We start from the raw sequence: 72,089 nt of genomic DNA, 5'->3' as shown, positions 1-72,089 counted from the left end.
TTCTAATCTGAGAATTTGACAGGCGTAAGTGATAGGTGAATGGTGATGACATCCAATACTGCCGGTCATTTTTTTTTTTTTTTAAATGTGTTTTTGGTGTCTGGTCCGGTCTTGGTCAGAAAAAGGTTCCGTCTTATTTTTTTTCCTGTACGCTTCATTCATTAATTTATCCACCGTCCTTTGATTGTTTCTTTCTTCCTTACTTACTTCCCTTTTCCTTTCTCCATTCATCACCTACACTTCATCCATTCCTTCAGCATTTCTTTGCCTTCTCTCTTCCTGTACCTCATTCATTTAATATTCCTTCATTCCTGTCTTCCTTCCTTCGTTCACACATTTTTTTTCTCTCCGTCCTTCCCTCCTTACCATCGTATTTTCCTCATTTTTTTTATTTTCTTTTATTTTTCTCTCTTTTCTTTCCTTCATATAGTCTCCCTCCATCCATTTCTCCTCCCTTCCTCCTTCCTTTCATTGCTCACCTACACCCTCCACGAACAACTCCCTGGAGGGAAGACGAGATAAATTAATAGTTATAAATGGGTGTATTAGTCTTGGTCAGAACACGAACCCGCTCCACACCCAGCATGGCGGAGTGGCTCTAAAGACTGAGCCACCGGAATACTAACTAGTCTGAAACGATAAGCCTGCCACTCTCTCACTCACTCATTCTCTTACTCGCTCACTCACTCACCCATTCTCTTGCTCGCTCACTCATTCTCATACTCGCTCACCCACTCACTCATTCTCTTACTCGCTCACTCACTCACTCACCCATTCTCTTGCTCGCTCACTCATTCTCTTACTCGCTCGCTCACTCACCCATTCTCTTACTCGTTCACTTACTCTGTCACACGGTTATGCTTTCGATCACTCATTCACACACTCGTTTTTTTCACTTATTCATTCGCTCTATAAAACACGGCCAACAGGATCCTTGATGGCAAGAATAGGAATGCCTGCTCCTCTCTCTCTCTCTCTCTCTCTCTCTCTCTCTCTCTCTCTCTCTCTCTCAATCATGCCAATCATTAACTAATATATTTACTAAGCCCTCAATGGATGCTAACTCACGCCCCCGTTGCTAACTCACGGCCCCGCTCTCGTTTGTGTCGTAAGCAATATTAAATACTCTCTCTCTCTCTCTCTCTCTCTCTCTCTCTCTCTCTCTCTCTCTCTCAGGTGTTATGTGTCCTATATACATCGGAACCAGGTAAGTATCAGGTGTGTGGCAGGTGTGAAAATTAAAGAGATTTTTTTTCTTAACACATCCGACTTGAGTGTTCCATAAAGACAGCGTAAAGGAAAGCAGTGATGCGTGGAACAAGGAAAAGAGAAGTGGGGAGGGGGTAGGAGGGAAGAGGGAGGAAGGGAGAAAGGAGGGAAGAGTGGTGTGGGAAGGAGAGAGAATTGAGGAAAGGGGGCAAGAAATAGGAAGGGAAAAAGGGAGAGGATGGGTAGAAAGGGACGAGGGAGGAAGGGAGAGAGGAGCAATGAGTAGTGTGGGAAGGAGAGAGAATTATGGGGAAAGGGGGCGAGACACACAAAGGGAAAACAGGAAGAGGGAGGAGAGGGAGTAGAAAATGAGGAGGAAGACGGAAGTGGATAAGAAACTGCAGAGGTAATGAACTGAATAATTTTGTTTTTTAAAGGAACGAAAGCCTACAAAAGAAAAGAGATTGAGAGAAAAAAAAGGATAGAAGAAAAAAAAAAGGAAAGAAAAAAAAGAGACGTATGAACAAAAAGAAAAGAGGACGATGGGTAGGAGAGAGAGAGAGAGAGAGAGAGAGAGAGAGAGAGAGAGAGAGAGAGAGAGAGTTAAGTAATACTGAGTACGACACAAACGAGAGCGAAGGCGTGAGTTAGCATCCACCGAGTGCTTAGTAAATATTAGACAGTGATTGGCATGATTGGGAGTGGTGGTAGTGGTGGTGGTGGTGGTGACTGGGAAGGTATGATGCAGAGCAGGACTGTGAGTGTGAGTTAATGTGAGAGTGAGAGTGGGAAGGGGTTCACATACACACATGAGGGTGTGTGTGTGTGTGTGTGTGTGTGTGTGTGTGTGTGTGTGTGTGTGTGTGTGTGTGTGTGTGTGTAATTCTGAGGTCACTTGCACCACTCCCGATCAATGACCCATTTCAAGACCTGATCTCACAACAACAGGTCACCCCATCCCCTTCTCCCCCACTCTCCCCCCACCCCAACCCCATAGACACCATCCACACCCTCTCCCCCGCTCCAATCCACATTCCTCCCCTCCCCAGACCTCTCCACCCCAAGCCCTACCCACCTCCTCAACCCACCCACTACCCATCTTCTCTGACTTCCATCTTACTCCCTCATTGCTCCCTCACCCTCTCCCTTACTCATCCCTTTCCCCTCCCCATTCACCCACGTCCATATATTCACCTTTTCTGATGTTAATGGGATGGGATGGATGAATGGGGGAAGTCGTAGCGCTGTGTATGTGATAGATAGACTGATAGATAGATAGACATATATACACAGAAAGATACGGAGATCCATGGATGGACTGATACCGGTTTATCAGAGAGAGAGAGAGAGAGAGTGTGTGTGTGTGTGTGTGTGTGTGTGTGTGTGTGTGTGTGTGTGTGTGTGTGTGTGTGTGTGTGTGTGTGTGTGTGTGTGTGTGTGTGTGTGTGTGCTGTTAGCTAATGTGCAAGCAGTGTGCGTGTGTTCCGTGTGTACTAGCAAATGTTTACACTATACGTCCATTACTAGGAACGTGAACCTCGAGACCTTGGGGTTTCTGGAGGCCCTGTCTACCTACCTAACCTTCTGTGTAGGCCAAGAGTCAGTGCTGGGTTGAGTAAGTTACCATCCACTCACTCGATATAGTTCTCTCTTTAAGTCTATACTGTACCTCTGATCTTCACATGTATCCCTCTCCCTACAAACGGTCCATCTACATTCGTACATCACCAGTATGAGGATGTCATTCCCTTGCCACATCCTCAGAATTATGTAACTAACTTTTTGAAGTTCAGTGTTACTAGTTATAATATGTTTTTCTTTTCAGAATACCTACCCCATATGTAAGTGTTATTAACTTTATAGTATGGATATTTTTGGAAATGTGTATCCAAATAACCGCTAAATATTTGTTTCATCAATCAAATGAGAATATTTCAGAAAACTTACTTTCACCCACAGTATTCAAATAAAATAAGAACAGGAGAGAATTTAACAGTGAACCCTGTGGTACATCAGCTGTGAAGGTAATCTAGAAGAGTTTTTTTTTTTTTTTTTTTGTTGTATCGACCATTAATTCTGCCTGCGTCCTCTGAGCCAATTATCGACCCTCCTGAGAACACTGTTAGTGAGTCAATGCGCGTTTAGCTAAGAAGCCTTTTTATGGGAAACCTTGCCGAATTCTTTTTGAGAACAGAAGTAAATAATAGAAAAAGAAGAGTAAAATGGCCCTTGGGGTGGGAAAGGTAGGGTGGATGATGATGATGATGATGATGATGATGATGATGATGATGATGACGATGACAATGATGATGATGATGACGACCAGATATAAACACATTTGCTTCTATTATATCCTCGTCCATTTTGTAAGGGTGTCAGAGGAGGCAAAAGAGAGGGCACACCTGGTAAAGGGCGTGACTGTGAGATTTACATTTCATGGTTAATGCAATTTTTTTGTCAAGTATTCTCAGCGGACTCTGATCTAAGACATCTTGCAACTACGAGAGAGAATGTGATAAGGGCCGAATGAAAAAGATACATAAACAAAGGCGAGCAATGGGCAGCAAACTACCACGTTCAGTCGCAATCAATAATACATATATACTTCTGGAGTTGTAAATATATAAAGAATGCATCCTGTCATAAAAGACTTTGTGGTTCCTTTGTGGTTGAGTTATATATATATTAGACTTGTGGACGAGCGGTTTTTATATCTTGGAGTAGCTTGTAGTAGATAATCTTCTTTCCCATTTGTCATGTAGTGACAGGAGAGGTAAAGAATAGTATGGGACTATTTTTATTTGTCTTGGAAATATTAACAAGTCTCTCACACAGAGCGGAGTATAGAGTCCAGTCCCGCTAGCTATCTCTCTGTCTCGCTCTCTCTGTCTCTCTCTCAAGTTGCCAAGCCCTTCTCCCTGCGACCTGCCTCTTGTATGGCTTGTCTCCTTCTGAGCTCTCTTTCCTAAATTCTGGTGAAACAGGAGACGTATCACGTGTGTTCCTTGTGGATGGAAAGTTTAAGAAGCCTGTGTGTGAGTATGTGTGTATGTGTGTCACTAGGGCTTTGTTCACCGGTGGATTGCTGACAACTAACTGCATCATCTCCTTACTGGCCACTGTCGTCAGCTTTCCTCAGTGTAATTTGCAAGCTCATTTCCTATTCCCAGGCTCGCATAGAGCTGTCTATCTATCTATTTATCTATCTATCTATTATGATTTGTAACTACAATACAATCCGACCCATCTGATTCCTGTTAACTAATTTAGCATGATTTTCTTGGGGTTCTGACATGGTGTTGCAATAGTGTAAAGAGACAACTGGCCAATTAAGGACACTACACTCTTAGTTGCACCAAACAGGTTAAGTTATATCCCAAGTTCCCTGTTAACATAAATAAAAATTCATGGGAGATGTACTGTTATTTTCCTAGTCACCATAACTGGCTATACATATCAGCCATTCTCCAGTTCCAGTATTGCCAAGCGTTATATTTCAGTCCTTGTGCGGTGAGTAATGCCCCAGTAACTTAGGGCGGAAATGTGTAATACCCCCACAAATACCTCTCTGCCCTGAAGCCTTTACCTTTGACACCTGTTTCTGATTACCCAAGCTTCCAGAGTCACACCCGATCCCTGTTGAAATAAGACAACACGGGAAATATTTAACACAGCAACCTTGATCCCTTAGCCTCACACACCCAAAGCTGGAATGAATCTGTGGCGAGTGACTAGATCCTGTTTGGTACGCTTGACTCAATTTCCATCAAATCTTTCATAAATATATTTAAAAACTGGCTAGAGATGGAGGGGTGGGGTGGAAGGTTTAAGTAAGTAAAACAGTACATAAACCTCCTGATGGATGATAAAAAATAATACAGTAATAATAATAATAAAATAAAACGTTATGGCTCATCTAGACGGTAAAGACAGGACCCATATACATATGTACATGGGTCCTGGGTAAAGAGTCTACAAGGTTGGTGACAGACGTAAATGGGAGATGTCAGATGCCCAGAATCCCTCAAACAGTGTAGTAAGACGGACGTACTGTCAAACATAATCTTAATTCCCTTGTTACCCAGTTTCCTCATACTGGAAATAAGAACATTAATACTCTTTCTCCTAAACTCAAGAACACAAAGCGCCCAGAACAAATTTTCGACAGGTTCACCTCTATGCGTTTAGTTCTATACGAATCCGCTTTTTTTAAATTACGTATAGTCAACCACACAGAGTATACCTACAAAGTTACTCATTCCACATACTGCCACAAGGATACAAATTGCAGAATCAGATTTCCAAACTGGCCACGTTGGATTAAGATGGATTAACAGGATATTATACTGAAGAGAACCCACGATATATACATAATACAGTCATCCTGCCATAAACTCAGCCCCATACCTCATGATCGCTGCCAAACTACCATTTAAACTTCGGGCTACAATCGTCTATAGCGTGACATATTTTAAGTTATGATATTCAAAACGTGCATTGGTAATAGCAGGATCCGTTCATGACTCAATCACGTGAAACACAGGCCTACTCTAGATGCGGTCAGCTAAAATGCAAAAAAACTTCCACTAGCCTGTAACTTCTAACGCGACCACCAAGACATACGTAGTGAGCCTGAAGTTACCAGCTTTATATGATATCTGGGACATACAGTACGAGCTTATACCCATGACATCAGTGGAGTTTGGCAATAGATATGAACTTGCTGTTGGAATTGGTAGCGAAATTGCGAAGTTCAAAAGCACGAGCAGTGACGTGGCAGTGGACAGACCAGTTCATGACGGGGGTAGAGGTCAACGGGAGTGTGTAATGTTCAGCCGTGGGCAAAAGTTAAACCAATCTCTAATTTCACAGTTTCCTCTGCTGGCAAATACTCCTAGGCTGTGAGAGGTTTGATGTGATTCTTTGCCCTTAGGTGACTCTGGTGTGATGCGTCAGGAAGGAAATTGACGAAAATGCCATTAGCGAGATGTAGACATGGGAGAATGGCAGGCAAACTTTTATCCATGACTGTGCAATCTTAGACGCAACTATCTTTCCAGGTTTATATTAGGAAAATTTACAACTGGTGAAATATAACGAAAATCTTATCTCGAGAAATGCGTGTCTCTTATTGTTTGACTTTAGGAAGATTGTTTGAGATGGTACAGTACAGCCATGGTCATTAGCCCTTTTGCTACATCTGTTGGTACTTTTTTCTTTAATCTTATCTGCAGACGATTTTATTCAGCCCTTTTAGTACGCCTTTATATTTTACTCTTGTTGCTTCTAGACGATTATATTCAGATTATGAGAATTCCCCATAACAGACGTCCATATCTAACCTCTCCAGTTCGAAATGCAATTATTTCAGGCTGACTACTATTCTCTCTCCAAGGTGTTTTTAAATGCTATATGACATCTTAGTGAGGGCAAATTTAGCAGCATTTGTGACACTGACTTCGTAATTCCTTTTGGGGTCCCTGTGAGTGGATAGGAAAAGTTGGACGTTTGTGAGTACGTGTGAGAAGGTGGACGCTTGTGAGTCAGTGTGAGAAGGTGGACGCTTGTGAGTCAGTGTGAGAAGGTGGACGCTTGTGGGTCAGTGTGAGAAGCTGGACGCTTGTGAGTCAGTGTGAGAAGCTGGACGTTTGTGAGTCAGTGTGAGAAGGTGGACGCTTGTGAGTCAGTGTGAGAAGGTGGACGCTTGTGAGTCAGTGTGAGAAGGTGGACGCTTGTGAGTCACTGTGAGAAGGTGGACGTTTGTGAGAGGAATATGAGTATAGTACACCGGCCAAAAATAGCATTCGAACATTGACACAGCGAAGGAAGCATGTGAAAGTTGATCTTGAACTTTGCAAATATATACATAAAAAATATATACTAGTTTTATTTATTTTTTTACGGGCTCAATAAAGCATTAGGGAACTGATTAGTGATGCACCTCGCTTTCACATATGCCAAATAATCGGATATTTTTTCTTCCCTTCTCTCTCTCTCTCTCTCTCTCTCTCTCTCTCTCAACTGAGTGTACTAGCTCGATAAAAAAAAAACAAATCGATTGCATTTTCCTCCCGGTCGTGGCAATGAAAAGTGTTATATATATATTTGTGTGTGTGTGTGTGTGTGTGTTTAACATTGTGCTGGCGCCTAGTTTTGTCTTTGTGTGTTGAGTGATAAGTGAATGGCCCTGTCTGTGTGTGTGTGTGTGTGTGTGTGTGTGTGTGTGTGTGTGTGTGTGTGTGTGTGTGTGTGTGTGTGTGTGTGTGTGTGTGTGTGTGTGTGTGTGTGTGTGTGTGTGTGTGTGTGTGTGTGTGTGTGAAGTCATGGTACTGAAGAGATTAACAGACATTTAATCCCCTCACTAAAAGACGTTTCCCCTAATTAAATAAACAAGACATAATAATCAAGAGGTAAGCAGAATAAAGCAATAAAAATAAGGTCATCGTACTGAAGGGATTGAGAGACAAGAGAGTTTACTGAGCCAGCTATATAGAGCCAGGCATGTATTCAAACTGGCTGGGTTGCAAAGACAGGGGAAGGAAGGAAGGAAGGACGGAAGGAGGGAAGGAAGGAATGCAGCAGGCAGAAAGGAAGGAGGGAGGGAAGAAAGCCAGGCAGGGAGGACAGCAGACAGACAAGCAGAAAGCAAGACAGGCAGGCAGGCAGAAAGACAAGTTGGTAATGCAAGATAACAGAGAGGCAGACAGACAAGAAAACGGGTAGGCAGACTGACAGGATGACAGGGAGGTAGACAGGCAGAAAGGCAGACAGTTAGACAGCAAGGCAGGTAGGAAGACAAGCAGAGAGGCAGACTGTAAAAAAAAAAAAAAAGACAGGAACAGAGGCTGGAAGGAATGCAGGTAGGCAGGCAGGAGAGCAGGTAATGAGACAACTAATTATGCAAACAATCAAGCACTCAGGGAAGAAGGCAGTCAGACAGGCAGGAAAAAAGCAGACAAAGAAGCATCAAGGCAGGCAGGTAGGCAAAAAAGAAAGCAGGTAATGAGACAGCTAATTAGGTAAGCAATCAAGCATTCAGGTATGCAGACAGGTGTACAAATAAGACGTGAAGTGAAGCGGGGATGCACACTGAGAGGCACGGAGGCAAAACAGATAAGGGCAGCCACTCTATCGAACACTCATCCAGGCGGACACACAACACGCTTCGATTTGGGGAATATGGCACGCTGGATGGTGATTAGATTTTCAGAGGACCATTGGTTCCCTTATAGTTAAATAAAAATGTCATGTATTAGCCAGACCTTTAGCTACCTCAGGGAAATTAATAGTGAAAGAAACAAATGAAAGGCGAAATGAATAACTGAAAGCTGAGAAAAGGGTAAACAGGTATTTTTCATCGGGTGATAGCGGGAATAAATATATACAAGATGTGGTAGTGGAGATATTAATACAGGAAATGAAAGGAAATATTTGAAAGTTGAAAATCACTGAAGCACAACGACAGTCAGGTAAGACAAGAAAAGGGACACGCAGACTGGCATTACGGAGGCACACAAGCAGGCAGGGAGAAATGCACGCGCGCTACACACACACACACAAACACACACACACACACACACACACACACACACACACACACACACACACACACACACACACACACAGAGGCAGACAGGCATTTCGAGAGGCAGACACCGATGCATGCAGGGAAAAATAACACTCGGGCGGGGGGTACACTGAGACGCAAGTAAGCACGCTCGCACACAAAAACAAGCAAACAATCGAACGAACGAACGAACGAACACCCACACCACACACACACACACACACACACACACACACACACACACACACACACACACACACACACAGACGTCCAGTTACAGTGAGGGTCGGGGCCAAGTGGGGCAAGAACAGGACGTATTGAGGACAGTGGCACCAGGCTCATTCACCTCGCCTCACTTCACCTCATGTCACCTTACTTCATCTCACTTCACCTCACCTCTCATCTCATCCTGCTTCACTTCATCGCACCTTATCACACTCCCCTCATTCACTTCACCTCGTCTTACCGCATTTCACCACCTCATTTCATCTGACCTCACATCATCTCATCTCACCTCAACTCATTCCCTTCATTCACCTCACCTCACTTAATCTCATCTCACGTCAAGGGCAATGTGGTAGCACGTTCGCCAGTGCAGGAAAAAAAAATGAGGAAAAAACTGCAAGTTCTTCAGGAGTTTTACAAGCAAAAATAAAAAAGTGGTTGACTGACTGCTAAAATATCCACGATTAAAAAAAAAAGTATATGTGGGTTCATTAGTAAAGGGGACTGCGTAAGTATACGGAATGAAGGGAAGTGTGGCATAATAATTAGATGTTATGTAAAATAGATACTTATTGTATTATTATAAATTCAAACATTATACAAGTTATTAAAAAACAGACAGACAGACAGAGAAGCTAACAAACCGAAAGCTAAGAGAGAGAGAGAGAGAGTAAAACTGAATTACATTTCTGCCGTCACATGAATGATGGCACACTGAATTACACAAGGCGAAAAAATAAAGTAAATGAAAGCACGATTTATTGCTGCTACGTGATCCTGAAGGGAAAAAACTTACGTGGACATTTGGCCTAGACGTAAGGCAAAAAAAATAATATTAAAACGCATGGCAGCAACAAGGACGAAGCGATAAAGGAGTCAACGTACTTTATTTAATTCAATGGCGTCTTTTATATTTTATTATTCGTCCTGCCAGGTGATTTTAATTTGCTTTGGAAAGGAGGTGACAGGACAAGGAAGAAGACACGAGGGTAGAAAACGAGAGGAAGAGAGGGGAGGAGAAAAGAAGAGGGGACGAGAGGAGAGGAGAAAGGAGGAGAGGGGAAGAGAGGAGGGGAGAAAAGAGGAGAGGGGACGAGAGAGAAATGGACAAAGGAAAAAGGAAAAAGAGATGCAAGAAAGAATAGGAGAGGAGAGGATAAAGGAGGAGAGGGGAACAGAGGAGAGGATAAAAGAGGAGAGGGGATGAAAGGAGAGGACACAAAGAAGAGGTGGGGCGAAGAGAAAGGAACAGCATGAGTCAATGGAGCAGATGATGAATCTAGAAAATAGCTGCGAGAAGAAGAAGAAAATAAAAAAGCAAGCTACTCCTCTCATCATGAAAAGTCTTCCATAATTCGAGTTTAATCGCCAAGACGTAGCAAGAATAAACAGAGACGCAGCAGACAAAACACAAAGAAACAACAGACGACAGAGAAACACACAGAGAAGGCTGAAAACGCAGACGACCAACAGAACGAATGACAAAGGCGGCCAATTACTGTGACCTGGCTGTGGATGTAAGGATGCGGGTCAACAGATGGGGTCGCGGCCAGGGCAAGACGGGATCCTAGCAGCCTCTTACTCTTTGGTATGCTAGGTGGGTGGGGAGGATATAAATGGATACGTAGATACACTGACAGACAGATGGACAGACAAATAAATAAATAAACAGATTGAGACTGATAGATTGATAGAAACAGATAGACAGATAGATATATAAAGAGACTGATGGATGGATGATGGATGGATGGGGATTGGTAGATATAATGAATAGTTAAACAAATAAATAGGTGGGCAGAAAGACAGGTAGACAGATAAACTCAAAAACAGAGAAATCAACGGACATAAACACATTCATTACTAAGTTCACGTAAACCTCTCATAAAAAGGGCGTTGCATCCAATCTGTACTTAACATTCAGAAACGCAAATATCACCCTTGGTATTTGGTGCAGTATTCGAAATTACATACCATGACACGATACAGGATGCTACAGAATCTAAAACACTTACCAGATAAATTCTCCTGTGTCTGAAGTCTGGCCATTTCGGTGTCCCAGGGTTGTTTCATTTTATCTTGCTGGGTGTATACAGGGAAGGAATTAACAATCAGGCTTCTATGGCTCACTTTCATCTCAATATACTCGTCTGGCATCAGTAGGAATAAAAGATGAGTCGTCCTGAGTAAGACAGCATCTTCCTTAGGTCAGGTGAACACATCGCGACGTCAAACCATCCCATCCAAAACAGTTATTTATACAATGAATTCTTGGGCTATGATCTGCTAGTTCATAATAATCTTCAGACCAAACTGGGAAGAGCTGATTCACTAACTGGTCACTTCTCTGATCTTCAGCTCCTTTTTATACGCAACACGAATATTATGCACAAACTGATACAAGTGAAATCCGTGTCCACTAATACACAATCGAAACGTCAGGCGAATATGCACAAAATGATACGCGTTAAAAGATGCTTCAGATAAAAAAGCAAAAACTTAATGATGCGGCCACACTTGCTCCTAACATCTGATCGACAACGGGATACGTGGCGAAGTGTTGCCTCCAAGATCCAGACTCCGCTAATTCTGCTGTGTGTTAACCATATGCTTCACACTGTTTCGAGCAAGTGCGTCGGCGTCCTACAGGAGTGTCGCAACTTGCTCGAAACATGAGATCGATAGGATGAAACACTGGGTTAATACCGACGCACTAATATTATAAACCTTGGTCGGTACCCTGTGCATCATTTTTCTTTGCTGATCACATGTTTCGGGCAAGTATAAGTGTGGTTTTATCTTAAGAGTCAACGTAGTTTATGGAGGGTTCACAAAATGATATGAGATGATGCAGCCTAAAGACGGATCACGAGGCTCTATGAATCAATGAAGCTTTATGGAGAGTTCAATGGCGGTTCGTTCTCGCAGGTTGTTCATTTCGGAGCGTCCGAGGGTGTGCTTAGGGGAGGCTGTGGGAAAGTGATCTACGATGACGTATTAGGGTCACTGTGTATGCGTTGTGCTGCCTTACGTTGAAGCTGCTTGTATTTAAGGGGGAGTGGAGGGCTGGGTGTGTGTGTGGGTGTATTGTGGAGGTGGAGGAAGAAGAGAGAGGTGGGGAAATAAGAAAGACTGGAAAGTGTGGACGGGAGGGATGGGGTGGGTGTGCAGGTGAGTTGTGGAGTTGGGTAAAGAATGCAGAGGTGGAGGAAAAGAAGAGAGTAGGAAGTGAGGACGAGAAGTGGGACAAGAGGAGGAGGAGGAGGAGGGAAAAGATGGGGTGGGATGCTGGGGTGTGTTGTGGAAGCGGGGAAAGAGGGGGAATGTACGAGGAGAGAGGTGAAAGAAAAGGAATGATAACAGAAGTGGGAAAGAGAGGTACAGGAATATGAGAATAAGAGAAAAGGTGAGGGTCGTAATGTGTCATGTTACCTAAAGCTCAATCTGCTCGTAAAAAGGGGAGTGGCGGGCTGGGGTGTGCCGTGAAGGTTTGGAAGACGGGGGAGAGGAGGTGAAGAGAGGTGGGGAGAGAGAGGAGAGATGCAGGAGAATAGGTGGAGAAAAGGGGATTTTGGTAAGAAGGGGGATGGAGAAATGAATGAGGAAATGAGAGCAGGCTGTAAAATGAGGAGAGTGGAGGAAGAAGAGGAAAGGAAGTAAAGGAAGAGGGATGGAGAGAAAGGAGGAGGGGAAAATGAAGTGAGAGGGACTGAAGTGCGAGGAAGAGAGAGTAAAGTATAAGACAATTTACAAACAAGATGAAGAGTGTAAGGACTGAAGGAGAAATATGTAGAAAATGATTATTATGACGGTGGAAGGGGAGGAATAAGAAGGAATGGTAGAAGGAAGTGCGAGGCTAACTGAGAAAAGAGTTAAGACTACAAAGAAGAAGAGGAAAAAAGACAGAGTGAAATACCAGCAATATGATTCGCTAGCGTATAAAACACCAGTCACTGTTTACACTACAACGACCTCTCTCTCTCTCTCTCTCTCTCTCTCTCTTCTTGAACCGGTCAGACTTGGGGACTCAGTCTGTTTCCCCTTTATCCCTTCACCAAGCATTACATTTGGGGACCTGTATTTAACCGACTGCAGTGTTCTAGAAGATTGTGACTTAGTAGAAAAATGAACGTCTGCTTTAACTGAACCTCGTGTGGTCAACAAGCATAAATAATAATAATAATAATAACAATAATAATAATAATAATAATCCTCTTCCTTCTTATTCTTCTTCGTGGCCTGTCTGCTTGGGGTGACTCGGGTAAATACTGTATTTCCTTCTTCAAACATAATCATTCTTGCGGCGGTCGAAAGTGAACGTGATACAGCAGACAGGCCACGTGACATGACAGGCAGCATAATCTGGGGTACTGACTGCCATGAGGGAGAAGATGACGTGGATGTGGACTGCTGATCATAAGGCCGCACGATTGATCACAGGCCTGGGCATGGACGGGGTTTGGGCATCTGAAATCCTCTGAAGTACTCCTGGCTGCTTTTTCACAAGACCCACCGATGTAAAATACTACTACTACTGCTACTACTACTACTACTACTACTACTACTAATACTCGTCAACCTTCGTTAATCTGGAACTACAGACGTCTCAAGGAATTATTCTTGCTTCCTCTAGACGATTCTATTCAGCCTGGGAAGACATTTTGTGGTGAAGGCGTTAATGAAGGCTGTATCTAACCCCTTCAGTGTGAAATGTCTCTCCTAAGTAAAATATAAGTAAATAAATAAATAAATGATAAAAATATGAAAGCGTCTAAGGTTAGCAAGAACCAGAAAGACGTCTTTGGGCTGAAGTGATCAAAAAGTATAGGTAAATGGAAAAGCGGGATAGGAAAATCAGGTGTACCAGATCGGCTTCCAGTATTCTCTCTCTCTCTCTCTCTCTCTCTCATATATTCATTTCCTTCCTCATAAGTAACACGGGCTTGTCACTTCCATCATAAGACCATATCATAGAGATAACCAATATTCTTTTCTTCAGTAATATATTCAGTGTTTCCCTACTAAGTGATGGGAGGGACGACACTGATAAGAAGATAATAACTTCCTTGGCCTTTCCTTGCAGCGAGTGACAAGACAAGCTCATTTCCATTAAGCTATAAGGGGAAGTCTCGATGAAAGTGATAAGAGGACAGGTGAGATCGACAGGTGTAGTATTTATGCTCAGGTAGACGTATTTACCTTTGTTACCCCACCTGGCATTCTTGTTCTTCTTGTTCTTGTTCTCTTGTTCTTGTTCTAAATTCACTTGATCCTGTGTTACCACCTTTACTACAAGGATCATGTAATATAAATTTTAGTTTTTTTTATTATAAGACGATTTTATTTAACTCGAAAAGGGTTCCTCATAGATGATGGGATAAATGACGCTTGTATCTAACTCCCCAGTTCGAATAGTAAGAATAATTAATGCCTAAAATAAACAAAAATAAATTAATTCATATATAAAGACTTAATTCGATGGATTAACGTGTCTTTGTGGGTTCCTGTTCCTCCTCCTCCTCCTCCTCCTCCTCATCATCATCATCATCATCATCATCATCATCATCATCATCATCATCATCATCATCATCTTATTTCCAACCTAAGGATCCAGAAACAAGAAAACAGACAGGATAAAATAGGGAAAAGAGCTAGCATAAAACTGGGAAAAAGAGACGACATAAAACCGGAAAAAGGGATAGCATAAAATAGGGAAAAGAGATAGCACAAAATAGGGAAAAGAGATAGCACAAAATAGGGAAAAGAGATAGCACAAAATTGGGAAAAGAGACAGCATAAAATTGAGAAAAGAGATAACATAAAATTAGGAAAAGAGACAGTAGAAAACTGGGAAAAGAGCTAGCATAAAATTGGGAAAAGAGATAGCATAAAATAGGGAAAAATGATAGCAGAAAATTGGGAAAAGTGTCAACATCATGCCCAGCGAAATAGGCTACTCAGTCACTCCCTCATTCTTGCATTAATTAATTCGTTCATATGTTCAGATTTTTCCTTCCTTCATGCAGACATATTTTCTCCTCTTCTTGTTCTCCTACGTTCACCTTATTCCTTGTGAACTTGTCTCTGTGGCATTTTAGAATTAGCTCACTCCTCTCTCTTTCTGAATTCGTATGGTGTGCGTGTTGTGTGTGTGTGTGTGTGTGTGTGTGTGTGTGTGTGTGTGTGTGTGTGTGTGTGTGTGTGTGTGTGTGTGTGTGTGTGTGTGTGTGTGTGTGTGTGTGTGTGTGTGTGTGTGTGTGTGTGTGAGAGAGAGAGAGAGAGAGAGAGAGAGAGAGAGAGAGAGAGAGAGAGCAAAATATATCATAAAAATACGAAAAATGAAAGATCAACCCTTACATTTGCTTTAAGAAAAAAAAGAATTCTGTTCAGCGTTTCCACCTACCTAGTGCCCTTAAGGAACAGACAGAGAGGAAAGAATAAATGTTTTTAAAAGACATATATTCTGCCGTTGTCTCGAAAATTCTTGAAAAAATGGAAACTGAAGTGACATATTCGACCTCTGATCACTTGCCCCTCTAGCCTCCCTCTCTCTTTCTTTTACTCTCTCTCTCTCTCTCTCTCTCTCTCTCTAACCGGATCACCTCGCAGGGATGGTAATTTATGTGTGTGGTCAGTGTGCCTTGATAAATCTCTCTCTCCATTCTCTCTCTCTCTCTCTCTCTCTCTCTCTCTCTCTCTCTCTTTCGTCATTCCCTTCACCCAAACAAACACACATGATGCAGCTCCCGTTTTCCTTATCCGCTAAATAGAGCAAGTTTTTGTGAGGGGTGAAGGCAAAGAGGAGATGTGGTGATGATGACGACGAAGATGATGATGATGATGATGATGATGATGATGAGAAGGAGGAGGAGGAGGAGGAGGAGGAGGAGGAGGAGAAGGAGGAGGAGAAGGAGGAGGAGGAGGAGGAGGAGGAGGAGGAGGAGGAGGAGGAGGAGAAGGAGGAAGAAGGAGAGAGGTGATGTGGGGAGGGACGTGTTATTAGACAGAGAAGACGACAATATACAAATGTGGAGAGGGAGGGAAAAAAAAAAAAAAACAAGGTAAAGGTGAGCAGGATTATGTAAGACAGTAGGAGAGAGTCTGTGAGAATGAGTTAATCCTGACAATGAAGGAGATGAAGAGAGAACATGAGGTTGTTGTATTTCGTCTACTTTAACTTGGCTGAGATATTCGTCACTTTTCGTCATATTTCCCGTAGCACATTGTCAGAAAATTATTAACAGCACTACCCTCCATCTTTTCCATAAAACTTCTTCGTGACTAGCATCATGTTCTAGTGTAAATCTTTCGTGACTGTTAAGCCTTCAAGATGGGATACTGGCAGTTTTTGGCCAAGGTTATGTGAACAGAGTATTGTGAAAATCAAGCACGATAAACTGATAGTGTTGTATGGGGGAAGAAAAGGCAGATGGAGAAGGAAGAAGAGGACAGAAAGAGGAATGGAAAGTCGTGTGAATGTTATGGCACAGAAGACAGAACCGAGAGAAAATTAAATGTGAAAAGGAATATGAAGATGCAAAAAATATGAATGGATACCAGGTATTGTGGTGCTTGGTGAAAGAGGACGTGAAAGACACCTGGGGAGGGTTGGGGAATGACTCAAAGGAGAAGGGACAAGAAGATAAGATTAATGGGCATGGTGATGTATGGGAAAGGAAAGTATGGGGAAGGGAGGGGGCAAGAACGGAAGCGCGGGGGGTAGGGGAGGAAGCCGGGGGGTGAGGGGGGAAGGTGAAGAAGGCGAAGGTACCACTTGGCTTATTGTTTACAGTACCAGCATTAGAAAGGTGGGTGATGTTTGGTCGGTGGGAAGGGGTGTGTTTGTGAGTGGTCAGGATGAGAAGAACAGACCTGGGGAGACGAGGGGGAAAGGGAGTAGAAAGGGAAGGGAAGGAAGGGGAAGAGAGGTGAAAAGAGAGGGGAGGAAAGAGGGGGAGGAAAATATGAGACAGAAAGACAAAATTTTAAAAAGTGCAGAAATGTAGGGCCTTATCAAATGCACGTACTGTACATTCCAATCAGATTGCAGGCAAATACAAGCGTCTGGTGATGGCCTCAATGAAATGACCAAGAAATAACAAATATCTGCACATCAGACTCTGGGCATAATGTAAAAAAATTCCTTGTTACGGAAATAGCTGCTGAGGAGAAGTCTTTATGTAGTCACAGTGTTTCGGTCAGGCGAGGTTACCATTCAGTAAAGCTCACTAGACTGAAATTTTGTCTGTATTCCTTGACTGATTCATACTAAACTTTTCCTAGGTCCAGTAAATATTTGTTTAATACACAAAACACTTTTAGAATATCTTATTATACATATTAATCTTATATTCTACAATACAAAGAGAATTATATACCTGTAGGAGTGACGTAGTGAGGTAGTTGTACATGGAGGTAAAGGAAGCACAGGTAGGTAGATCAGCATTGCACAAGGCTAGACATCTGCCAGACGAGCAATGGTATAAGCCTGCATCGTTGGCCGCGTACACAAACGTACACATAAATCATGGTGAAACTGGAGCGCATCTCACTCTGCTTGTTTTTGTTCTATTGCTAAAGGCCGGACTCATGACCAAGGCGTCGTGTGTTGGGGTGGGTCACATGGCAAGGACACGACTTTGAACCTTTTTCCACGCACTCAAACGTTCAGTAGAAACAATGAGTTAAATATAAACTGAGCTGATACATAAGTGGGCTATGGTTTTGCAAAAATGTGCATCTAAACCTCGGCTGTCGAAAAGAATAGCCTGAAGACTGAAAATTTGCTTCATGTATTTTATGTTCAGTTCCTCGGGGAGTACCAACACGAGACTAAAATATAAACAAATAAATAAATACATCCGTTTCATATACCCCATTGTTAAACGAAGGATTGCTAAGATCTCAAAACACAGATTATGGAAACTAGTACCCAAGTGGAGACATGTGAGGTTGAGAATCCGTTCACTGTAGGGCCTCTTGTGCGATGCTGATGTGTGGGGAGTTCACTGGACCTCGAGGACTGAATCCCTAGCCAAAGTGTCGGTGTAGATTTTAAGTTATGGAAAAAAAAATCATGTATCATCTTAGTTGTTGCAGTTAAACATTATCACTAAATTTCAGTCAGCGATGTGTATCTAGAGTCAGTGAAATGCAGTTTAAGAGACGGTAAACAGCGATTACCGATAACATATACTTGCATTTATCTCATTAGCATAAATCCAACGTCTGCGTTTAAGAATAAGTTGATATGAAAAGGAGGATAACAGAAGAAGGCCTATAAATTAAAAATAAAAAAAACACAGCTTCACCATCAGTATGTGTTAAGTACAGGACAGAAAATATCCTCAGTGTGTGGATTTATTTTTCTAAGGGCACATTAGTTTCCGTATAGATGTTGCTTACGCTCACCTGTAGTACGGATTAACATCGCTGGGGGTCACTTAGGTTCACTGATTTCCCTTTATAGGCTCTGTCACCATTCCCTCGAACCCCTTCCCCCTCTTTCCAATAATAATAATAATAATAATAATAATAATAATAATAATAAACGAGAAGTAAAAGCTCAGCACCAGCATTTCTCCCTCAATAAAAAGCAGAATTTATTATTAGTTCAGGTAAACCCAAATAGTTGTACGCGCGCTGTGCTATAAATATTTCCGAAATCATATTAACAAATAAACAGGCAAACTAAATTAAAAACTCCAGGAAAAAAAAAAAAAAAAAATGAAGGCCTTCGGTTGCGAGTGGCGAGATTGTGGTTGACCTGATGCGGTTGGGTAACAGTAAGGGCGAACTAGGTTAACTTAGGCCTCCCTTCCCTCACACACATGACCTGACCTACCTACTTGATCGTATGTTTATTGCCAGCGAGATATCTGGGAGCGACGAAGAGAAGTGAAAACAGGAGAGGAGACAGACTGACCTTGGGGAGAGCGAGGGTTAGGGCAAGAGATATTTGTGGTTATAAAATACTGATTCGTATGAAAATTTTTGATGGGAGAGAGATATAGAATAGAGCTTGATTTGGGTGGGAGAGAGACACAGGTTAGAGCTAGATTTATTTTCTCTAACGTTTCGGGCTACACAGAACCCAGTATTAGAGCCAGAGTCGTTACAGATAATACAGAAATCTAGCACTAACCTGTGTGTCTCTCTCTCACCCAACATTTCCACTTGTAACGGCTCATCTACACCTGGTTCGTATCCCAGGTGGTTCTGTTAAGCTGGTTCGTATCTCAGGTGGTTCTGTTAAGCTGATTCGTATGGCCATCTGACTTTTGTAGTAGAAGGATTATGGAAAATATCAGAAAACATACAGAGTCTTGACTGGATTACCACGGGTGCTGTATTACCCACGAGAGAGAGAGAGAGAGAGAGAGAGAGAGAGAGACAGTGTGTGTGTGTGTGTGTGTGTGTGTGTGTGTGTGTGTGTGTGTGTGTGTGTGTGTGTGTGTGTGTGTGTGTGTGTGTGTGTGTTTCAAAGCACAATTATTGCCTTCCTCAGTAGACAAGAAGAGTTACAGACACGAAAATACAAATGTCACAGAATCTACTTTAAAAAACACAATTTGATTTTAATTAAATAGATACTTCTCCTCCCCATCTCAGAACATCCACAAATATTCCATCATTCCATCAGCCTGACCCGGAATCTTTCGCTACGGACATTTCAAAACACATAGACCTTAACCCCATACTCTCATGTGACCTTTTCGTCCCCCAGGTCATCTCGGGCATCTGATTAGCCACATATTCAGGTAAACTACTTATATTTATGCCATTTAGTCGTCCTCTTCGTCGCTGACCTCCTCCTCATTCTCCTCCGCCTCCTCCTCCTCCTCTTGATCCTTCTCCTCCTCCTACTTCTTCTTCTCATCCTCCTCCTCCTGCTAATCCTTGCCTGATCCTTCTCCTCCTCCTGCTCCTCCCCCTCGATCACAGGGCATCGCGAACGCGATACCACTCAGCCACTCTGACTCCATAGTTAAATACTGCAAGTTATACATACGAACATCGTATGAAAAAAAAATATAACCTTTCAATCTGACAGAGTAATAAAAAAAATAAAATCGTATAGCCAGTGTAATAATAATAATAACAACAACAACAATAATAATAATAATAATAATAATAATAATAAATCAAGTTAAACAGAGTAATAATATCCCCATGAGAACAGTTAAACGCAAAAACGGGTCGCCGATATCTGGGGAAAAATCTAAGAGGCAAGACTTTTTCCCCCAAATTTTTCGGGGTCGAGATAAGATGGCCGGATAGAGGGAAATATCTGACCTGACCCGACCTGCATCAAGAGGCGGGTATTGAGGTCACACCAGCGATTATTCAGAGTCTTCGATGCTGAGCTTTGTGGCTGCGAGAAGAGGAACAGGAGGCTGGGCTCTGTCTTCGTCCTTTTGAGCAGTATGGTGATTTTTGTGCTCCTGCTACGGCCACATGATCCCATTCAGCTTAGCCAAAAACCCCACAGGTGAAGAGGACAGGTACAACATAACTATAGTCCACTCACTTTAAACTGGCTGAGAGTCTGGCCCCGCATCAGCCTCTTTCCTGTAGCTTAGTGACAGAGGAAGAAAATATTTCGGTCCCACATCCTTTCCATAGCACTTCTTCGTGACTAAACCGTCTTCTAGTATTAATCTCTTGATATGGTTCAGCAGTCAAGGTAAAGAGATGACAATTTTACGCCCAGTTAAAGTGAACAGAGTATAGACTACAAAAAATTCCTCGTACTGAAGGATTGAGGAAGACTATTTTTAACTAGAAATCTCGCCTTCTTCTTTGCTATCCTTGTCTTATTCTAGTAATCACCCTTGTAGGAGCTGCCTGGCATGGTTCAACTAGCCTATAGTAGTTATCCTCTCTTGTCCTTATATAGCGTTCTAAGGAAAAATGAAAAATTCTCCCCAAACGACGTATTTCTCAGCTCTGGACGAAAACCAAGAGAACGGATATTTTTTTTTAATACAATTACCACCTCACTCGAAGCTACCTGGGCCGAGTAATCTAGCTTTCAAATTACTTCTAAAACAAAACAGACGCTCCGGCGGTAAAGGTATTCACATCATACATTTACTTTCGCCATTCACCCTCCCTCCCCTCCTCTCTGGTGCTCTATAATTGATGATATGACTCTACACACACTTTTATTCCCCCACCAGGCATGTCGTGGGTTGGTGGTGACGAGGGGGAGGGAGTGGGTGTGGGGTAGGAGGGGGAGAGTGAGAGGGAGTGGATGGCGAGTTGTGGAAGGAGTGGGGTGGAAGGGAGAGGAAGGAGGAGGGGTTGGGTAGTGTGAAAGAGGGAGGGGGACGGAGGGGATAGGAGAAGGAGAGTGCGAGGAGGTGGATGGGGAGTTGGGGAAGGAATGAGAGAAGGAATGAGGGGTGGGGAAGGAAGAGGATAGTATGTGCTGTGGGTCAGTGGTGAGGAAGACAGAAGGGGGAGGGGAGGAAGGATAGGGATGGAGGTGAGGGGATTTGAATTGAGAGAGTGTGGTGAATGAAGGGGAAGGGAAATGCAGGGGAGGGGTTACTGCTGAGGAAAAGCGGTGAAGGGGAAGGAGGGGGAGGGAAATGGAGGAGGAAAAGGGACGGGGAAGGGGAAGGAGGAGGAAATGGTGGTAAGGGGGGAGGGGAGGCAGGAGGAAAAGGTGGTAAGGGGGGAGGGAAAGGAGGGGGAATTATTGCTGGGGGAATGGGAAGTGTGGTTAGACTGTGAAGGCGGGAAGGTGAATGTATGAAGGAAAAGATGATTGGAAAATATAGTACCAGCATGAAACGTGTGTGAAGGGATGGGAAGGGTATGTGAGGTGGGTCTGAAGGGATGGGAAGGGTATGTCAGGTGTGTGTGAAGGGATGTGATGGGTATGTGAGGTGTGTGTGAAGGGATGGGAAGGGTATGTGAGGTGGGTGTGAAGGGATGGGACGGGTATGTGAAGTGTGTGTGAAGGGATGGGAAGGGTATGTGAGGTGGGTGTGAAGGGATGGGAAGGGTATATGAAGTGTGTGTGAAGGGATGGGAAGGGTATGTGAGGTGTGTATGAGGGGTGTTTAAGAGAATGCGTTTAAAAGATGTGAGAAATGAGAAGTGTGATGAGGATGTGAAGGCGGAATGATGACTAGAGAAGGGGGTGGAAGGATAAGGCATGAATCATCTGGGGTTAAGAAAACAGAAAAAATAATTGCATAGGGGACAATACTGGAGACTCTATCTATTTCCTTCACTGCAAATCGGCTTTCTAAATCTGCATGAGAAATATCTGGAGGCAGCAAGATTACAGTGAAGAAGAGTTGCCCCAGTAGTGAAAGGGTTGTGTGTGTGGAATGCGGGTAGAGAGTATGGTAAACCCTACATAGTTGATCCCCACTACATACCAATGCAATGATGGATTTGGCAGCCATGGTACTCTCTCTCTCTCTCTCTCTCTCTCTCTCTGAAGGACGGACAGGGTACACAGTATTCCACTTCCATTAACTTTTTCCTTGGTCTTATCTCACAGTTCTATTATATTGGTAATTCTTAAACCAACAGAAATCCAGTGCTAACAATACCACTACTACTACTACTACTACTAATAATAATAATAATAATAATAATAATAATAATAATAATAACAATAATAATAATGACAACAAAAATAAAACTAAAAGAAAAATACGTGTCCATAAAAACACAGTAAATAACTCTGATAATACTTAAGCCAACAAGTCCATTATGCAAATATACATTGTCTTCAGTGATATCACCCCGTGTATATCAACTTTCAACACACACACACACACACACACACTTTATCCCAAACGACAAGGCGCCACATTTGTAAACACGATCTCAGCTGGTGCCGCGTTGGATACTTCGCTCCCTCTCTCCCACTTCGCCACGGGTGTTAATAATTATGTCCCCCCCAGCGTGTGTTCTCAGTCTCGGTTCAACTCACATTCGGGCTGAACTCGGATACAGCTCTCTTTCCTGATGCAAGGTCGACTGCATTGCTGGTTCAGGGTGAGCTTTATAACGGAGGCGAAATGAAGTACTGTCGAAATATCAACTTTGGCTAAATGGGGTCGGGTTCCATAAATGTCATGTTCATCATCATTATCATAATCGTTTTTGTTTTTGTCACTGTGGTCGTCGTCACCATCATCATCATTACCATCATCGTCCATAATATCATCAATTGTCATCATTCATTTTACTACTCTTCCTCATTAACTTCATCGTCATCATCATTCTAACCATTGCATTCACTGTCCTTCCAAACTCTTCATTTCTTTTAACCTCTTTCTATTTACTGTATATCTTACTTTTCTTTAATTTCACAATGCCACCTGGGGTAACTCTTAAAAAATAAATAAATAAATAAATAAAAATGTTTCCGTGAGCTTCTATATCCAATTCAATATTTATACAATTTTTAGGTCCTGGGGAGACTACAAAAATCCCGCTATTCTCCCCCGTCCCCATCACCCCACGTCCTCGACCTTGCTCCCGTTGCGCCAGTCTCCCCCTCCATCACCCCCCTTCTCCCTCCCATCATACCCCCACGCCCCCTATTGCAACATCCTCCCCCACACCTGCCACTCCCTCATTGCTATCTCTGCATGCTGCCCCTCACCTCACCTCACGCACTACAATTATATATGTACTAATATGGACGAGTATTTAAATATTTGCCATTGGAAATTGCTTATTCTATTTGTTTTTTGGCAGTATATTCATTAAACACGTAAATGACGTAAGCTTATGCATAGATATACATACAGATACATATACGTACTGGTTTACAAAGCCCAATAAGCTATACATATACATAAAAATATTCATATCATACAAATATCAATGTATGAAAATTATAACAAAAACCAGACCGCAAATATATATGCAAAAAATAGTATATGATTTTTTAAGCCCGAATATTCAAAGTTCATATATTAAAATCAACATATTCATACAGTATATTCAAGCAGAGTATAGCATGCCTTCTGAATATTACGTAACATCTAGTATCTTGCGATTTATGCTATGGGCGAACATGGCGTGGTGTGGAACGCGTAAGACAATGAAGTTATACATTTGTTCACTGAAGTTATACGTTTGTTCCACACTGCCGCTACGTATATCTTGACCCGCTGGCCCTAGAGTGGAACACGTTTCACCACCACGCCACACACTCCCCAGGTCACCTCCCTTAAGACATGCATGCTTAGAATTACCAAGGCGAGAGAGAGAGAGAGAGAGAGAGAGAGAGAGAGAGAGAGAGAGACAGCGGAAAGGGCTGGCGAGTGCAATGGGAGAAAACTTTGATAAGGTGATAAGATAGCGAGGGATAGGGACTGTGGAAAGCAATATGAAGGAACAGAGATATACAGTAAAAGACAGAAGGGAAAAAAGAAAAGACTGGGACGACGGATGAGGTAAGAAAAAAAATAACAGAGGTATGGACTCAAGTAACGAGCGAGACGGACTGTAAAATAAGGATGGAATGAATAACAAATAAATAAAGAAGAAATAGGAGATGGGAAATTCAGAAGTGTGGAGAGAGGGACGAAAAATAAAATGGATTAAAGTCTGTGGATGTGAGATGAAGAATGGACAGGACAGACAATAATAATATTAATAATAATAATAATAATAATAAGGAGGTGAGAAACTGAAAGGTGGAAGGAAGATGGAGAAAAATGAGGTGTGAAGAAATAAATACGCCAGAGGAGAGAAAACTGGAAGAATGAGATGAAGGGAGAATGGGATAAAGAATGAGGCAGGAGGGAATGGAAATAGTAGAATGGGAGGCAGAAGACTGAAGGGACGGGAAGGATGGAGAATGGAGAGGAAGAAAAATGCCCTAAGGGATATGAAAGTAGGGCAGAGAGATTTAGAATGGAGTGGGCGATGAAACGATGCGGTCGATGGTAGAAAATAGAAGTAGTGGAGGGGATAGTAATGATGGATGGTGTTGGACATAGGAAAAAAAAATATAGCAGAGGATATGTAAACGTGGAAAGGATTACAGAACAGGGTGAAAGATAGGAAGTTTATTGATGGGAGGGAGAAAAAGAAGAGTTACGGGAAAGGGGTACAAAGAGGGATGGGAGGTGGAGAAACTGGAGGTAGAAAGGAGAAAAATGAACGAGGAGAGGTGGAAAACTGGGCAGAAAATGAAAAAGGAAGAGCAGAGCAGAAAATCAAGGGGCATGATTAAAAGAGTCATGGGATATATATGAAACAGCAAGTGAAAATTATAGGTAGTAAAAGAAATTGCTAGGAAAGGCAGGAAGTGGTTAGAAGTGGGAAGGAGGAAAAAAAAACAAAGCGAAATATCCAGAAACACGCAGCAAAAAAGAAGGACGAAACGGAGTGAGAAATGGAGGCAACAGAGCAGAAACAGAAATTTAGCAAAGGGCAGGAAACTAAATGAATTGAGGTGGAAAAGAAAATGAAAAGAGAAATTGATATGAGACGCGGAAAGAGAAACTAACTGGAAGAGAAGAAATGGTGCAAGAAGAGAAGAGCGGAGGAGAAAAAATGAATAAGGCGAAGATGAATAATAGGATGGAAATAAAAACAACATGAAGGGAGTAAGAATATATAAAAAAATGAGTAGCGAAAGCAAAATTGATGTTGGGGATAGAGAAATACGCAAGATAAAGAGAGGAGAAGAGAAAGGAGGAATGAGGTGTTGATAAAGGAACAGAGGATTATAATTGACGGCAAAATTAAACGGAAGGGGAAATATGCAGTACGAAGAGAAAAGAAAAAAAGTACGAAAAAGAGAAGCAATATATCTAATAATAATAATAATAATAATAATAATAATAATAACAATAATAATAATAAAGCAAAGAACAAGGTGAAAGAGTAGAATGAAACGGGTATAAAAAATGACCTGAACATAAAAAAATAAAAATGAAGCGGTGGGAGAAAGGTAGAAGTCCCTGTAGGCAGATAAGAAAGAATGCTACCCAAGTATTCCACGCGTGTCGTAAAAATGGAACTGAAGGAGCTAATGAATGGACTGAATGCCCTATATTTAGTGACAGGGCTGAGAAGGGGAGGGGGCAAAGGTAGGGAAATAAATGAATTAAAAATAAATGTGGGTTGAAAGCGGGAGAGGGAGTAACAGGTAATGAATGAAATGAAAAGAAATGAAACGAAAGGACATGATATATGGGTCAGAAACTGAGGGGGAAGGAGGAAACAGAAATGGAATGGATAAGTGAGCAAGGGAAATGGACTGGCAAGGGGGAAGGCTAGCAATGCATATGAAATAAATGATATGAAAGAGCAAAAACACAGGGTTGAGAGGTCAATGGAAAGAAACGGGATGAGAAAGCAAGAAATTAAATGAAATGCAATAAGAAGTTAAGAAAAATAGGTCGACTCACTGGGAAGGAGGACAAGCGGCGGTAAGGCATGAAATAGGGTGAAAGAAATAGATGAAAGGGTCGAATGGGGACGTAAGGAATGAAATGGGGTGAGAAAGCAAAAGGTAGAGAAAAAGAAAGAGAGTGGGTGGAAGGAAGAGATGGTCAGTGGTAAAGGAACAGTTTGGTGCAAGAAATGAAGAAAAATTATTTGAGAAGAAAATGAGAGAAATGGTAAGGAAGGAAAAGGTATGAGGGGGTAAGAGAAACTGACAGGGATAAAAGGCAATGGTGAAGGAAAAAATGGAATGAGAAAAGAAGAAATAAGAGGAGGAGAACTGGAAGGGGGAGAGGGAAGGACGAGCGATGGAAAGGGATAACATGAAAAGAAAAAGGAAGAATAACTAGTGGTAATGATGAGAGGAAGAGAATTATTGGATAAGCTTAATGGAGTGAGAGAGAAAAAAAATGGGTCGGGGAGAAGTAGTGATGGGGTTAAATGGGGTAAGAGAAGAAAAATGGGTCGAGAAACAGCTGAGTTAAATGGGGAGAGGGAAAAAAAAAAATGGGTTGGAGAGAGAGTGAAGGAGCTAAATGGGTGTGAGAGAAGATGAGAAATGAGTCGAATGTGAAGAGCAGAATGGTAAAGGAAGGCGCCATAATGAGCACGGGCGGCGCAAAGAACAACATAATTCCCCCTAATGGAGCACCCTGGGGAGGCGCAGCAGGTAGTGAGGGAGAGGAAAGAGGAGCAGTGGGTGGGGAGGGAGGGGAAGGCGGTGTGAGCAGGGGAGGTAGGGAGAAAAGTGAGCAAAAAAATGGGGAAGGAAGGGGAGAGGGGCGTGAGGACAGGGTTATGGGGAGGAAGGCGATGGAGAAGAGGGGCGGTGGGGAGGAAAGTGGGGAAGAAAATGGGGAACTAGGTGGGGTGGGACGTGCAAAAGGGTAGTGAGAGGTTTGGATTATGGGGAGGAGGGAGATGGGGAAGAAGAGAGGTGGGGAGGGAGAGTATGGGAAGGGTATTGGGAGGGAAAATGCATGGGGAGGGAAGTAAGATGGGGAGGGGCGTTGGGGATGGAGCATGAGAAGGAGGAGGAGGAGGGGTATGAGGAGGTAGGTGGGAAGCAGAGAGAAGAAAGGTAAGGAGAGGAGTTGGGGAGGGGAGGTGCGGAGTTGGGGAAGACGTGGAGGAGGGAGATCGCTGAGAAAGAGAGGGGGAGTATCAGTGGTGAGAAAGGGCGTGGGGATAGTGGGAGGAATGGGGGCGAAACAATTATTAACCATTTATGTATGATGACAACTTTTTATGGGGAAGGGTGGAGGGGTTTTAGGAGGAATGGGGCTGAGACTATTACTTAAAATTCTAGGTTATCTCTTCTCTTTCTCAAAACAGATAGATACATTGATGGACAGACAGATAGATAGAGTGACTGACTGATAGATATTTTTCCATTTCCTTACGCCAGGTCACCCCTAAGCTGAATGTAAATCGTCTGGAGGTGGAACAGAAAAATAAGAACTACAAATTACAATTACAACCACCACTATAATCACCATTACAACCACCACTACAACCATCACAACCAACACTCCAACCATCACAACCTCCACTACAACCACCAAAACCTCCACTACAACCACCACAACCACCACTACAACCACCACAACCACAATTACAACCATCACAACCACCATTACAAGCAACAACCCCTCATGCACCAGACCACGCCCAGACCACTCCAGACCTCTCCTAGCAGACCGGGTGCGAAGAGTCTGAGAAAGTGTATTAAAAAATTATATAAAGACAAGAGAAATGACGGGGAAGATGATGGAGAAGGTGACAGGGAAGAGAGAGTGAAAGTGATGGACAGGGTGACGGAGAAGTGATAGTGAAAAAGAATGAAAGGGTTAGGAAAAAGCTGATGAAGGAAACTGATAAGGATGAAAAATGTCCCTGAGAAGCATAGGGAAAAAAATAAAAACAACTGCAAACAGAGAAAATAATACCGGTACGCAAAACTGATTAAGAATACCTTGCATGTTATTCACAGAAGGTATAGTGACATTTAAAAGACAAATATGAAAGACAAAAGAATCTACAGGTGCAATATATAAAAATAAATCGCCCAGAATGAGGTGTTACGGAACTTTCAAAGCCCGAAGGTACCAGAAAATGAGCCTTATAAAACCTACATCCACACTGTCCACACGCTAACAACTTCCTCCGCAGGTGAAAGGTAATGATAGAAGGAAAATTGCCAGAAGTTTGAGAGGTTTTGGTTGGATGTGACTGGAAGTGAACGGGGAGAGAGAGAGAGAGAGAGAGAGAGAGAGAGAGGGTATGTAGATTAATGGGTTGGTGAAGACAAGGAACATGCACGCAAATAGTGAGGATGTAGTGGTTAGTTCTGTGTGTGTGTGTGTGTGTGTGTGTGTGTGTGTGTGTGTGTGTGTGTGTGTGTGTGTGTGTGTGTGTGTGTGTGAGTGAGAGAGAGAGAGAGAGAGAGAGAGAGAGAGAGAGAGAGAGAGAGAGAGAGAGAGAGAGAGAGAGAGAGAGAGAGAGAGAGACTTTCTTTCACCGACCAAAACCGTCCATCAGATATCTCCAATGAACGATGCATCCATAATATCAAACACTTCATTAAATAACCCACTTTGACACACCAGAAAAAATGTCTAATTGCCCTTTACATAGAATAACAAATCCTTTTAGATATTAATGTAAAAAATATATTAAAAGAATATCAATGTCATGAAAAGAACAAGTAAGCCAATGGTATTTCTCTTTTCTATATACTTTTCTTTCTTTCTTTCTTTCTTTCTTTCATTCCATCTTTTTTTCTTTCGTTTTCTTGTATTTTCTTGCTTTTTTCTTTCGATCTGTCCTTTTTCATTCGTTCTTTTTTACATTTTCTTTCCCTCTATTCTTTTCCTTCTGTTTTCTTTTTCATTTTTCTTTCGTTTTCTTTTCTTTCATTCCTTCCTTTTTCTACCACCTTTCTTTTATTCTCTCGTTCTTCTCGTGCCTTTTCCTCCTTCTCGTCTGTCAACTCCCAATTTTCCCCTCTCGTCTCCTCCCTTCCCTCCTATTTTCAACCCTCTCTCCTACCAACTTCCTACCACTTACGGATAATTTTGTCGTCTATTAATCACCACCTCTGATTTTCCCGCTTTCCTCTTTTTTTTTTTTTTTTTTTTTTTTTTTTAAATATAACCTGTTTGTTTCTATTTGCGCTCCTCTGTCAATAAAAAATAAATAAATATATAAATACCATAAGCAACAAACACTCGACACTCACTACTTTTAACCGCTTCAGTTCGATGACGCATAAATGGAAGGGAGTGGCGAGAAGGGGAGTATTAAAGAGAAAGGGAATGTGGGAGGAGAAAGATCTGAAGGAAAGGGGGGAAGGGAGGAGAAAGAAATGGAGGAAGGAGAAGATGGAAGGAGAAGAAATGAAGGAAAGTGAATGAAAGAGGAGAAAAAAAAACGAAGGAATGGGAACGAAGGAGGAAAAAGAAAAGAAGGAAAGGGAAAGGCAGTGGATGAAGCAAGGGGCATCTGAGAGACACGTGAGAACAGAAGGAGGCAGGTGGGAGTTACGACTGTGGTAGTAATTCCATTCTACGTGACAGGTTAGGCAGGTCAACTTACTCTAGACTTCATAACCTTCCTGGAGCTTAACTTCTGTGTAAGATTCTTTTTCTATCCTCTTACCTACACTCAAACAGCTACTATACACAAAATATTCAATCTAGAGTGAGACTTGTTAATCTTGCAATCTATACCCTTTTTACTCTTAGCCTAAAATTACCCTCCGTTCACCATGAATGCAGAGATACAACAAGAGAATAACACTCGATTACCATGCCAGTCACGAAGAAGTAGGATGAATGAAGAGAGATATTGTCTTATTCAGCCACTAAACTTCGTGCAATGAGCAGAAAAAAAGGCACAAATCTCGGCCAAGTTCAGGTAAAATGACTATAGTTAAGATTCTTCATGACTATCAACCCTTAGGTCACCTGGTAAACGCATGCACTTCCACCTTGCCTTCTGCCACACCGAATTTCCGCGTAATAATTGAAGCATAGCTGGGATGATTAGCTGGTATTTTCTGGCTTTTTGTTTCGTGGTGTTGATCTGGTGTGAAGGTGGTATTTCCTAGGCCTCCCGAGATGTAGGATAAGTGTGGCACCATTGCAGCGGTGTCTGTGGGCGGGGGGATGTTGTGGTGTTGTATGGTGGTGTAAGGGTGGTGTTCGGTGCTGTATGGTAATTTATGGTGAATGATGGTTTTTGGTGCTTTATGGTGGTGTATGGTGCTATATGGTGCGGAGCCTGCATGGTGGTGTATGTTGCTGTATCGTGTAAAGTCTGCATGGTGGTGTAGGGGTGGTGTTTCCCAGGCTCCCGTATGTGACCTAGGTGCGGCACCATTGCAGCGACGTTGTGGCGGCGTTATGGTTCTGTGGCTAAGGTTATTGCCACTTCCAAACCACACTGGTATCCGTCCAGCCCTCATATACACTACTGTCACAACTAAACTATCTATCTCTCAATCAATCTATCCATCTATCTAACTAAAAGTTGAATTTCAAAGTGTCAAAAGAAAGACAAAATTATATTCGCACTTTTTAAAATGGACACACTGTGTTTGAAAGATCTAAAACTATAATCTTCGCACTTCCGCTAAACCAGTAAAACGCAGTGGTCGGCGAGGTACGAGCGAGGCCATTAAAAGCAGCTCGCCTTACACCCCGAGGATGCCTCGAGTATACCGATGGCTGTTACAACAAAGTGTCTGGCCTGTGGCCCTCTTTTAAAGATTTTCGACATGCTGAACTTGGCGCGTCACGTGCCACGTGCACCGCCTGGGTGTGATGAAACCTCTCAAAAACAAGTCTTAAAGAATTGGGCTATCATATGGTGCAAACCACGCAGTGATCGGCCTTGTGATTGCCGAGATATAAGTTTCTCAAAAGCGTTACGGTCGGGCCGGGTCGGGCCGCTCATATATGAGAAAATGCCACTACTTGATGAGAGACTCGCGAGGGCTTCGCCCTCTCTCGTAACAGTTATAATTTTCCACGCTGAAGGTGCAAAACTGGCAGCGGTCCTCCAAGGAGGAAAGCCAATAAAGTGGTGCAGACGATGTGGATTCAGGCGCGAACGATATCATAAAGTTAGCGTTCACTGAAAGCGGTGATGGCTGCTGTAATGTACTAAAATTGACAGGCAAGGTATTCCTGACTCCATCTTCCCTCTGGTGGTCTAGTGGGTTAAGCGCGCCATTCGGGAAAAGTGCTAATGTTATATCAAAGGTTTAGATTACTTATAGATGGTTGGCTGGAGGTTCGCAACCTCCCAGCCGACTAGTTATGTACCCCTAAATGATCAGACGTAGTCTAGCCTCGAGACCCTACACCTCACTGAGTGATAAAAGAATGGCTGTAGCTGATTTATCATTTACCTTCACCTATCCAGGCTCGCAAAATTTTTGATGATGATGGTGATGATGATGATGGTGATTCCCCTCTTTCCGTGTCTCTGTTTTTCCTTCTCGTATTTCCGTATGGGCTCCTAAATAACACAAGGAACGTAACACAGCAACACTGATAGCAACAAACTTCCCTCCAGCATAACACAAAATGATGGCAAAACGTAAGAAATGCTGGGAAGAATGCAGTCATCGAGAAATATCTTCAAAATCATTGTGAAAAAATACCAATAATGGAGTTGCTGGAGGTGAGAGAGGGAATGGGAGCTTCCTTACTTCCTCTTCCTTCTCTCTCTCTCTCTCTCTCTCTCACACACACACACACACACACACACACACACACACACACACACACACACACACACACACACACACACACATACACAATGCCTACCCTTCATCACACCCGCATTAACATAAGCATACACCCTCCCCAAACACAGCTACACACACACACACATTCTCTTTCTCTCTCTCTCTTTCTCTCTCATAGACACATTTTCTCACACGCGACCTAACTCCCACGGGTAATGTTCCCTTTCCATTTCTTCATCCTTCCTTCCTTTTTCTGTTTTCCTTCCTCTCTCTCTTCCTTCCCTCCTCTTCCTCCTTCTCTTCTTTCCTTCCAGTCTTCCTTTCTCACTCTCTTCTTTCTCTCCTCTCCTCCTTTTCTGCTCTTTCCATGATTCTTATTTTTCTCCATTTTCCTGTCTCCTCTTTTCATTCATTTTTCTCTTCCCTTTTCCTACATTTCCTACATTCTCTGCTAAATCTTTATTTTTTTATTTTTCGTTTTCTCTTCATTTTCCCGTTCTCCTATCAGCTCTCTTTAATTTTTCCAGTTTCGTCAGTTTCTTTTTTAACACTATCTTGTTGGTCTCTCTCTCTCTCTCTCTCTCTCTCTCTCTCTCTCTCTCTCTCTCTCTCTCTCTCTCTCTCTCGTGAATTAAGTAATCACACACATTCTTTAATTCCGAAAAGCTTTACCTGAGAACTTCATTAACTTTGGTCATGGCTTGTAACTCGAATTTTTCTGCTATGCGAGTTCAGTTATGCCGAGACTAAGAGAGTGGATGAGAATGGAGCGGCTGGATGGAGGAGAATACGTTTAATTAGAACAAAGTGGGGAAATGAAGAAGAGTTACAGAATACAGAGGCAGAGAATACAGAGTTAGAGAATACAGAACTGGAATTATATAAGGAAGGACAGCGTATCAATGCGAGAGGGGGTTAATAGTTATAATGGATAATACAACCCTACCCTATGTAACCATTTTACAGGAAACTCACTGTGTACTACGATTTATGCATTGTGTTCCTATTAACGATATTTTTACAGTCTTCCTATTGCCGATATTTTCTGCACTGTCTTCCTATTGCCAATATTTTTTCTTTTGTTTCCTACTGCCATGCCATTAAATTTAGTTCAAGGACCCCTCATACTAAAAGACTGACACACTGTAGTTTTGTGTGTGTGTGTGTGTGTGTGTGTGTGTGTGTGTGTGTGTGTGTGTGTGTGTGTGTGTGTGTGTGTGTGTGTGTGTGTGTGTGTGTGTGTGTGTGTGTGTGTGTGTGTGTGTGTGTGTGTGTGTGTGTGTGTGTGTATTGTCTCCCTTATCCTGTTTACCTCATTCCCCCCCGTGAACTCTGTGTGTGCCTGGTTGGGAAGGTAACAAGCCCAATGAGACGTAACTCACTTTTATTTCCTTCACTCTGCCATTTTCACGTTTCCTCAATTTACCCCACCGCCTGTCAGCATTGCACACATTTGCAGGCATGCGCACACACACACACACACACACACACACACACACACACACACACACACACATCACTCTGTACCCTCATGCAATCAAACACTTAAAAGAAAACAACAGAAAAACTTCCCTCTCTTCTTTGAACTTTAACCCTAGCTTCCCTGAAAATATCTCCATCAAACCAAAATATGTCTCCTAGGTTGACAAAAATTATAGGGCAGTAGAGAGAAGAAAACGAAGACAATGAAGGAGGCAATGGCGATTATATTTACTTCCTTATTCACGAGAAATTCAATATAATCGCGAGGGATGAGCAAGATTGAGATTAAACAGATGAGAATGTTGTGAGGGAAATCATGAAAACTTGCTATGGATCTTGCTGTATGGGGAAGACTGGCCAAAGATATCGACCCCATATAAAAGTGGGAAAATGGAAGATAAAGAAGACTAAAGAACTTTCCTGTTACTCTTCTCCTGTTACTCTGCTGTTACTCTTCTCCTGTTACTCTTCTCCCGTTATTCTTCTCCTGTTACTCTTCTCCAGTTATTCTTCTCCTGTTACTCTTCTCTTCACGACGAGGACCTTACCTGAGCTTAATTATCCCTTCAACCTAATGACTTACTTTTTCATCTATTCATGTTACCTCCAGACGATTTTATTCAGCTTAAGAATCTCACAACCCGAGGACGTGGTTTTATTTGTTTCGTTACAACCAGATGATTTTATTGAGAGAGAGAGAGAGAGAGAGAGAGAGAGAGAGAGAGAGACAGAGAGAGAGAGAGAGAGAGAGAGAGAGAGAGAGAGAGAGAGAGAGAGAGAGAGAGAGAGAGAGAAATGGAGCAAACAGGAGGTAAAGAGGGAGAAGCAAAAGTGAAAGAAGTAAAGAAGGATGAAAGATAATGGCAGACACTAGGAAGTAAGGAATAGGGAATATGGGAAACGAAAAAGGAAATAATTAGATACGTTATTAATCCCCTGACTGTTAATTGTAGGCTTTATATTATGAGAAATCGTGATTATTGACACTGCTGCCTCTTTTCTTACTCTCTCTCTCTCTATGCATCAGTGACTCACCGTCGTTCTGTTGTGACGTAACACAGCCCCCCTAAACAACCAAATGATAACACAATAACTCAATATAACGGAGACTTAGCAACATCGCAATAAAATCCCCTCCCCCTTCCCCTTCACCCCCTAACCTCCCCCTCTCCCTTCCCCTTCATCCCCTAAGATCCCCCTCCCCATTCCCCTTCACCCCCAAGCTCCCCCTCCCCCTAACCTACCTCCCCCCCTCCTTCTGCGCATTGTTCGATATAGCGGCCTTTCGTAATGCCGACGATTTCGTGGCGAGGGACGTGGCGAAGCTGAAATCGCTATGTAAACAAATGAACCCAGCCTCTGCGTTCTGTTGGTCCAGCTGTCTGTCTGTCTATGTGTCTGTCTGGTCTGTCAGCTGTCTGGTAAGGCTTCAATGATCTGTCTGACTTTTAAGTGACAGGTAGTGGTTTGACTGTGTTGGTTAGATAGTGTGGAAAGAAAGGTTTATTTATCCGTAAAGTAGATAGAGATATAAACAGTAACAGTGGTAGGTGAAGAGACAGCTAGGCAGGTGACGAGATAGATGGATAGACAGACAGAGAGACAACCACAATACAGACAAAGGCAGATTGACATAGACCCAGAATGATAAAGACAGAATGATGGAGAGAGATCAGGAAGCAGATTAATATGTATGAATAAAATAAAAGAGAAAGAGACATACAGAAAGGACGATATTATTCAGATTCTCTCTCTCTCTCTCTCTCTCTCTCCGCCAACATATCTATCCAGTCATTATCTGTGGGTTCAGCCACCATTCCATCTCTACCATCCATCCACCCCACAATCACACACAATCACTACCACCGACCACCACCAATTTCACCGCCACTCCATCAACCCAAACAAGAATAGAAATTAAAAAAAAAAAAAAAAGACGAAAATGGATGGAAAAACGAATCGTGCTCTCTTGAATTCAGGTCTATAAAAGAAAAAAAAAGATAAGAAAAATGATGAAGTTGAGAAAATCAAATTATTCCCTTTCACATGCCAAGGTGTACACAGAAATCATCATCATCATCATCATCACCATCATCATCATCATCATCATCCTTATTCTCCTCCTCCTCCTCCTCATCATCATCATCATCATCCTTATTCTCCTCCTCCTCCTCATCATCATCATCATCATCATCACCATTATCCTCCTCCTCCTCCTCATCATCATCATCATCATCATCACACTCTGATTCACATTAATACATGGTGTGGGGAAAAATTCAGAAAAAGGAACATAAAATATCAGAAAGTATGAGAATTATCAAAAAAGTACCTTGTTGGAATATATAAAAATGTACACACGAAAATTAATATACAGTCTGAATAATGCTGTCCCATGAAAAAATAATAACATAGTATTAGCATAAAAATAAAAACGATACATTTCTCCCAAGTCCTTGTATATGAAGAAATAAAAGGAAAAAAGAAGATTATGGAAAAACAGAATAACGCTCTCTTAGTTTTAGATACATTTGGAAGTAATAATAATAATAATAATAAGAAGAAGAAGAAGAAGAAGACGAGGAAGAAGAAGAACGCAGTCGAAATGGAAAGCTCAAATCATGTCCTTTGATGTCAAATATATAAATGGACACAGTAAAAGAAACTATGGTTAAGGAAAGAAAAAACAAGGGAAAATAAGGCTGTCTCAAGGCAAGGTAATCTTAGTGTACATGTACCGGAAAAACAGGAAAATAAATAAAAACTCTGATTACATCTTCTATCAAGTCTACAAAAATAAATCCTAAAGAGAATATCGCAAAAAAAAATGAATATAAAAAAGAATCATACTCCCTTAGGTACAGAAAAAATTGAAATAAAAAACATGGAAATACATGAGAAAAAAAATCTGCCCTGTCTTTTTGCCCCCTCCCTACCAAGTTGCAAAGCCAGGCCCGTCATGCAATAGGATTTGGTCATGCACGGTTGCAAAATTGGTCGCCCTCAGGGGGGTTAGGTGGGGGGATTGGGAGGGAGAGAGGGAGAGGAAGAAGGGGGAGAGAGGGGGAATGGAAAAGATAGGTGAGTTTGAGAGGAGGGAAGGTGAGAGGGGAAGAGAAGGGGAGAGAGAGGGGAAGCGGGGGGAGATAAGTGTGTGTGTGTGTGTGTGTGTGTGTGTGTGTGTGTGTGTGTGTGTGTGTGTGTGTGTGTGTGTGTGTGTGTGTGTGTGTGTAATAGTATGTCTCGCTTAAGGTTTTTGGCACACGGCGCTGCATCTACCATTTGGCTGCTGTCTGTCTGTCTGTCTGTCTGTGTATGTACTGTTGTCTGTCTGTCTATCTGTCTGTCGTCTCTCTATTTGCCTGTCTGTTTGTCTACCTGTCTGTGTGTAAAAGTGACTCTGATGATTTTTGGCACTTTCTTCGGTACGGTACATTTCTCTCTTTCTCTCTCTCTCTGCCTTTTTTCCATCATATCTGTCTATCCCAGTACCAAGTATACTGATCTCCTTATTCCTCTATCTATCTCTCCATCTATCCTCACGTCCAGTTTTAATCTCCTTGTCCACCTATCACACATCCATTCCACTGTCTAACTCCACTACGTATGTCCACAGCTCTCTCCGCCACCCTGCCATCCACACATATTACACTGTCCACCTGCACTACGCATTTTCTACAGCTTTCTACCCTCACCTTCCTACTCTTCTGCCCTTGCCGTTAGCTATACTCATTCCCGCATTCCTCCCCAGCACTAATCATCAACCACTCTTCTATAACTCTGACCACATAGCATATTATTCTCAGCGCAGCCTGCTAGTGAAGTGCTGTCTCGCTCTGTGGGTTGTTTTCTGAGCAGCAGCCACCTTTTACTCGAAAGTGAGTGTTGGGACGAAGCGAAAGCAGCAGCACCACCATCATGATCATTGTCATAATTACGTATTTTATTCTATCAAGCAATCCAAAAAAATATCCAACATCTGCATATGCACACGTAATACACGTTCTGTCTGTCTATCTATCTATCTATCTACCTATCTACTTATCTAATAATTATTATACATGTATTAAAATTTCTCCCAATACATACTGCTCATTTCAAAGTTACAAACAAAACCTTCCTTGTAGCTATATCTTACCTCTTGTATCGCAATATAAATAGTTACCACGCTTCTCCTATCTATTTCATCACTTTTGTACCTTCAGTCAGTTAATTAATGTGCGTCCCAGTGTTGTAACTGGATCAACTTTCAATCACTATCATCGAGTTACAAATAAAGTGTAGATATTTATGCCTGTGAGGTAGTGTCAGGATTCCGTGGGCTTGGATGATGAGTGTAATGAGTATGTGGCCCATTTGCTTGTGCAAACTTCTATCAGATTTTTTCTTGATCTCTGGGTCCTACCTCGCCCCATCCTTAGGTAGGAAAAAAGGTTTGGATGATGATGATGATGGACAGAAAGGTAGACAGAGTAATGAGAAGGACGAAATGAATGGGTATATCAGTTTAAAAAAGAATATGACTCTCTCTCTCTCTCTCTCTCTCTCGTTTTGCTGTTCCTATATTTTTTTTTTTATGCGTAAGTTGTTTTTCATGCAATAACAAGAAAGGTTGTAATTTTGACTGACCATGACACTCTTGGGGGAAATGACAACAGTTTGGTGGTTTTGAGAGAGAGAGAGAGAGAGAGAGAGAGAGAGAGAGAGAGAGAGAGAAAGGTGGGGGAAGAGAAAGAGATAATGTGTAAGGGAGGGAGGAAGACAAAGGGGTACAGATATAGGCATGGAGAAAGATAATATACCTCACACATCCCGATAAAATCTCCCTCTCCCTATTCAGCTGTCATTTACTTCTCACCTTCTTCTTTACCACATCCTTCCCCTCCCTCCACCTCCGTTCCTCCCTCCCCTTCTCCACTTCTCTCTGCCTCCCATCCTTTCCCTCCTCTTCCCCTTTTCCCCCCTTTCCTCCTTTACCTTCCCTCTCCTCCTCCTCCTCCTCCTCCATCTTCTCCCCTTTTTCTTCTCTGCCTATCTCCTTCACCTCCCCCTCACCCCCTCCCTTCCCTCCTCCACTTTCCCCCCTCATCTCCCCTCCACCATCTCTCATCTCTTTCCATCTCCCCTCTTCTCCATCTTCCTCTCCTTATCATCCCTTCCATCTACCCTACCCCTTCCATCATCCTCTTTTCCCCCCTCCCTTCCCTCCCTCTTCCACTTCCCTCTCTTCCTCTCGACTTTTCCCATCACATCATTCTTCTCTCCTTTCTCCTTCGATCCATCTTCATCTTTTTTATCTCCCTTTTTTTCTCCATAACGGTATATCTGTTGTCCCATTTCATCATCATCATCATCATCATCATCAACAACAACCATATACCATCACCCTTTTCTCTGCCTAAAGATATGGCGGTCAACTTTGTAATATGTATGGCCTTCTCTCTCTCTCTCTCTCTCTCTCTCTCTCAAACTTTCAATCACCCCCTCACCAGCAGATCATTAGCTCCCCCTTACCGCTACTCTCCCCACGAGGACACCTGATCTCCCTCCCCTCTCCCCATTCCTCCCTCTCCTCCTCCACCTCCCTCCTCCCTATCCCTCCTCCCTTCCCCTTCCCTCAACCATCCCTCGACCACAACCCACGCTGTGACCTTGGCGTGGGGTGAGGTTACGTGTGGTCAGGTAACGTGGCGGTTGATGGTAAATTAGTAGACGCTGGATAGGTGGACAGGTGGGCAGGTAGACAAGTAAGGAGGGAAGTAAGTAGAGAGGCAGGTAGGTGGAAGAGAGGTGAGGAGGGAAGTAGTTAGAGGAATAGGTTGAGGGTGGACAGGTGGGTAGGTAAGTAGGAAGAGAGACAGGTAGAGAGGCAGAGAGGTGGCCAGGTAAGTAGGTAGAGAAACAGGCAGGAAGGTAAACAGGTGAACAGAAGTAGGTAGAGAAATAGATAGGGAGGTAATCAAGTGGGCAAGCAGACATGTAAACAGATAAATAGGTAGACAGATAAGTGAGCAGGTAGACAGGTTGGCAGACAGGTAGAGTGAGATGTAAGTGGGAGGTAGATAGGTGGGTGGCATGAAGAACTGATGCAGGTCTAATGATAGTTGTTTTTATACTGCAAGGGACAGGTGGTGTATGGTGAGGCTACGTAATAATATCCCTAATTATATGGACACAGGTGGATAGACAGGTGGACAGAGGCGATGCATATCTGATTTAATGAAGCTGGTTTTTACGATACACACGGCAAGCTTTATAAGTCGAACATGAATTACTGTAATCCTGACTGTGATAAAAAAAAAATGTGAGAAAAACTAGTGGCAACCTGACTATCCCCACCTCCCCCCCCCCAAAAAAAAAAAATGACTCGCTCTGTAATTAGCAGTATTCGGTATTTTAACCTTGACCTGGTAATCCTGCAGTAACCCTCTGTGGCGGGGAGTTGTAGCCAGTGTTTCACAATATCGTCTGCTGGAACGTGTAAATGTCAGTCAGCCTTCAACCTCATATCAGGTAACTTTCGAGGAATGGACGGAATTCTTTTCGATTTTATCCTCTCAACTATCAGATACTTTGATTGAGATGAGGGAGCCTTGTTGAGGTGAGAGATGCATATGTTGAGATGAGGGAGGATGAGATGAGGGAAGCCTGCCAACCTTAAGGGACTACAAAGTTAATCCTGCAGGTGGGGTATGGGATTTGCTCCGTTGAACTGGATCTTCTGGCATTAACCTGAACAAATGATCTTGATGCGACAGTGTTCATGAAAAGGTTAATAAAGAGAGAGAGAGAGAGAGAGAGAGAGAGAGAGAGAGAGAGAGAGAGAGAGAGAGACAGAGAGAGAAGGGGGGGGGGGGACGGCCAACTTTGTAATCTGTATCGCCTCCTCTTTCTATGTCTTTATTTAACCTCCCCCCCCTCTCTCTCTCTCTCTCTCTCTCTCTCTCTCTCTCAATCACCCCCTCACATTATGGATAGTTCATTAACCTTCTGTACCCACCTCTCTTAAGATGATAATTTTAATCTTAGCCAACACTTATGCAAACTCCTCTTTCTTCAAGTGAGTTCATATTCAGGTCACTAGCGGATATTTCTCAGAGATGTTAAGTTGGCTGAGAATAAAGTAATATTGTCAGACCACGAAGAGATATATTAGAAGTGAGACGAAAAAAAGTAGAGGTTGCCAAGTTTGCATGAGATCAGAAGGAAAGTCACTCAAAGAAGCATGTACGATGGGAGGAATGCTTTGAACTAGGCAGGGAGGCAGTAAAGCTAATAAAGAATGAAAAAACGAACGAAAATAATAAAATAAATGAATAAATAAACGAAAAATCACATAAAACCTACTGAACCATGATACAAGTGAAAAAGATGGGCAAGACTGAAAGATGGATTCCGTAAAGCTGTCAGACGAGTGAGTGAGTGAGTGAGCAGGCATCAAGAAAGGCAATAAATTGGATCGAAAAGAAATAAAATGGGAGAAAAGGAAAAAAAAAAGCCGTCACATAAATTTCACTACGAATTCTTTGAGTTTCGGCGTAAGATAATATTTTACCCTTCCCCCCTCCCCGCCGTAAGAGCGATCCAGGCCACGGATTCACAGACTTACGCTCAATTCCCTGTAGTAAATATCTGCTTTCTCGGGAAGGTCGAGAGAAGAAGGTATTGATTCCTGCTGTGTCACATTTCTACAAACACACACACACACACACACACACACACACACACACACACACACACACACACACACAATTACGAAACCAGCATCTTATCGTAACTTACCTTGTACGTAGGGATGGAAAGTACAGCAGTCCCGTGTCTCAACTTCCTGAAAAGAGAGAGAAAAAAAAGTTCTTAGTTACGATACGAAAATTATGGCGTAAGAACTGTATATGTAGGAATGGCGAAGCATGATGCAGACTGAGTGCTAAAGCGCGATGGTTCGATTCCAAGGGGTGGCCAGAGGTTTTTCAGTCCTATTAAAGCTGACGGGGACGTAGTGTGGTGTCCTGTGGCTTAAATGATCTGGATTACGTTAACTTTGCCACGGGTCCTCCAACGTCCTATGCCATTCGGTGTGTGTGTGTGTGTGTGTGTGTGTGTGTGTGTGTGTGTGTGTGTGTGTGTGTGTGTGTGTGTGTGTGTGTGTGTGTGTGTGTGTTCAAGGAAAAAGGAACCAAAGACTAGAAGACCGTATGATTATCCCCTTCAAGAAAAAAATAAAAACAAAATAACAGAGACCCATATTGGGTCTTACAGAGATAAAATAGGCTAATGTTAACTGCTTCCTCTCGTTCATCTTGAAAAAAAAATCTTCATAGTTACGAGGGAGAAATCAGCGTAAGTTTTTTTTTCGGCTTTGAGATCCGTGTGAGGGCAGCACCTCCCCGTGTTGCTGGTGATTTATGTCCGCCTGCAGCCCCTCAGAAATATCCATGACGGGAGAAGGAGGTACTGGAAGAGGAGGGGGGGGGGAATGAGAAGGTCAGTGGGAGAGAAGGTGTGAAGACGAGAAAGGAGAAATGAACGATAGGAGAGAAGAGACGGGGAAAAGCTAGATAGAAGAGCTGAGATGGGAGAGAAATGAAAGACAAGCTGAGACAGGACAGAGAAGGCAGTGGGAAAATATACTAAGGAAAGAGAAGGGAGAAGGAGTAAGGAAATAGGACAGAGGTATAAAGGGAAAAGAGAGGAAAAATTGTAGGGAAAGGAGAGGAAAAAGAGGGATAGATGAAAGAAGAAATGGGGAGGGAAATAAGTGGGAGGAAAAGAAGAGGAAGAGGGACAGATGAAAGAAGAAATAGGGAAGAAAATAAGAGGCAGGATGAGACTAGAAAGGCGGTGGGAGGAGATACCGGAGAAAGGGAGAGAAAGGAGGAGGGAAATGGGAGAAAAGTGAAGGAGGAGAGGGGGGAAAAAGAGAGATGGAAAGGACAAGAGGGGAAAGAGGAGGAGATGAAGAGGAAAGAAGAGATGATGAGGGGGAAAATGGAAACTGCAGAGTGAAATTAGGGAAAGAAGAATGAGACGGGAGGGACCAACAGAGAAGGAAATCGAAAGATAAAAAGGAAGAAGGAAGAAATATGGGGAAAACAAGCAGAAAAAAAAAGCGAGGAAGAAAACGCAGGGTGATATTAGGGGAAGAAAAGACGGAAGGAGGAAATGCATGAAAGGGAAAACAGAAGAAAAGAATGAGGAGGTGGGAAACGTGAAAGTAAACAATCCAAGAATAGAGGTAAGAGAAATGAAAGGAAACCTGAGTAGGAAAAGAGGGGGACGATGAGAGGGATGATAAACATTCCAGAGGTTTTGGAGAAATGTAACAAGGAAATTGTAAGTAATGGGTCGGGGGGGTGGAAAGGACGAAAGTCGGAGGTGGGGGGGTAGAGAGTTTGTAGGAAGGTTAGTGTAGGGTGGTGAGGTGGGGGGAAGGAGGGGAGAGAAAATATAGAAGGTGGTGGAAAGGGTTGGAGATAATGGGTGAGGTTAGTGAGGGGTACGGGGAGGAGAAGGAAAGCCCAAGTCCGCATACCTTTCGTCGTTGGAGGGGTAAATGAAGGTCAGGAGAAGGAGCAAACGAAAGAAAGGTGCAAGGAAGGGACGTTAAGTGGGAGAAAAGTGGATGGGTGGGCAGTGGAGAGGAGGAAAAGGCGAGGTGTTAGGAAGGACGATAAGTGGATGGCAAGTGGAAGACTGGGAGTGTGGAGGGCAAGAAGGGAATGACAGAATGGTGATAAAGCCATTACATGTTGCCAGTAAGGAGCAGCACACAGCATGAGTGGCTGGAATGCGAGACCAGATGATAAGTTATGAACCTTTGTGCATTTCAGGCGAGCTAAACCCAGACAATTTATGGCTGAGAAACTGGGTAATGAAGGGGTTACTGAAGGGAAAGACGGTAAGGGAAAACACAGAGTAAACAATTAAACTAGCAAACAGGAAAACCAGGAAAGTAAGGACACAATGGATCTGGAAAGTAGAGATAGAAAAGCCACGAGGGAAAATAAGGGGAATACAAAGAGGTACAAAGAAAAGGAAATAACAACAGAACTGCTGATTTTCTAGAGGCTGTTTGTTGTGGGAAAAGACCTAACAAAACTATTTTATGCCTTCGAGACAGACAAAGATAGAAAAGCAGAGAAATGGAAAAGAGAAAAGAAAATCAGACGAATGAGAAGCGAAGAGAAAATTGGGATACGAAAGGCGAAGCGTAAAGAAAATGTGAAGGGAGGAGAGCGAAGGACAGGCAGAAAGAGAAAAGGAAGAAAAGGAAAGAAGGGAGGAGATAAAAGGAAGGAAGCGAGGTAAGGAAAGGAGGGAAGATAGGAGAGGAATGGAAGAAACGAAAGGAGGAAAGGAAAGGGAGAGAGAAAAAACAAGGAAGAGAAGGAAGGACTAGAGGACAGAGAAAAGGAAGGAATAGAAGAGAGAGAAAAGGAGGGAGCAACTCGGTGGAGGTGAGGTCAGGCGAGGTGGGGTCAAGGGGAGGTCAGGCATGTAAGTTGACACGGAGGCTGAGAGGAAAGAAAATAAGAAGTGGTCTGGTCTCTTAGGGCCGGACATGACCTAATTGTTCTCTTTCCTATTTTCTTATTTTCATTCTTTTCTTTACTCTGATTCTTTTCCTGATTCCAATTTATTTTCCTGTTATTATTAGTTTTATTTATATCTTTATTTCCACTCCTCTTAGTCTGATTCTTATTCTGATTCTTTTTTCTTACTCTTATTTTATGTTACTATATTTTACTTCTCAATAAACAGCTTTTCCTAACGTGGCTATAATTCTTCTTAGCTTCCCTTATTCTTTTGCTGTGTGTGTGTGTGTGTGTGTGTGTGTGTGTGTGTGTGTGTGTGTGTGTGTGTGTGTGTGTGTGTGTGTTCTATCTATCTATGGGTCAGAGTACATTTATCTATTCATCCGTCCTCCTAATCTGTTCGTTGCTCGGCCATTTTCACTCCAGGCATAGATAAATTATATTCCTTTTAGGGTTTGGTTTAGTTGCTTGGGGTATATTTCAAGACTCTCTCTCTCTCTCTCTCTCTCTCTCTCTCTCTCTCTCTCTCAACAGGGCGTAGCTACCATTAGGACTCAATGCTTCTCTTAACGGCGTCTAGGTGGGAGGTGGGATTAGGGCATCAGTCAACGTCTCGGAGTGGATTCTAATCGCCTCTCACCCTGATAACAACTACTGCATCTATCTTAACTACTGTATATATCTATTTTAACTGCATCTATCTTACCCCTGTATCTATCTCAACTACTGCATCTATCGTCTACAACTCTGATAACTACTTCATCTACCTTGAACCATTAACACCCTTCACTACTTCTTCGCCTTATACCTGTAACCTCCAGACGATTTTTACAACTCAGGTAAGAGATCTCGTACTGAATGGGTTATGAAAGACTGTACCCAACCCCTCTAGTCCCAAAGTCTCTCCTAGGCTGAATAAAATCGTCTGGAGATACTAAGAAGAAAGTAAAATATTCGTCACTTACTGAAAGGATTAAGTAAGGTGACGTCCCCTTTTTATTATATTTTTGTTACCGTCAGACGATTTTCCTCAGCTTAGGGAGAGGATTGGTATGAAGAGGATTAGTAAGAAGGGGATTAGCAAACGTCTTCATTAATCCACTTAGTACTATTACGCCTCTCAAACTTATATTCTTGCCATAGTTAATTTACGAGAGACTCAGTGTGAAGGGTATAAAATTTCTCCCCCCAAACTCTCTCAGAATAATGATACCTAATGTTTGGTCCTGGGAAATCCGCGACTACAATGCAGTAAGCGAATGACGGTACGTTAAGTAACTTCATAAACTCCCATGTGCAATATTTTTGGGCAATTAAAGGCCAAAAATATAGATGTGCAAATTACCTCACCATAATAAAAAATCAATAGGTGAGGAAGAGGTGTTACGGAGTCTTCTACACCCACAACACTTTCCATAACACTTCTTCGTGACTAGCACTATATTCTAGCGTTAATCTCTTGTTACAACTCAGCATTTAATTGGAAATAAAAATACTACTGCTTTCCATGACACTTCTTCGTGACTAGCACCATATTCTAGTGTTAATATCTTGCTACAGACCAACATTCAAGATGGATAGATGTCAATTTTAGGCCAAGTTAAAGTTGAGAGAGTATAGTATTGAAACCCAAGGATTCCTGAATTGAAACCCACCACCACCACCAACCGCGCCACCACACCGCCCCCCACAGCGTGATATTCAATGCCACACCATCTATACTTTCTTCAACTCGCCCCCGTCACTTATACTTTTTATTTTCTCTTGTTGTGCATTGTAACACCACTTATTTTTCATACAGGGGATGGATTGATGGCTGGCTGGCTGGCTGGAGGGAGGGAGGGAGGGAGGGAAGGATGGATGTATGTATGGATGGATGGATAGTTGGGTGGAGAGAGGGAGGGCGGGAGGTAGGAGTTAATGGATGGATGGATGGATGGATGCTACCTACGATCTCTGCAGGTAGTGGCAATTCAACATCTCTCATTCCTTTCAATGTGTCACGCCATTAACAAAAATAACCACACCAATCCACGGGGGTGAATAACAAATCATCCATCTGACTCCACACTGAGTGCACGAATGGCCCTCAGGATGATGGAGGCTGTGTCGTTAATTAGGCCAGTAACCAGGTAATAAGGGGTCGGTAATTTGGGTAATCAACTACTTAACTACTTAAATGAAGGGTAACAGGCGGGTAGGAGGCCACACAACGTCTGTAATAAGCCTACTAAATAAACAGGTACAGTTGGTCTCAAAAGTTATAGGTACAGAGATTTAAGCTATCAGTCTTTGGGGGTACAGGAGGGTGCTTAAGTCTAGGTGTAACAAAATCATGTACTATGTAATATGTACTACGATTTAACAGACAATTACTTTCATTTTCATCATTATTACACATTCGTCACCACCATCATCCTTATCCTCATCATCTCCACATTCATCATCATCATCATCATCACCATCATCATCATTACCGTCATCTCACACTCATCATCATCATCATCATCATCACCATCGTTATCACCACCTTCATCTCCCCGGCCTAATCAGGACCTCCTCTCTTGCTCCCCACGCCTCCTGCCCTATTTGGTTGTGTGTGTGTGTGTGTGTGTGTGTGTGTGTGTGTGTGTGTGTGTGTGTGTGTGTGTGTGTGTGTGTGTGTGTGTGTGTGTGTGTGTGTGTGTGTGTGTGTGTGTGCGTGCGTGCGTGCGTGCGTGCGTGCGTGCGTGCGTGCGTGCGTGCGTGCGTGTGTGTGTGTGTGTACATGAATACCTGTGTGTAAGTGTTTGTGTATGAATTACCTGTGACACCCCGTGGGAAGGCACCCGCGGCCGTGCGAACTTGTCATCCTTCATTCCAGATGCTGACACAGACAACGTATGAGGGGGGGGGGGATGACATAGTCCGTGGGACCTGTTCGTTGGCGATTTATTTTGCACATTACACCTCATTTTCCTCTCTATTATTGACACAAACAGAGTCGATATGAAAACTACATAAATGAATCACAGGAAAATATGTAGGTGTAATAGAGAAAATAAATCGCTAAGGAAAAGGTCCAAGGGAAGAAAACTCAAGTGTGGGGGATCGACTTAAGCTTCAAATAGAATAATGTAATCGAAAATCTGGAAAGCCAAAATTCCTCCTAGAAATAAGGTTAATAAAATTCGCGCGCCATTTATAGCAGAAAAAGAAAAGGATATGAGCTTTGTGTCCTAAGCTCCCTAACAGCTCTAACTTAGCATGTGCATCTCTATCTGTCTATCTATTTATCTACATTTAGATCTATCTGTCTCTATCTCTATCTATATATCGTCAGAAGTCTTAATCTCGACAGGGGTGCCCACAAACTTCCCTAATCTATTCATTTCTTGACTTTTAGTAGTAAAAGTGTTCAGAAAAAGATGTTGAATACCAATATGACATTAACTAGGTTCAAGGCAACATCCAAAAGCTCACAAGTATCCTACACGTCCTTCTGTCTTCTTCTTCGTCATCTTTTTCTTCTTCTTCTTCTCCTCCTCCCCCTCTTCTTCGTCATCTTCTTCTTGGTCTTCTTCTTCCGTAACCTCCATCGTCTCCCACACCCGACCCTTGCGACAGAGAAATATATGGTGCGGGGGACACAGAGCCAGCGATAAAGAGGCGTGTGTTGGCTCTCTCTCGTCTTTGTCTCAGGCCAGGTCATAACTCACACCCTGTTCTGAGCAGGGTCACGTCCACAGCATCACAGGGCCAGAATTTATAAAGAATCTCATCCTATTTGTTGGATAAAATAACGTCCTTCAGTGAGCTATACTGTATTTTTCTTTAACTTGCCCTAAACTGCCAGCTCTCCATGTTGAATACTTGGCTACACCAATAACTCTGCACTAGGATATGATGCTAGTCACAAAGAAGTGCTGTGGAAAGGATGTAGTGTAGAGCCATCGTATTTTCTTCTGCTGCCACTGAGCTACGTGAATTAATATGCTGCAAAAGGACGAAAATTTGGACCAAGTTAGAGTAAAAGCAGTATCTTAAACTGACTGTATTTATAACATCAATATTCCTTATGTGGCGCATGTCGGAATGAAACACACACACACACACACACACACACACAAACAAACAAACAATCATACATACAACTGAAGCTAAAGAAAGTTTGTAATTATGGCTGGAGGTGATCTTAGGGGTGACCAAAAGGGACCTCCATACGGGGCTGGTGTGTGAACGGTGTGTGTACTTCTTGCCCTTGACCTGGTTTTCTTTGAGGGTCGTAAATAATGCTTAAAAGGGGCACACGAAGAGCTGCATGAATACTAAATAGATGACACGATGGCATGACATAGTTAACGAGATCCTATAACCTTTTCACTTTAACTTGGCCCAAATTTGCCATCTTCCCAACTTGAATGCTGAGTTGTAACGATGAATTAACACTAGAATATAATGCCAGTCACGAAGAGGTGCCATGAAAAGGATGTAGACGGGTAGTATTGTCTTTTCTGTCAAATGATCTACGTGAAATAAGATGAAAGGGGACGAGAATCTAGGCCAGGTTAGTGTAAAAAGAGTATAGTAACGGGGAAGCAAAGGAACCGACAGAGGAAACAAGTGGATGGGTGAAGTATGCATGGAGATGGATTTGAGAAGAGCAGAGTATGGGAAAAGGACGGGATATGATTACGATGATGATGATGACGATGAAATAAAGAAAACTAATGGCTGGACGGATAAAAAGGCCGATTAATGAAGGTACTGAACAGAAGGAAGGGTGGATGGATTGGCGCTGACATAAAAGGAAATCAAAGCAGCAGCAAATGAGTGTACGGGTTTTATTGTCTCCTTGATCGAGTGTGTCATTAGGGCAAAAACTGTGAGTGGAAGAGGAGACGTGCTGAGTAGGTGGGTAAATAGATGGGTGGATGGGTTTGCAAATGACTAAAGCGGGCAACAAGTTCGAGAATACCTAGATAGATAGATAGAAGATAGATCGACAGAGGAGACAGAGATAGATAGATAAACTGACAGAAACACAGATAGGTCGAATGATGTCCCCTGATAGTCAGAGGTCTCTCCCAAGGCAAACAAAATCGCCAGCGAGCAGCAGGAGTGTGGGGAAAAAAAAATGCCATCGTTGACACTGCTTTAGATCTTACGTGCAAAAACGGAAAATGCAAAAATACAAAGAACAATACAAAATACAACACACAAAAATACAAAACATCGCACTGGGCATGGTAGTAAGGAAGCCTGCAAACCCCACGAGAATACGACCCTCAAAATTCAACACGGTAGATGAAAACGGAAGTAAATGTGGCATACGGGATGAGGAAAGAGTGTGGGTGTGGAAGAAGGCAACGGCGAGAAATTGGGACGTGGACTGAGGTGAGGGTTGACGGAGTGTGAGGGAGAGACATTATGCACCGACCTTACACAGTCAATGTCAGTCTTTATCGCTTGCAGACCTGTTCAGATAAAGACAGACAAACAGACAGACAAAGACAGCAAGCAAACACACAGGCAGGCAGATGTAAGGACAGACACACACACCGATACAGATATAGAGACAGACATACAAATTCAGACAAGTTTGAAGACAGATATGCACAAAACGGCACAACACATATTTAAAGGAAAAACAGAAACAGACACATGGAAACAAAAAAAAATCACACAAAGAGATAATGAAGATTTAGGGACAAAGGAAAATTTACTGACAGACTAACAGACACAGATGTACTTAAAAAAAAAAAAAGGGGGGGGGACAGACAATTGAATAGCTAAAATAAATCCTAAGAAAAAAAAATTAGAGAGACGCAGAGTAAAAGACAGTAAAAGAGAGACGAAGAGAGAGTTAGAGAGACCCAGAAAAGCAGACAGAACGAGGAAGGACAATGCGGAAGAAACAGAACATACACAAGCCCTCAAGCAAAGGTTACGTTGGGAGGAAAAGGAAATATTTTTGTATCCTATAGGTGCGGTTCTGTCATGGGTAGGGCAGGGCAGGGCAGGGCAGGGCAAGGCAGGGCAGTAGTAGGGCAAGGGCAGGCACGGAACAAGGTCAGGGAAGGTCAGGAGGGAGGGGTAGGGTGGGGAGATGCGTGGAGAGTGGGGCAGGGTGAGGGTGGAAGGGGGTAAGGTGGAGTGGATGGAGGGGAGTAGGTAAATATGTGGGTGAGGGTATCACGTTTGGCCTGGGTGAGCTCTGACGGCCTGATATGGAGCGGAGAGGATAGAGAGAGAAGAGGTGGAGCGTGAGAGGGGATGATGAATAAGGAAATAGATATACTGACTGACAGATAGACAGACAGACAGACAGATCACTGTACAGACTGACAGATAAAGATAGGATGAGAAAGATAAATCGACAGATGAAGGGATCAGTTAAAAGGCAGGTGACTAAGAGTTTATGAGGAAGGAGAGTTAAAGAAGTAGAGATTCTATTCCACCCATCCTTCTATATCTTTCTGTATATCTGGATATAGATAAAGAAAAAACTATACAGTTTACCCTACAACTTACAGCACAATTTATATCTAAGAAACTGCACGAAGAAATGGATAAAGACAATCCTCCTCCTCCTCTTCCTTCTCCCTATCCCTCTCCTCCTCCTCATTCCCATCCTTCTCCTCTTCATCACCATCACCTAATTCTCTCACGTTCCCACGGGGCAGGAACACCCTCATTAAGGCTCTGCACTCTTTGGCAGCGGGAAACAGAGCATAGAAGAATCCCCTTGTACAGTCACGGTCAATATTTCCTTTACACTTCATGGGTTTAGGACTAATGGAGCGAAAGGTCACCCCGCCTGGTTAATTTCTGAATGGTGAAGGGTAATTAGGTTTTAAAATGGTATTAATTAAGACTAAGTAACGTCTAATTAGGTCCTGTCAGCGTAACAAAACGGAGTAGTAATGTTTATGACAGCAATTCCCTGTTCGGTGGGAGCTACGGGACTGCTTGCAACATCAGTGCTAGGAGGTAGGGTCGCCTAATGACTTCCCCCATAGAAAGCTGTGGTGTGTGTGTGTGTGTGTGTGTGTGTGTGTGTGTGTGTGTGTGTGTGTGTGTGTGTGTGTGTGTGTGTGTGTGTGTGTGTGTGTGTGTGTGTGTGTGTGTGTGAGAGAGAGAGAGAGAGAGAGAGAGAGAGAGAGAGAGAGAGAGAGAGAATCCCGTATCACCGTGCACAACAGAAGTGAGCCAAGGTTGATCACAGTAAGGCAAGACTGTACAAATCTCAGCAGTACTCTCAGATCTCAGACACTGGGTATATTTGATCGTGGGAGAGCATAAGAAGGAACTGAACGGGTAAATCTGAGTTTGGGTCAGTGCAAGGATAAATTCTGTGTTCTGTTTAATATTTTGGTGCTTCGTATTTGTGCTCAGAATAATTGTAAAGCCAGATTAGGTTAGAGTTGGATATCATCATTATCATCATCATCATTATTATTATTACTATTATTATTATTATTATTATCATTATTATTATTATTGTTATTATTATCATCATAATCATCTTCCTCATAACCATCATCATAATCACCTTCGCCATCACCACTACTACTGTCATCATCATCATTATCATTATCATCATTACTATTATTATTATTATTATTATTATCATCTTTATTATTATCATCATCATCTTTCTAATAACCATCACCGTAATCACCATCACCACCACCACCACTGCTACCACTATCATCATCACCACCACCATCACCACCACTACCACCACCACCACCACCACCACCACCACCATCACCACCACTACCACCACCACAATCCTAACCCAATTTCCCACTAATATATATTCTAAAAACACCACAGTACCAATTTCAACACTATTTTCCCATTTCAGACAGCGAATAAACTTAGTCTTGGGGAGACACAGGAAGCAACTGAGTGTAAATTTCAAGTAGGGTCACCGTAGGGAAAGTCCTTCACTGATTTCCCATTTATTTTCTTACCTTGACACGGAAAAATTGTGGAAGTGGACTAACTGAAGATCGAACAGTATCATTTATCATCATCATCAGCGTTACCATTATCATCATTCATCATCACCGTCACATTCACAATCATCATCATCATCATCATTATCCATTATCACTATCAGTCACAACCACCACCACCACCACCACCACCACCATAATCATCATCATCGTCGTCATCATCATCATCATCATCACAGTCGCCATCATCATCATCATCATCATCATCACAGTCGCCATCATCATCATCATCATCATCATCACAGTCGCCATCATCATCATCATCATCATCAAGCCAACTAATATATAACCTAAAGATAAGAAAAAAAAATCACTAAGCTTAGCATTATTCCCAGCTCTCAATCAGGAACAAAAGCTATGCCATGGAGAAGAAAAGAATATATAATTAATCAGCTAAAACTTCAGTTCTGTGCCATTTCCTCTTCCTTTATTTCGTTCGTGTTCGTAATTTCGTGCAAATCAGGTCACGCCAGCATCAAATAACCTAACCTGACCTTGTTCTTGATGGACCGGGTCATTTCAGAGGAGGGAAGGGGAGCGATGGTGAGGTAGGGAGGAGAGTCGAAGGTAAGGAAGGGGAGGCGATGGGGAGATAGGGAGGGGGTGAACTAGAGGAGAGGGAATGGAAGGGAAAGGGGTTGAAAGGAAAAGGGAAAGGCAAATAGAAGAGGGGAGGAAGGGGAGGAGTGAAAGAGGGAACTGGCAAGAGGAAGGAGGAAGGAAGAGAGGAGGCGGAGAGGAGTAGCCTGAAGAAGCTAGAGATACGTCAGGGTCGAACTGGGACGCGAAGAAAGAGAGGAAAAATGGAGAAGAAGAGGGAAAGAAGAACTGTGCGAAACGAGGAGAGGAAGAAAGAGCATGAGTGGACAGAAAGAGGGGGAAGAAGAGGAATGCAGGAAAGAGAAAAAGAGAGAAGGGAAAGATGGACAATGGAAGAAAAAGAAGAGAAATGTAGGAAAAGAGAAGAGGAAGATCGAAGACAACCAGTGGGTGGGATCACGAAGTAGGAAAAACTAACATCTCAAAGAACAAGAGCCATCATTAAAATGCCCAGCAAAAATGTGGCTATGCGGGGTGGGTGGGTGGAGCTGAGTGGAAAGTAAAGCTGCAGGGTGGGGTGGGTTAGTGCTGTCGGGTGTGGAGGGATGGTGTGTTCTAGGGTGGGGTGGAGAGTGTCGTAGGTATGATCAGAGTGTTTGGTGGGTGGTATGTTGTGTGGGGTGTTCTGAGGTGGTGTAGGGTGGGGTGGTGTACAGTGGGATAAGATGGCGTCCTGTAGGGTGATGGGTGGGATGAGGTGAGGTGGTCTGGGGTGGGATGACAGGTGAGGTGGAGTGAGTAGGTGTAGGGTGGGGTGTAGAATGCCGTCAGTAAGGTCAGACGGTTGTGGCGGGGTGAGATGGGGTGGGGTGATGGGTGGGGTGTTGGTCAAAGTAGAGGCAGGACGTGCAGGTATTCTCGTACCATGCCTCCAGGTGCACCAAAGGCGGTTATATATTACCTGCATACATATTACCTGCATTTATATTACCTGTACTGTATATATATTACCTCCCATCACAGGTTTTTCGTAAGATTCAAAATATTCACTGATGGTTGCAAAATCGAGATAAATAAATTGATATGATGTGGCCTTTCATAATTTTCTTTTTGCTACTCCTGGGCCATTTTAGTTTTAAGAGAGACGGCCGATGGTGACAGTGTAATGAATGGGTTGGACACGGCGATGCTGCCTGGGGGGAGTCATGAGTCTACTAAATAGCAAGGTGTGGGTGGAAAACTAGTACGCTTCCAATGTCAAGATCTAGAAGCGTAGGGAAACACACACACACACACACACACACACACACACACACACACACACACACACACACACACACACACACACACACTTCCTTCATACTCTCCCTTGTTACATTTCATTATTATCATGAAGATCTTGAGGAGACAAACATTCTCTCACCAGATCATATGGGTCATTCACGAGGACATGGAATTACAGGTATTAAACCCTTTCAGTTCGATTATGCCTTCTTAATTAACCGCTTCAGCCCTAGGACGTCATATCAGCTTTATTTCTTCCTCTCTTCAGACGATTTCATTCAACTTAGGAGAGCTCTGAGGGGTTAATAATGTCTATATTGAACCCCTTAATTTCGAAATGTCTCCCATAGGCTAAACAGAATCGTGTGAATCAAGCAAAAAATATATATAATCAAAAAAATGTTATCATGGTGGCGTCAATTACCGTTTTTTTTTTTTTTCCAGTTAAAGTGAGACGTCTCGCAGTGGAGGAGTTAAAGGTTTGATTCTCTCTCTCTCTCTCTCTCTCTCTCTCTCTCTCTCTCTCTCTCTCATACACACACAATATCAACAGGGTATGACTTAGCAGCATGGACAAGTGTTGCACCGATAGATAAGAGGGGCGTGGTCTTATCTCTTGTTATCTTCCCTCTTCTCCTTGTCTTCTTCCTCCACCTCCTCCTTTCCTACCTTTTCCCTTATTTCATCACTCCTATGTATTCCTTTCATTTCCTTCTCCTCCTTCTCTTTCCCCTTCATCTCCTTCCCTTTCTTCTCATACCCATTCCCCTCCTTCTCCTCATTCCCCTTCTCCTCCTCCTTCTCATCATTCTCCTCCTCTTTCTTCTCCTCATTCCCTATCTCCTTCTCCTTCTCCTTGCATATGTAAATAGAAAAGACTCAGGGAGCTCTCTAAGCCCATTATCATCATCATCACCACAGTGTGCCATTTGTAGAAGTACACAGGGAACGCCAAAGGGACACTCTTAAGACAACGATAATTCATCCCTCTCAGAATTCCTTATCCTATTCATATCTTATTATACATCATTTGTTCTTTTATATTAACGTTATTTACTTAGTTTGACATTATTATTACTATTATTATTATACTTATTATTATTATTATTATTATTATTATCATTATTATTATTATTATCATTACTATTACTACTACTGCTCCTACTCCTACTCCTACCACTACTACTATTACTATTTCTACTACTACCACTATTATCATCATTATTATTACTTTAAATTAAGAGCCGCGAGTAGGGTAGGGAAGAATAAAGGCTATATCCAACTACACCATTAAAAAACTATGCAAAGCTGAAGAAAATCGTATGAAAAAATAAAAAGCAAAACAAACTAAGACAACCCCCCTAGTGAAAGGCTGAAAAAGGCCCTGATCCAGAAGCCTTACATTTGAATACAAAGAAAAACACCCACAGGTAAAGCATGGAATATAATCAAACACACACGCAAACAAACAGGGGGAGGAGTGTGAGTGAGGGGTGGTATTGTTTTGTGAGTGTGTGTAAGAGAGAGAGAGAGAGAGAGAGAGAGAGAGAGAGAGAGACAAGACTGAACGAAGGCTAGTGAACACCTAAGGGCATAACCAAACCACCAAGTCACTCTGATAAGTAATATGCAAAGAAAAACACAAGAAAAGAGGCTACGGGAGTTTTCATGACCATTGCAGCGCCTTGTTGCAACTTGCTGACTCTGCAATGGTGAACAATATCGGTGGTCTGGCCTCGTGTTGCATCAATTTTCTCTCTCTCTCTCTCTCTCTCTCTCTCTCTCTCTCTCTCTCTCTCTCTCTCAGTTATATACATTAAATCACAGTCCATACAGCTGTCAATTTTTTTTCTTTTTTTTATGCATGGACACTTAAAATACTCGAATAAGAAGTAAGATTAGTAAAAATTTATCTGTCTATGCCTTGAAGCGACTCCTCTCTCTCTCTCTCTCTCTCTCTCTTTCTCACTACCCCCCTTCCCCAGACAGACCCCTCGTCCTACCTTCCACATTCGTCATCTTTTTCTTAAGACATCTAGTTCTGTCTTTTTAGAAACAAGGTGAAATAGTGTGCAATAAATTTCTCTGTGTCTCGCTATGTCACCTGATGTTTGTGTTCAAGTAGCTTTTCTTTTCGTCTCGTCTTTTAGTCACTTCATTTAGTCATCCATGTTATGTGTTCTCTTCAGTGCGATTACTTTTTATATTCTGTTTTTGCTAACTTTAGATTTTATTTTTTGCTGATGGTATGTGACTTAATTCTTCCTCCCACCAGAAGATTTTTTTTTTTTCGGCAAAGTGAAGTGTTAACTCATCCAACACACTGATGTACACTTGACCACACGTAAACCTGGGACAGTGCCTGCGTGAAGTGAAGGTCTGTCTACAATCTCGGACGTTCAGGCATCACAGTTACCTGGTCACTTCAGGATATTTTTGACACCTGCGTTCATTCCTGTCCGCCTTATGTGAGTGTGTCAAGGTTCTCAAGTGTACCAAATGCTAGAACTATGCTACACTTTGATGCTGTCACAGGTTCTTCATTTACTGCTTTCTTGCTATCATTAGACAGTTCATGAGAAATCTCTGGAACTGTGGGATTACATATAGACCTCATCAACCTCTTTAGTCCCGGAGTGCTATCTAAAAATGCATAAAATCGTCAAGTAGCAGCAAGACTGAAAATAAAAATGATGTCCTCGGGGTGAAAAAATTAACTAGCTTACTCAGAACAACGGATATTTGCAACTTGGCTATTGCAGTATAATGAGGGTGGTGTTGCAAATCGATGGTCTTGCTCAGATATGGTCGAGTGAAGGAGAAATGTCCATGATGATCAGTTAGTTGCGAAAATTGCATGAAACGCTGGATTTTGGAATGCCAGGGGGAGGTTATGCGTGACTTGCCACCATATTCTACGTTTTTCTGTCAAACCAGCAGAAAGCTTTTATGCACATCCATCGTCATATGGTCATCTCTATCGTAATCTTCCTCCTCCTCTTCCTACTCGTAATCATCATCGTCATCATCATCATCATCATTATCGTCGTCGTCATCGTCAACTAAACTTTATTCCCGCAACGGCACACAATACCACATCTCATACTATCACACTACACACTACCACATCAGTCTGCCACGCCTCATGCTGCCATACCTCACACTACCATGCTTCACACCGTCACACTACATACTGCCACACCTAAAACTGATCCACCACATACACCTCACACTGGTCCACCACATCCTACTACACTTGCCGACTCAAACACACACAGGCTATTCCAACACCCTATATTCAGCTCACATTAAACTCAGTTACTGCCCATTTCATTCCACCATTCTCTCTCTCTCTCTCTCTCTCTCTCTCTCCATCATATTCCTCAGGCCTTGCGCAACACAAACCGGATCCGAACATTTTCATTTTACCAGCGTAGAGCCCACTGCCCCGGGAGCAGTGGGGTGTGCAAGGGAGCGGCGGGGAGCGGCGAGTGCTATGTTAGGACGGTATGCACTTTGGGGGTAATACAGCCTTTAGAGCTTAACAGAGTCTCTAGAGCTTAACAGAGTCTCTAAAACTTAACAGAGCCTTTAGAACTTACGGCCTTATTAAAATAAGAGAGAGAGAGAGAGAGAGAGAGAGAGATGTATGGACGCACTCCCTATTTTTTTACGATAATTTCTGAAGAGCGTGATAATGATGATAAAATATGTCTAATCAATCTGTACCTTAGTCTATACTCCGTTGTGTGGCATGTATGGGTCATCATTTCTAGCAGTTGCAGTTGTGTGTGTGTGTGTGTGTGTGTGTGTGTGTGTGTGTGTGTGTGTGTGTGTGTGTGTGTGTGTGTGTGTGTGTGTGTGTGTGTGTGTGTGTGTGTGTGTGTGTGTGTGTGTGTGTGTGTGTGTGTGTGTGTGAATTAAGTGGACTAGTTTCGAAGGCTTAATTAATAACTAAATGGATGTATGGCTCATTTCAATATACACCCTGCCGACAGATCTACATTTGTGCGTTCTTGTTCCTACTTGTGTATCCTACGCGCCCTATTTATGACGACGACGATGACGACGACGACGATGATGATGATAGGCTTCGCTCCTCTGATTCAAGAACAGGTGGATCACAAGAAAAGGCTGCAATTTACATTTTCCGCCGTGGAATTCAAAGTCAGGTTACTTTTTGTGTCTGTGTATGTATCAATAGTCCCTCGCCCCCCTCTGTCTCTCTCCACCTGTGTGTCTGTCAATCCACCTGTCTAAATCCTCCTTTCTTTCCCCTCAGTCTCTCACGGGGTCCTGGGAATTTCCTCGTCAATGATCGTCATCCCTCCTGTCTCTCCCTGTCATTCACTACTTTGGGCCAGTTTGCGTCACCCGGCTGCAGTGTGTGTGTGTGTGTGTGTGTGTGTGTGTGTGTGTGTGTGTGTGTGTGTGTGTGTGTGTGTGTGTGTGTGTGTGTGTGTGTGTGTGTGTGTGTGTGTGTGTGTGTGTGTGTGTGTGTGTGTATTGTAGTATATGTTCATCCAAAAATATCCTAGCATACAGATCCAAGTACAGCTGAGATCATTAGTTCCCTTACACTTCTAAGCAACTGTCTCAGAACCTAAAAATAATCTAACCCGTATATTTCACGCGAGTTGAAAGGGTTGTAATCTCGATTTAATTAGCCAGGAACCTCAGATATGAAAAAAAATTATTTATAGTACACGTATATTCCACTATTCACTGTGTCTTGCATTCGCTTCACGTAAATGCACTCCGGGTTCCAGGTATGCAATTTACAATTTTGAGTAAATGCACGTGACTTTGCACATGCACGTGTTTTGATTCACGCGGCTGACCACAAACTTCCTGCCGTCATGCTGATTACAGTGAGGGTGTCAGCACTTTGTAGTCAGCGTCACTCATCACTCCTGACACAAGGAGGGGTGGGGTTGGGGTGAGGAGGGAGGGAAGGGGATGAGGGGTCGGGAGGGGTAGGACGGTGAGGGGTGAGGAGGGAGGGAAGGGGTTGAGGGGTCGGGAGCGGTGGAGCGGTGAGGGGTGAGGAAGGAGGGAGGGGGCTGAGGGGTCGGGAGGGGTTGAGGTGTAGGGGTTGTCACGGTTAGTTGGGCCACATTTGATGCCTGTTTTTCTCAACAAGGTAGTGGAGTGGGGGTGAGAGAGGAGGGTGACATGCAAGGGTGAAAGGATGACAGAGTAGGGTGACAAGGGAACTGGTGACAGGGGCGGGTGACAAAGCAGGATGACAGGAGTGACAGGGGAGTGGAGAGGTCACAGGGAAGGATGAGTGGGTTACATGGGAGGATGACAGGAGATGGGGTAACAGGGGAGGGTGACGTGTGCAGGAGAGAGTGACAGGGCAGGGTGAGAAGGGTGGGAAGGGGAGGAGGTGACAATGGTAACTGGGCTGCTGGGAAGGGTGAAATAATCATCATCATCATCATCATCATCATCATCATCATCATCATCATCATCATCATCGTAAGCTGGATCCGTGACGCATTCCTGTCTGTGATTTTTTTTTCTGTTTAAGTTATTTGTCTCGCTTACTCAACCACTTCATGGCGATCCATAAACGTCGTCTGGGCTCCACTAACGCTTGATTTACGACTGAGAGAGAGAGAGAGAGAGAGAGAGAGATGTGAGAATGAGGCGCTAGGAGGAAGAACCATTTGTGTTCTTGTTATATGCTCCTTCCGTTCCATAATCTAGCTGTCTCATTTTCCCACGTTAAATTTCTCTTTTTCTTTTCTTTCTCTCTTCATTCTGCTTTCCCTTTCTTTCCTTTCCTCACTCCTTTCGCTTTTTTTCTTTCTTTTTTCCACTTTCAAATCTTCAGTTTCTTTCCACTCATAGATTTCACCTTATTTGTCTCTCTGATTTGCCACTCTTTATTATTATTATTTTTTATTTATTTTTGTTACCCTCTAAACTTTCCCTTCATTCCCATTCTCTTAAATCTTCCCTTTTTCTCTCTATATCCCTTTGGCTGTTTTAATATTTCTCTTTTTAATACGAGTACACTTAGAATAGAACTGGGAAAACATATGGTATTATTGTCTGATATTATTTGCTTTTCAAGTAATTTCTTATCATTTCCAACTTTTTTCCTCATCTCCTCCTCCTCCTCCTCCTCCTTCTCCTTCTTCTTCTTCTTCTTCTCCTTCTTCTTCTTCTTCTTCTCCTCCTTCTTCTTCTTCTTCTTGCTCCTCCTCCTTCCGTACTAAACATTACTTCTGTTTTCACCTACACTTCAACTCCTCATCCTTACTCCTCCACATTCTTCCTATATGATACTCCTCCTCTCCCTCCTTCTCCTCCTCCTCCTCTTCCTCCTCCTCCTCCTCCTCCTCTATTCCCATCCTCCCTCCCGCTCTCTTCCTCCTTTATCGCATTTAGCAACCATAGCCTCTAAAAACTACGTACAAAAAACCGTCCTCCCGACGCCATCATTCCATTACAAACCCAAACGACCGTGAAGCAAACCTGCAGCCAGTAGAGGGAAAAAAACAGGAAAAAGAAAAAAAAGAAGAGAGGAAAGCGATAATCGACAGATACTACAGAAAAATGATGCCGGTTGTATTTTTGTCGAGCTGTGATAAGAAAGTGGGGTTGGGTCATCCTACCTCCAGATATGATGACGATGATGATGATGATGATGATGATGATGATGATGATGATAACGGGGAGAAGGTGAAAAAGTACAGGTAGAAGGAAGGGGAGACCGGGAATGAATATGTGATGGTCGTGACGATGGTGATGATGATGATGAGGAGGAGGAGGAGGAGGGAAGCCGAAGAGAGGACTGGGAATAATGATGAAGAAAATGATGATGAAGATGATGATGATGATGATGATGATATCTGGTGGGGATAAGGTAACGCTCACAGAAGTAAACACACGAGCATGCTAAGTTTTTCTTTGTAATTATAAACTCCAGGTGCAGGTGTAAATGAACTGGGGCAATAAAACTGACAGGCCCGCATACCTGAGCGTGCCTGGAGGTGCTTGGGGTTGTTAGGTAAGCATAAACAAGGTGATGATGGTTTGATGTGTGTCGGGGCAGACGGTAGCGTGGCCCAGTGGCAGCAGAACGCGGCCGGGACGTGAGGCAACCCTGCTCGCTTGCATTATAATTTCAGATCATAGCGGTCAGGGCGAGAGGCGTGATAAATCTTCTGATGATGATAACACCTTCTTATAGCTCTCTTTACTCTTTTCAGCTCGATATCTTCCTTTTCTTATTCCTTCCTTGCTACCTACTTTTCATATTTCAGCACTCAGCACGATATCCTCCCTTTCTTACTGCTTCCTTGCTACCTGTCTTTAATATTTCAGCACTCAGCACGATATCCTCCCATTCTTACTGCTTCCTTGCTACTTGACTTTAATATTTCAGCACTCAGCACGATATCCTCCCTTTCTTATCGCTTCCTTGCTACCTGTCTTTAATACTTCAGCACCCAGCACGATATCCTCCCTTTTTTACTGCCTCCTTGGTACCTGTCTTTAATAATTCAGCACTCAGCACGGTATCCTCCATATTATTACTCCCTTACTTCCCTTCAGACAACTTTATTCAGCCCAGAAAAGACTCCTAATAATGACTTAAAATGAAGTTCTCCCACATCAATACCTGTTTCAATGTATACACTTATCCGAACCCGATGATTTGTTTATTTACTTCTTCCTGCTTCTACACAGTCTTACACAGCTTTAGAGAGACTGCCAGTAGTGCATAAATCAGTGACTATTTTGTTGATTATAAGATTCCTAGTAGTGTGGGGATCAGTAGCTATTTTCCTGATGATGACTACTTGTATCACACATTACTGATATCTTACTTGCTTTATAGTGAGGGATTTCTCTTTCCAGTGCTTTATTTCTCATGTTTTTTGGACCCTCCCCTCCCCGTGTATGAGTGAGAGGTAAGATGATGATGATGCTAATAATAATAATAATAATAGTAATAATAATAATAAATAATGGCGATGATGATTACGATAATGATGATGATGGCACTAGACGATTTTCTGCAACTCACGAAAGACGTCATCTGGTGTGTGTGTGTGTGTGTGTGTGTGTGTGTGTGTGTGTGTGTGTGTGTGTGTGTGTGTGTGTGTGTGTGTGTGTGTGTGTGTGTGTGTGTGTGTGTGTGTGTGTGTGTGTGTGTCACTAGGAGCAATCTCACTTCAAATACAACTCACTTAGCTGGCCTTCATTCCACCCTCTGACCCTAAGAACTACTAGCATGTGTAATGGCAAGGCTGGGGTCATTAACTACAGCATTATTAGCGTTATTACCTCAGCCGTGACAGCGATACTTTTGCTATTTATGCGGCCGCGTCCTTTCCAAATTCCTTCATTATGTGGGGTCTTTAATCTAAAAATATTTGCCTGTCGATACGAAATTTCAATATCAAAGAGTGTCCTTGTACTGAGGAGGTAATTTGAGTTATCTATAATCACAATAATACGATAGTTCTCAATTTAAATGTAATCGCCTGTCAGTGGTGTGAGTAAAATTAAAACTAAAAAATAAATAAATTGGCCAAAAAGTTAATGGGGACTGTTATCTACCCCAACAATACTACTGAAGGGGTTACTTGATCTCTCTCTCTCTCTCTCTCTCTCTCTCTCTCTCTCTCTCTCACCCAGGGAAATATTAGCATGGGTAATGACAGCGCTGGAGCAACTAACTATAGCGTTATTATCTCAGTAGTGACAGCAATAATTCTCTCGTTATTCACTGAACCACGCCCTTCTTAACCCTTTTACAACGAGAGGTCTCCCCTCCTCCTTAAAATTCCCTCTCATCCCTCTCTCCCTCCCCCTCACCCAAAACTCCCCCCCTACCTCTCCCTCAACTGCCCTCCCTTGTTCCTCCCTTCCTTAATACCCCTACCTGTTCCCCCTCCCTCCCTTCCCATCTCCCCGACCCCTCAGAACCCCTTCCCACTCCCCCTTCTTCAATACCCCTCCCCAGTCCCTCATCCCCAACACCCTCACGGCTCCCTGGATCCCTCCCTCCCTCAGCATCGCTCCCTATCTCCCTCCCCCTACCTCAGCAGCCTCTTCCCCTATTTCCCAAAGCATCTCTCTCCCAGTAATCCTCCCCTCCTTCACTGTATCTCTCCCTCTCCCTCAATTTCGCCCACCCTCCCTCCCTCCCTCTCAATCCCCATCTACCCTCCCTTCCTCCCCCGCAATGCCACCATCCATCTCCATCCATGTGGTTCTAATTTCCTCTCGAGACACCTGAACCTCGCGATAATCTGTGTTACACGTGAGTCTTGGAAATTTACTGATAATAATTTCCTGCCACTCGTATCAGTTGCTCTCTCTTGGTTCACTCACTATTTATTTATTTGTTCATTTATATTTTTGTTTATTTATTTATTTAGTCGTCTGTTTATCTGGATGGGTGTTAAATGTGTTTTATGTTCCTCTGTTTATTTATCTGCTCATTTATATACATGTTTTTCTTATGAGCTGTACAAGTGTTTGGTTATTCGCTTAGATGTTCATTCTGTTCGTTTATCTGTTTACATGGTTATTTATATCTTCATTTACTCATCTATTTATCTGCTACTCGTTTATTTATCTCCCTGTCTAACAAACTGTTCATCACCTTCATCACTCCAAAGGCAATTATAATCTGTAATCTGGTTCTGAAGACGCTTTTGTCCATCTCAAAATCTACTCCCCAACTCACCCACTTCTACTAAAATCACATTCTTTACTCACTCATATCCACTCACCTTCCTGGCCCACCTGCTCTCAATCAGCGTAACTCACTCACCTTCAGTTCTTCACTACCTTCATCAAGACCATATTCCTTATTCATGCTGTCACAATTCTTACTTACTCATTCTCACCCAGCTTCTTGTCTCATCTACCCTCATTCAGCATTATTCATATGCATTCACCTTCCCTTTCTCAACCAAAGGACACGCAATTTACTCACTCTTACTCACCTACACTCATTATTTTGCCTACACTCACCATCTTGCCTATTGCTCAACTTCCCCTTCCCATCCATATCCAGTTTACCCTCTTACCAGTTTCTGTTTTCCATCCACTTTCACCCACCCATCCTTACACACACACACACACACACACACACACACACACACACACACGCACGCACGCACGCACGCACGCACGCGCGCGCACATCCTGTCCACTCAATCATCCGCGCCCAGGAACCCCAAACACCCACACTCATTCCACAAACTCACCCACCCACACCTACCTAGTCAACCCACCAACACTTTATCCACCCAAACCCAATCTACACAACCACCACCGCTCATTCTACCCACTCTCCCGCGCCCATCCACCCACAGCTGCATGCCCATCGCTTATTCTACCCACTCTCCCACGCCCATCCACCCACACCTGCATGCCCACCTACCCACCTTCAAACAATCTGCCCTAGTTTTCACCTGCGTGGCATGAGCACCTTGAAGCAGCCAGTCTTACCTTCCGTCACCCCCAAGGCAAATCCACCCACCCCTTACCTGCGTTCCCACCCCCGTAAGTTAAGGGGGGCGTGACGAAACAGGTGAGATGAGGTGTGGGCTAATTAGTGTACAGGTGAGGCAGCTGAGTGACAGGTGAAGAGGAGGGGAGGTGAGGAGAGGGATGGTAAGGAAAGGAAGCAGTATCTTGTTCGTGGGAATGATTGCTTATGCAGACAGAAAGAATCAAGGCTGGACGTCTGCAAATTCGTCTCTTCCATAAAAAGTCAAACTCGAGTGACCTGAATTCATGATCCATTCTTTTTATGACACCTGAAGGCATTTCCATTCAAACGAGGGAAGGTCACTGGCAGGGGTGAGACACTGGAGGGAGATTCCTTCAGAGCTGACTTGGTGTGTGTGTGTGTGTGTGTGTGTGTGTGTGTGTGTGTGTAAGGGTGGAGCTTGATATGTCTGCGAAAATGACGGTGATAACGGTGTGGAAACGAGCCTGACACCAACTGTGGGAAACTCGCTGACAAATACCATAACTAAGGTTGTTGGGGAGAGATGACGCATTACTGGTTCAACGGCGGTGGTGTAACATGATTGGTGTTGTGAGATAATAAGACTGGTGTGGGAATGGTGTGTGGTGTGTGAGAAAATGGTGTGGTGTGTGAGAAAGAGGTGTGGTGTGTGAGAAAGGTGTTGTGTGTGAAAAAGAGGTGAGGTGAGTGAGAAAGTGGTGTGGTGTGTATGAGAATGTGGTGTGGCGAGTGAGAAAGAGCCATGGTGTGTGAGGAAGAGGTGTGGTGAGTGAGACAGGGGTGTGGTGCGTGAGACAGGTGTAATGAGTATGAGAAATGTATTGTGTGCGAAAAAGTTTTGGTAAGAAAGAGATGTGGTGAGTGGGAAAGAGGAATGGAAAGCGAAAAAGAGCCATGATGTGTGAAAGAGAGCTGTAGTGTGTGTGTGCATGAGATGGTGTGTGCGACAGTGCGTCCGTGAGTGCTATGACTGTGGGAAATGTTCGTGGCAGTTGTAATTACGGACGAATAAAAAATAAAGATATATGAAACGTATATTAAGATGATTTGCAGGTATAGTGTTCCTCCTCGTAACATAAGGTTTGGGTGGAGTCACCCCCTCCCTACACTATTGCCATGTTTCCTAACCCTACGATGTATAACGCCTGTGGTTTGTGTAGTAGGAATGATACATAAACATAACTCATACTAATATAACTGTAATGAAAGTGCTGACATGTATCAAGGAAGAATAAAACTATTCTGCATACTATATTATACGATAATAGAGAAACGTGGCATAAAAATTTGGCAGTGTTGCTCTAAAAATATTCTAATTATTATTTACTTCCCCAACACTTCTAACATTGCTAATTAATTTAGCAAGTATAATTGCAAGAAAATTTGAAGGGATAAAAGTGGGAAGAGGCGATCCTTTCATAATTAAAATAAATATATCAAACAGCTCTGGGGTGGCAGCACTCACGCGACACGTGTTTGTGTGTACGCTGTGGGAGGTCACCAACCCCCTACAGGATTTAGGCCTATTGGGGAAACCTCTATAAAAAAAACGCGCCGTGACTTTTACCTCAAGGGTGGTGCGGAAATAAAGTCAAAATTATAATCCATACATAAAAATGGAAGTAAAAAACCATGGATGACACATAACAAAATCTAGCGAGAGAGAGAGAGAGAGAGAGAGAGAGAGAGAGAGAGAGAGAGAGAGAGAGAGAGAGAGAGAGAGAGAGAGAAATAATAATAATAATAATAATAATAATAAAACTTTATTTCCACTAAACAGTGGGTATTCTTATACATTATACAGTAGTACAGCATACAGTATGAAAGTTCTATACACAATATAATACAAGTTGATACATATGGTGGAGAATAGTGACAGAGAGGTAAATGGTTTAAAAGGTGTGGGGACACTTAGGTTAAAAATAGATCAATTAAGGGATTTAGGAACGAAGGCAGTGGGAAGGATTAAGACAGATGGGATTGTAAGATTAGGGAGTTTGAGCAATAGGGTAGAATGTATGCTCTCAATAAAAGTATAGCAATTATCAACGGCTAATTATTATACAGGTGTTGATGGTGGGGGTCTATATTTATAGGAGGTGTTGGTGGTGGAGGTATAGCGGGTGTTGTTGATGGGGGTGTTGTTGGGGGTAGGGGTATAGGGGGTGTTGGTGGCAGGGGTATAGGGGGTATTAGAAAAACGGAGATCACAAGAGGGAAACAGTGTCAAGGTCATCGCTGATGGAGAGGTCAGCTCGGAAACGTGGCAACAGTGCAGGGAGGGGGTGACTCCACCAAAACCCTACGTTTCGATCTGTCAGACTATAGTAGCATGTTGTTATTAGTGTCAAATTTCTGCATCCTACTAGTGCAATATGTTCGAAATGCGGCTCATATATTCAGTTTTACCATTACACTTTTATCTGAGATTAAAACTAAAGCAATAAATATACACCTGAAATTATTACAGTTTCATGGTCATCATCCTAACCACTCTTTCTCACCTCAGAGTTGGAGTGAAGTAGAATTTACACACACACACAACAAATGAATAAAAAGATAAAATTAATAGCATCTTTAAAAATATCAATGTCAACCACAACTTCACTTTCATCACAGTTTTTGTCCAATACTTTGCATATCTTATCTGTTTAATCAGACCAGGTAAGCGAATGTCTCCAGCGTGTGCCATGATACAACACCCAACCCCCTGCCAGCTAGGAGGGTGGAGCTGACGGCAGGGGACAGGTGACTATGTTCCAAGTTTCATGAATGATTACCGATAAATTGCTGTCTCCATATGCATAAAATATATACACTTTAGCTTCGAGCAGCCTGAAAATTTGCAACACTAACTGATTCGACCAGCCAAAAGATTTGTAGCACTGTAACTAATTCGACAAGCCCAGAGACCTGTAACACTATAATTGAAACTGTTAATCTATGACTGAAACGATCCATATACTGTCCACTGTAATACCTGATCTTTTCTACGGATGGAGAGTCGAAGCCAGGATTAACCCATCCTCATGTTGGCGAAGCACGTATGCGGAATGGTACAGCCTACCTCAAATGACGCTCCAGTATCACCGATTTTTATATTTTGATATACGTATTAAAGGCTTATGTGGAATTTCGTATTAAGCTTTTATATATGTGCAGGGTAAGTATTAAACTAAAATGTCAGATATAATGCATTTCTAATCGGTCCTTAACTCAGTCGACTTTAGCTTCACGTCCTGTATGTACAGTTCAAGGATCAAAGGACGTCCGTACACACAGAAAGCGATTCCCAGCCGATCATGACCAAACAAGACTTGGCTACATGCTGGGAGTCCTTGGCATTAGGGGTGAGTACACAGGGCCCTCCCTCACATCTCATCCGTCTTGTGTCCATCGTACTGCCCAAGGTCTGAAGATACGCAGTCACTGCCCCACATCACCCCTTACCTACATCGCTATCTCTGCCATACAATAATTCCTCACTATACCCTTATCCTCACCTCATATTCGTTTTCCTGTTCACCCTACCGCACCCTAACTTCACTCCCCACTCCCCACTCCTCACTTACTGCATCCCTAATCCTACCATAGTTCCCCACCACACCCTTACCTTCAAACTCACCTTATCTGTCTTCCTATTCACCCTACCACACCCTTAACTCTTCTCACTCTTCACCCCTCACTCACTTCAGTCAGTTCGTTTTTACCTGGCGAAGATCCTGAACCCCATTAAGCCCAGCTGATGGCAAGGTGTATTCAGCTTGGAGCCCTTCTCTGATTAGCAGCAAAGGAGACTCATTCATGCCTAATAACCAATGATCATCGAATTCCATGCAATCACAGTTCACAATTTAAGTGGCAACAGTGACCCAGTTCCATCAGATGAAGGCAAAGCGACTATCTCACTCTTTACATGCATCCCTAACCTACCCTGCCAAACTTCCCCACCACACCCTCACCCTCACCTCTTATTCGTCATCCTCCCATCCTCAACCTTCCCGACTAGAGGAAAAAGAGGCTTGGTAAGTGTGTGTGTGTGTGTGTGTGTGTGTGTGTGTGTGTGTGTGTGTGTGTGTGTGTGTGTGTGTGTGTGTGTGTGTGTGTGTGTGTGTGTGTGTGTGAACCCAGAAACTGTGTTCTTGCTTTAACCTCGTCCATTTCCTCCTGCACACTTCTAGCCTACCCTGACTCCCTCTCTCTCTCACTCTCTCTCTCTCTCTAAGCATGTTCAACCTTCATATCCTCCCTGAAGAAATAAATAATCCATAAAAAATACTTGCATCACATAAAACTTTTCGCAATCTTTTTTTCTAGGACACAAACACGAGAGAGAGAGAGAGAGAGAGAGAGAGAGAGAGAGAGAGAGAGAGAGAGAGAGAGAGAGAGACGCAAGCAAGGTCAGACGCAGAGACTTGTTTTGGCGTAAGATTAAGCGTATCGCCTGATCGTGCCCCGTCCAGATGTTATCGATCAACAAGGAAAGCATGACCAAATTTTAGAGTTGGAAATAATCTGTGGAGAGAAATGTTTTTAGTTTTTATATGCAAGATTCCTTAAAACACACACACACACACACACACACACACACACACACACACACACACACACACACACACACACACACATACAAACTATTTTCTTAAGTTGACCAAAAAGATCTGGACGAAACGAAAAATATAACAGAAAAGATGTGACCTACTTAAAGCAAAAAAGAAAAAAGAAAAAGAAAAAGAAAAATATGAAAGAAAAAAATTAAGCTATTATTTGCAGATGGTGAGATAAAATAAGAAAGAATGTTCCAATATTGACTAGTTGGGTACCTGAAGAACTAAGAATACTAGTTAACTCCTTCATTAGAGAGCTGAAAAAAGGAAGAGGTGAGACTGCGTTGCCACACGGGTGCTGAGGGACTACAGCAGTGGGCAGTGATATTTACAGTACAGCTTCCAATGTGACGGAGGTGGTAAAAAGGCAGCAGTATAAATCCGTATGAAAACTGTGTAATGAATATACGCGTAGTAGTAGCAGTAGTGGTAGTAATAGTAGTAGTAGTAGTAGTAGTAGTAGTACTAGTAGTAGTAGTAGTAGTAGTAGTAGTAATAATAATAATAATAATAATAATAATAATAATAATAATAATTATGATGATGATAATGATGATGACAAGACAAAAAAGTAAACCTAAAAAGGAAAGTAAAAGTACAAGAAAAGGTATTAGAAAAGTCAAGAAAAAGATGTGGCTTTGTGTTGGTGTAAGGAAGTGGTGCAGTGTGGTGAGGTAAGCAGCAGGGAGGTGTCCACACAAGCGTCACACCCCCACCTCATAAACAACCACACTCACCACAACCCCAAACCTCAACAACACCAATACATCACTATTCCACACCTGCCACGCCAACCTACACCACACTCCATCCCACAACTGCCACAACCTCAACAACAACCCTACCCACACTCCATCCCACAACTGTCACAACCTCAACAACAACCCAACCCACACTCCATCCTACAACTGGTATAACCTCGAGAACAACTCTACCCACACTCCACCCCACATGTCGTCACAACAACACCTGTATATCAGTACTCTATTCCACTCCTGTCACGCCAACACTCACCACTCCGTATCCTACAACTGTCACCTCAACAACCCTACCCACATTTATCATTTACAACTTTCTCAACAATTGTATTCCACACTTAGTACGTGAACCTACAATCAAAACTAAGCTACGTTTCACATCTTTCACATCAGTAAGCCTCTTGCCACCGCTACTTTCACCTGTTTTATCAAGCTTTCAGGTACTTTCTCCACCTGTATCGCATACCTGTCACGTCAGCTTACACTACACCCCGTCCCACATCTGTCACAACCCTGCACATTTTGCCACTATCACCTGTCTAAGTGCTCAGGTGTTCCATATACCTGGTACACATCTCACCATCCAAATCTTACAGTCATCCTACATCTTTTCTAACTGCCCACATTCACCATCATACATGCAAACCATCTTACCCTTCCCATATTTCCAAATCTTACCACCACCACCTCCACCTCCACATCCTCACCTCCCGTATCTCCACACCTACACACCTCATCCAGACACTCTCCACATGGGCCACACCTCCCTACCAATATTACCCCCTGTCACACCTGTCACCTTAACACACCTGCCTGAGGGCGTAGTCTCGGCCACCGGGGAAAGTGGAAGACAGATGTCTGTGTGTGTGTGTGTGTGTGTGTGTGTGTGTGTGTGTGTGTGTGTGTGTGTGTGTGTGTGTGTGTGTGTGTGTGTGTGTGTGTGTGTGTGTGTGTGTGTGTGTGTGTGTGTGTGTGTGTGTGTGTGTAAGACGAGGGGGAGAAGGGATGGGGATATGGACAGGTGTGGTTAGGTGAGGCCTGTGTGGTGTAGGAGGGGACGGTGGTGGTTTTGTTGCTAGAACAGTGTTGTGTGTTTTATCTTTTTTTTTAATTTTTGTGGATATTCTCTCTCTCTCTCTCTCTCTCTCTCTCTCTCTCTCATAGTTGGTACTGGTGATACTATCGCCCTCCTTTTTGCTCCATCTGCTTTAGTATCAATGTCTGACACTAGCGATACAGGTAATTAAGGAACATGATAAATGGAACACGTTAAAAAGGATGAAAGTGAAAAGTAGGAAGGATAAGAACAGGAAAGTATTTTTTTCATTTATTCATTTCTTTCAATAAAAAAATGCAATGATGACCTAGTCGGTGTAGCGTTTTGATATACTTTTAGGTAAATGGATGCTGGCGTCCTACTAGATGAAATAATCGACAGTTCCATCCAAACTAGGCACTGGTCCTAGCAGTTCATGGTAGTCCTGTTAACACCCTCAGGCTCCTGCGACTCCAAGCTGAATAAAAGCGTCTGTGCTCAGAAATAAATGCCAGATAAGGCAAAAAGATGATTAACATTCCACAGGTCAGATGGAAAGCGAGGTGGGACGCGGTGGAGGTCGAGCATTGAGGCTGCTTGTTGGCTGTTTCTGCGCCAGAGGACAAACGTGCCGCTCACATACTTATTTGGAAAGCAGCACAGAATATCAGCCTCATTCCGGACAACTTCTCCCTACCCCCAGTACCCTCCTTGAAAACCTGCTCCTCTATCACTCTCCCCCCTGGACACATCCCCACATAACAGTATACATGTTTACAAATTTCCTGTCACAGAATCTGCACATATCCGGGCTGCTTTCACCGGATGAAGCGAGGACACAACTCAAATATTAAGTCGTGGGTGCATTAAATTATGAGCATTAGTGATAACAAAACGGTTGACTTCCATTAGTCACTAGTCATACTTTTTCTCCAATCTCTGTACAACTGACCATCACTAAGTTCAAAACGGCTTATGGATCTTTGTCAGCTGAGAACAAACGAGCTGTAGTTTCAAAATTAACAGCCTCGTGTGACTCGTGGTTGTGTGTAGCATTAGGTATTGGATCTCCCACCTCCAAGTTAGTGGTCACAGTGTATTTACGCCATGTTGTTTAGTGGACACATCTC

The sequence above is a fragment of the Coenobita brevimanus genome, chromosome 101 (genome assembly GCF_032717465.1).
Source record: "Coenobita brevimanus isolate Jiangsu-jjx chromosome 101, ASM3271746v2, whole genome shotgun sequence".
NCBI classification, from domain to species: Eukaryota; Metazoa; Arthropoda; class Malacostraca; order Decapoda; family Coenobitidae; genus Coenobita; species Coenobita brevimanus.
This window is presented reverse-complemented; position numbering follows the sequence as displayed.